General features: G+C 35.3%; 6 protein-coding genes across 9 annotated transcripts; 5 read left to right on the top strand and 1 right to left on the bottom strand.

Annotated features, from left to right (window-relative positions):
• The first annotated feature begins 1399 nt into the window (after window positions 1-1399).
• Window positions 1400-14047, top strand: u2surp (U2 snRNP-associated SURP domain containing). 2 transcript variants are annotated; one of them, XM_067363102.1, is made up of 26 exons: window positions 1400-1523; window positions 2441-2539; window positions 4498-4609; window positions 4709-4830; window positions 4927-4994; window positions 5080-5168; window positions 5358-5393; window positions 5516-5598; window positions 5712-5877; window positions 7320-7531; window positions 8090-8133; window positions 9785-9889; window positions 10416-10482; window positions 10567-10733; window positions 10844-11006; window positions 11108-11187; window positions 11281-11368; window positions 11463-11600; window positions 11714-11894; window positions 12074-12148; window positions 12236-12299; window positions 12535-12691; window positions 12789-12899; window positions 12985-13112; window positions 13218-13385; window positions 13510-14047. In XM_067363102.1, exons 1-26 carry the CDS (start codon window positions 1479-1481, stop codon window positions 13646-13648), a joined length of 2907 nt encoding a protein of 968 aa, XP_067219203.1. In that variant the 5' UTR covers window positions 1400-1478; the 3' UTR covers window positions 13649-14047. The 2 variants fall into 2 exon arrangements, with proteins under 2 accessions (XP_067219203.1, XP_067219204.1); XM_067363103.1 differs by lacking the exons at window positions 1400-1523; window positions 2441-2539; window positions 4498-4609; ... (5 more) ...; window positions 5712-5877; window positions 8090-8133 and having other exon boundaries at window positions 7403-7531; window positions 13510-14044.
• A 797-nt stretch (window positions 14048-14844) lies between these two features.
• On the top strand, window positions 14845-19978 carry tmem59 (transmembrane protein 59). Its single transcript, XM_067362578.1, has 8 exons — window positions 14845-15076; window positions 15278-15383; window positions 15492-15586; window positions 15705-15857; window positions 16254-16326; window positions 18925-19057; window positions 19140-19257; window positions 19345-19978. Exons 1-8 carry the CDS (start codon window positions 14921-14923, stop codon window positions 19498-19500), a joined length of 990 nt encoding a protein of 329 aa, XP_067218679.1. The 5' UTR covers window positions 14845-14920; the 3' UTR covers window positions 19501-19978.
• Window positions 19979-23890: 3912 nt separating this feature from the next.
• On the bottom strand, window positions 23891-28488 carry lrrc42 (leucine rich repeat containing 42). Its single transcript, XM_067363426.1, has 7 exons — window positions 27908-28488; window positions 25486-25617; window positions 25235-25353; window positions 24786-24871; window positions 24571-24684; window positions 24375-24453; window positions 23891-24224 (listed from the first exon to the last, which is right to left on the bottom strand). The coding sequence occupies exons 1-7, from the start codon at window positions 28339-28341 to the stop codon at window positions 23944-23946; spliced, it is 1245 nt and encodes a 414-aa protein (XP_067219527.1). The 5' UTR covers window positions 28342-28488; the 3' UTR covers window positions 23891-23943.
• A 492-nt stretch (window positions 28489-28980) lies between these two features.
• yipf1 (Yip1 domain family, member 1) lies at window positions 28981-34143 on the top strand. Its single transcript, XM_067362713.1, has 10 exons — window positions 28981-29059; window positions 29223-29277; window positions 29620-29669; window positions 29873-30024; window positions 30112-30192; window positions 30429-30516; window positions 30608-30724; window positions 31818-31984; window positions 32133-32315; window positions 33138-34143. The coding sequence occupies exons 3-10, from the start codon at window positions 29636-29638 to the stop codon at window positions 33222-33224; spliced, it is 909 nt and encodes a 302-aa protein (XP_067218814.1). The 5' UTR covers window positions 28981-29059; window positions 29223-29277; window positions 29620-29635; the 3' UTR covers window positions 33225-34143.
• Window positions 34144-34815: 672 nt separating this feature from the next.
• On the top strand, window positions 34816-35562 carry zgc:113691 (uncharacterized protein LOC503529 homolog). Its single transcript, XM_067364068.1, has one exon. It carries the CDS (start codon window positions 34816-34818, stop codon window positions 35560-35562), a length of 747 nt encoding a protein of 248 aa, XP_067220169.1.
• A 737-nt stretch (window positions 35563-36299) lies between these two features.
• ndc1 (NDC1 transmembrane nucleoporin) lies at window positions 36300-46353 on the top strand. Of its 3 annotated transcripts, XM_067362516.1 has the most exons (18): window positions 36300-36438; window positions 36729-36849; window positions 39093-39194; window positions 39312-39486; window positions 39814-39943; window positions 40647-40755; window positions 40847-40898; window positions 40997-41129; window positions 41233-41325; window positions 41672-41753; window positions 41834-41998; window positions 42127-42399; window positions 42845-42957; window positions 43190-43240; window positions 44922-44985; window positions 45069-45169; window positions 45256-45416; window positions 45579-46353. In XM_067362516.1, the coding sequence occupies exons 1-18, from the start codon at window positions 36400-36402 to the stop codon at window positions 45640-45642; spliced, it is 2028 nt and encodes a 675-aa protein (XP_067218617.1). In that variant the 5' UTR covers window positions 36300-36399; the 3' UTR covers window positions 45643-46353. The 3 variants fall into 3 exon arrangements, with proteins under 3 accessions (XP_067218617.1, XP_067218618.1, XP_067218619.1); XM_067362517.1 differs by lacking the exon at window positions 43190-43240; XM_067362518.1 differs by lacking the exons at window positions 36300-36438; window positions 36729-36849 and adding an exon at window positions 37993-38129.
• Window positions 46354-60948: the final 14595 nt, after the last annotated feature.

The following is a 60948-nucleotide window of genomic DNA, read 5'->3' as shown; positions in this document are numbered from 1 at the left end:
TTTTTGTTTTTTTTTTAAATGTTGATTTCCATCTACAGTTCAATTAAAGGTTTTTGTTTTTTTGTTTTGTTTTTTAAGATTTCTGACAGGCTTATGTTTTTCAATTTTATATTACAAATCATTTGAAAATGTGTCATAATGTAAATTCTACTGTTTTTTTTTTTGTTGTTTTTTTTACAGTTTATTGATAAAGAATACATAGTTTTCATCTATGGTTGAAATCCATGGTTATCCTGAAGTGGTGTCGTCACCTCAACTACAACACTTCTATTATAATGCTTATAACAAATAAAGTATTTGCATGAATATTAAAACTGAGTGCTGTTTGAAACTGTTTAACACAGGATACTTAGTTTCTCACTATCAGCTAGCTTTATTGGAGTCCTTGCAACATATTTCTCCATAGGCTACTTTCTGCTTTACTGATGTGTGAAATTTACTGCACAAGGAGTGATTTCATGTCAGCATACACCCATTGCAAGGGTTGATGGATTCATGAAAAGCTGTTTCTTTTTGCTGCATATTATCAATTTTCTTACAAACTATATATGACAAGTATAGATAGTTAGGAAACATTACAGTACATAACTCGTTGTCTATAAAAATTACATTTCATTTATTGTCTGGATTGAAACTATGCATATTTTTACATTACCAAAGTTATTTTTTATCTTAAAATACCATACGAGACAAAGTGACATGTATTACTGTTTAATATTGCACAGAGGCGAATAAATGTATGCAGGAATTACGTTATGATGAAATTAATGTTTGTAGGCTATATTAAAATATAGAAATGTGAAATGAGTGAAAATACAAAATTACAAACAAATGAATGTCATGATCACATGATCATGCATCAGAGTTGATTTAGAAAGTATTAAAGCAATGCAATACTTTTTAGAGAGAGTAATAAGTACAGTAATCTAATTACACTGTTGAAGTTGTAATTAGCTAGTAATTGATTACTTTTTAGAGTAACATACCCAACACGTGGGTCAGAGCTGCCATATTTTAATAGGCCTACTACTTTATGCAGCATTGCATAACAGAAACTACTGAGATTATACACTTCACTAGGCCTATTAATATACTTAAAATAACTTACAGTGGGAAAAATGGACCCTATCTTGTTGCAAGACAGTTTAGCAAAGCAGGAGACGAGTGAAACCAGCTGAACACCAGTTTGTGAGACCAGCTTGAAACCGCTGGAGACAATCTTAAACCAGCTAAGACCAGCAAATCAGCTAGCCTATGTATTGCATATTGTACAAAAACATTATTTTAAAAATGCATCCTGTGGTATTTCAATGTCTTGTGCATCAATAACAATTCACATAATGTATACATATACTAGTACACAGATTGTGCTCGGATGACAGACGCATACAGATCGGTCTTCAGATTTATACGTCAAATGGACTCGCTCACTGTGGGAGAGTGAACGCGCCTTACGCGCTTGCACAGTGTCGGGCAAAATGGCGGACAAAACGCCAGGTGGGGCGCAGAAAGCCAACTCTAAGGTATTTCATGACTTTTTCACGTCATATCAGTATGTTAAAGCTGACCTTTCTTGTTTATGGCAAGAAAAGCGGAATAATGTTGTGTTTGACTCAGTAGTGTGTCGCGCTTTGATACGAAAAAGGTCTATTGACCTGCTCGGTTGTGATGCTAACACGCTAGCAGTGTAGTTAACGTTAGCTAGAAACCGGCGGCTGCACAGATTTTTTTATAACACAAAACACTTGGCTAAAATCTCTTTTGCTTATACGCTACATTTGACCCCAGATGTTTTTTTATTCGCTTGACAGCACCACAGATCATGAAATAAGTTGATGTGTGTTTATTGTGTGCTGACAGAGCTAACACGAACGTATCTTTACATGAATTACTGTATTACATTGATCTATGGACGTTATACTCCTATATAGAGAAGATGGGCTTGATGTAGCGCTGTGAATATCTTATTTGCGTGTTCAAAGTTGTGCTAACTTGCTCCTTTTGCTTTGATGAGCTAGCATGATCATGTCCGTCTTTTCGATTTTACTAGCCACGTGAAAGAGTCAACAGAAAAGGGAGAAACAGCTAATATAGTATCGTAAACATATTTTCTGTACTTGTGTTATAGCCACAGCAGCTCATCTGTCCTGATGTTTTCAGTGATGGATTATTACTGCAAAGTGCACATCTTTATGCATGGCAAACCGTTACATCTTTACTTAACAGAAACTAAACAAACCATTACTCAAGATAGATACATTCATTTATTTCCTTTCTGTTTTTCCTTTCTCTTGTGCGTTTTTTTATGCGTTTTGAACTGTATAGGAGGAATGCATTATTTTTTCCCTAGGCATTAAAACTGTAGGTCTGTATTCAGAAGTAGATGTAATGTATGTCTTGTATAATTAATTAAATCTTTTTTATATATATTTTCATGCAGGCTTTATTGGAAAGTAAGTTAAAGGCCTTTAGTATTGGCAAGATGGCGGTTGCTAAAAGAACACTAAGTAAGAAAGAGCAGGATGAACTCAAGAAGAAGGTAAGCTGATGAGGTCCAATACCAGACTGATACCACACATGAAAGGGTTAGTTCACCCAAAAATGAAAATTGTCATTAATTACTCACCCTCATGTCGTTCTAAACCCATGAGACTTTCATTCATCTTCGGAACACAAATTAAGATCTTTTTGATGAAATCTGAGAGATTTGTTACTCCATTGACTGCCTTCGCAACTAGAATCAAGCGGTTTAGTCCAAATTTCATCTGGACTATGTATCTGTTTATGTTCGCTGATCAAGATTTATATGTGAGTAAAAGCCTAAATTAAATCTGTTCATCATAAAAAGCGATTGAGTCTCTTCATCAAAAAGATCTTCATTTGTGTTCCGAAGATGAACAAAAGTCTTACGGGTTTGTTAAGACACGAGTGAGCAATTAATGACAGAATTTTAATTTTTGGGTGAACTAACCCTTTAAAATGACTGAGGATCACACACTTCTAGACTTTAAGTCATTCTGAAAACTACAAACTCAGACATAAATGTGCAGCTCATTTTTAGGAGATGCATGTCAATTGAAAACATGTGTTATAAAATCGGCTCAAAATATCAACCATGGTTGAAATCCTCTGAATGGATTCATAGTCTAAAGCTTAAAAATCAGTCTGTGCCTATCATACACTGACTTTTTGTGAAATCTGCCAACTCTGACTGCCCAAAACCTGCAGACTGGCTGGCTTTGGCATCTACTGTACATTTTTTTGTTTGTTTTTTTTCTTTAAATAAAGTGTTACTATGATTTTATCCAGTCATAGTATGAAATATGTTTGAAAGAGGCACATGTTTCTTTGTGATTTTTTTTTTTTTTTTTTTTTTTCCCAGACTGATATGAAAGTGTGTGTGATTCTCAGTCATTTAGTGTATGATTTCTCTGCCTAGTATTACGTAATCTGTTCAGATTAAGATTTTTGTGTATTCCTGTCTTAAAGGGATAGTTCTCCCTAAAATGAAAGTTAAGTCATCATTTACTGTTGTTCCAATAATGCAGTATGCTTTTCTTTATTTTATGGACCAAAAAAGGAGAATTAAAAAAAATAAAATAAATAAAAACTCTCGCACTCGTCCATGTAATGGCAGTGAATAGCGACCAGCATCGAGATTTTTAAAAAGACGCAACAGAATGGTCCGATGCGAAGTGTTGTATATTCCAAGTGTTCCTGGGGGGTATACGATATGTTTTGGTAAAAAACAAACCGAAATGTGATGTATTATTTAATGAAAATCCTGACTTTGGCCGACTTCCAACTTGTATGCTTATTCTTGGTGAGACATTGTGCACTGCAGTGGTAAAGTCTCACAAATGCACACGTCATATAACCATGCACAAAAGACCAACAGTCCTATCGTATACCCCCAGAACACTTGGAATATATGACATGTCACATGGGATCATACTGATCACTATTCACTGTCATTATATGGATGTTAAGTGGGACATTTCTGAAAAATTCCCCTTTTGTTGTTCGAAAATGAAAGAAAGAGCATACCGTATTAAAAGAACACCAGAATGACTACATGATGACTACTTAATTTTCATTTTAGGGTGAATTATTCCTTTAAGATGCAAAATTCAGTATTGATTGACATTTTATTGATCCCCTACACATAATTAAACTGGATTGCAAAAATGTTAACCTGTCTAGTCATTCTTCAGTCACTCTGTGGCTCTTACTCTTAGTGTATCATCTTATAACTTTTCTCTAAATTGTTAGAATTTCACTGCATTATAGTCAGTTATTTTGTTCATAGTTACAATAGCACAATTGGGAGTATATATTAGAAGTTGACCAAAAAAAAGCAGTATTATCAATGCACAGAACATATAAACAAGGGTAACTGTTGCATCCCCATTAATCTCACAAGTTTTATGACATAAGTTTAACAGTATTCCACTTCATTCAAATTATTCCACTTCTGCAATCTGTGATTTTTGCCAGGAGGATGAAAGGGCAGCTGCTGAGATCTATGAAGAATTTCTTGCTGCCTTTGAGGGAGGTGAAGGAAAAGTGAAGACTTTTGTACGTGGTGGGATTGCTAATGCCACTAAAGGTAGGATTATTATGTGAATGTTGCTTTATGTTGGCAAATATTTGTATATACTTTCTTCTTAATTGTCCCTGCTTTAAATGTGTTACATATCCATTACAGAGGAAGCGGCAGTCGATGAAAAGAAAGGAAAGCTCTACAAACCGAAGTCAAGAATTTTGGAGGCTAAAAGTTTTTTACCTTTGGATACTCCACCACAGTTTTTAGCAATAGATAAACGCAATGTGAGTTTTTTTTTTTTTTTTTTAATTTTTATTTGAGCTTACTTTAAAAAATCTATTTTGTGTTATTACCCATTCTTTTTCTATTATATTACCTAGGCATCGAAGAAGGGAGATAAAGAAAAGAAAAAGAGCAACCTTGAACTCTTCAAAGAAGAACTGAAACAGTAGATGTTCTTATTATTCTTATTTAATAAATGACAGTACCTTTAATTTGATGATCTCAAAAGTAATCCTCTGTTGTTTTTGTAGGATTCAGGAGGAGCGCGATGAGCGGCACAGATTGAAGGGCCGAGTCAGTCGTTTTGAGCCTCTTCCTACAACGGAAGGAAGGCGATCCTGTAAGTTCTTTCTTCATGTTTCTTTTTCCCCCAACCAAAACAGTCAGTTTCACCTTATGTTCACTCATGGAGTCAGATCAAGTCAAGGTTGTGCCCCTCCCACACGTCTTGGCCACTGCCTCAATTCAGCAGTGTATACGCTTTCAAATTCAGGAAACAAAATTCACACTGCTTTTCTTCTGCTTTTAGCGGATGGTTCTTCACGAAGAAACCGTCCGTCCAGTGGTAATTTTGTTTTATATACTGTGTAATGCAATGGCCATTTTGCTGTTTATGTATCCCATCATGGAAGAAGCGGTGGTAAAATGTCAGTTGTTATTCAAAGCTTGTGGTTTGTTTTTTTCCAGTCTTGGATGATTCAGCTCCTGGCTCACATGACGTTGGTGATCCGACAACTACAAATCTTTATTTGGGGAACATAAATCCTCAGGTAACTTTATTTTTTATTTTTATTTTTATTTTTTTTATTACCACTGGTAATCGTGTTAGGTAATGTCTCAAACCCACAATTTCCAATTGTAAAACTGCTCTTTCACCCTCCAGATGAACGAGGAGATGCTCTGTCAGGAATTCGGTCGTTATGGTCCATTAGCCAGTGTGAAAATTATGTGGCCCAGGACTGATGAGGAGAGGGCCAGAGAAAGGAATTGTGGTTTTGTAGCCTTCATGACGAGAAGAGATGCTGAACGTGCACTTAAACATTTAAATGGTAAATATATTCTTGTTCAGATCTATTGGTGGTTGACGAATATAACATGATACTAAATTTTTTCACATTGCAAATATGTTTTTATTTGACCTGTAAGTGATAGAGATTTTTTACTTTATTTGTGATCTGAAGTATAAATCTGTTTATTTAACAGATATTTTAATATTTATTTTTTACAATATTTATTTATAAAATTATTTGTTTCTAATAGTTTTTAAAATAAATGTCAAATAACTATAAATTTAATTGAAGAAATTGTCTTATTTACTATCTTTAAATAGTGTCATATAAGCTTTATATCAGCCTTCTGCCACCTTGCTTTCTAAAGCCACTTTTCCACCGTCGGGCCAAACCATTCCATTCCGTGCCTATCCGGCCTAGCTGGTACGGATATGGTTTCATTTTTCACTGTGAGGGCTGATAATGGAGCTCTTTGGAATGTAATACAAATACATCAGTTGTTGCCTTGGTAACACAAGAGTTTACAGACGATATGAGATGTAAATTGCGACCGTGTTATGAAGGATGATTGGATATTTCTATTATTAACTTGTGTTTACTTTGCTCAAATAGAGCACTTGGCCAAATACCAAGAAACTGATAGCCAGCAACATACAAGTGACCAATGTGTCAACGTAACTACACGCATTCCACCAGCATGGTTAGCCAACTGAGAATTCTAGGCCAAGAAATCGTGTTGTTGTGTATGTGTTAGAGGTGTAACAATATATTGTGTCACAATATATTGCAATACAAAAATGCAACAATATGTATCGTGCATAGTGACAATATATATTGTAAATAGTTCACCCAAAATTAAAATTACTGTGTGAGTAAAAACATTCAAGTTTACAGAGTTTTAGTGTTAGTACTACATTAAACTACTATATAAAATGTTGAATATAATGCATAATAATGCAATGGGGGAATATTTGTGGGTCCTGATAATGCCAAATGTCTTGTTACCAGTAAATCTATCTAGTCAGTGACAGAGAGCAAGCATATTAGTCTAAAATAAGTATTTTCAGCTTCAGAATCATGAATATTTTTATTCTGGTGTCACCAATGTCTCATGGATTGGGTTACCAGCACCAAGCCTAATCATTTTAACCCCCAATGTAATACCACATGCAGCATTTTAATCAACAGTACATTTTTTGTTAACCTTTTATTGTATGTCTTGTAGTATCGCAATAATATCGTATTGTGAGGTCATCATCGTGATATATTTCGAATTGTGAGCTGAGGGTGACGTTACACCCCTAATAACCGTTCCTTACCGTTCTTAGAACCGTTCAGCCTGACAGTGGAAAAGTGGCTTAAGATAGCGGCCATCAAAAAAAATCAGTCGACCTCTAAAATCGACGCAGTCTTTAGAAACACTTTGTGTTTGTTTCCCTCTTGAAACCAATGAATAATTTGGTAAATGCTGTCCATTTCAGGCAAAATGATAATGAATTTTGAAATGAAACTGGGATGGGGCAAAGGTGTACCAATTCCTCCTCACCCAATATACATTCCACCTTCAATGATGGAGCACACCCTCCCACCACCACCCTCTGGACTGCCCTTCAATGCCCAGCCTAAAGAGAGGCTGAAGAACCCCAACGCTCCAATGCCTCCCCCTCCAAAGTGCAAAGAGGAGTTTGAGAAGGTAACTTGGCATACGTGGGACAAAAAGATTTTGGTTAGCAAGGTCATAAATGTAGTTAGGGTAAATTACTTTCTTAGTAACGTTTGGTTATATGCATTTTATTTGTGTGTGTGGAAGAGGTGCAGACTTTTTTCGTCTTGCTCTTTTTTGCCCATAAAATTGTGCAATTTTACTAAATTAGCCATTTTTGTAAATAATTCTATATATTACATATGTACCATGCTGGTTGTACCGGTAAGTGTTTTGGACTGTAGTTTACTCATTGCACAAGACATTTTATAGGTTTTGAATGCAAATTAAGATAAAACTGTACTCCTTTGATACTGTCTGTTTGAAAGAAATGTAAAGAGACTTTTAAAAATATATTATGGATGCAGATTGTGTATGATTTCACTGCCTCTTTCTCTAAGGAATGTGTTCAGTCAAGTTTTAAAACTGACACCGTAGAACACATTTGTTGTTGTAGGAGTATATGTTGCATTTAGTGTTATGCCTGTTTCTTTTTAACAATACTCACATATATTCTATGTTTATTATCTGATGTGACTTCATATCCAGACTCTGTCGCAAGCCATAGTCAAAGTGGTTATCCCAACAGAAAGGTACATGTTTTTCTTTTTTTCCAAATTCTAATGAAATGTAGAGAACTTATCCCATCTCTGTAGTTTGAAAGATTGGCCATATCCATGCTACCAGAGGCTGGTTTGAGTGAGCAATAGTTGAGGCCTTGCATGAAAATCAGGAGCAGCTACTAACAATACAAGTCACACACATGCATTACATTTCTCTACAAGTGTTTGCATCATAGCGCTCAGACGGTGAAGTTCATATTAGTAGAGAGTACTGTGGGACATAAATTTCTGGTCAGAAGTTTGAGGTCAGTAAATATTTTTTTGAAAGAATAAAATACTTTTATTCAGCATGGACTTAAATTGGTTAATCGTGATAAAGTTTTCTATTTCGAATAAATGCTGTTTTTTTTTTTTTGTTTGTTTTTTATACTTTCTGGTTGTCAGAGAATCCTAAAGAAAATGTGGTTTCCACTAAAATATTAAGGCTGTTTTTTACATTGATTATAAGTGATTCTTGAGCAGCAAATCCACATTTTAGAATGATTTCTGAAGGATCATGTGACACTGAAAACTGCAGTAATGGCTGCTGAAAATTCAGCTTTGCCATCACAGGAATAAATTACATTTTAAAATATATTAAGATTGTATTATTTCACACAATGTTACTTTTATACTATATTTTTGATCAAATAAAAGCAGCGTTGGTGAGCATAAGAGACTTCTTTCAACATTGAAAAATCTTACCAGCCCCAAACTTTTGAACTGTAGTGTACAGTATCAATTGATGCTGTTTGGTGTTTGTAGAGCCTCGTTTTAGACAAAAACTGTAGATGTCGGCGTCACAGCATGCTTCAGCAGGTTGCTCCACTAGTTTTTGAGAGTGGTTCAGGTTTAATCAGACACTACATCGGATGCGATTCATTACAGAACTACTAATTTAACAACTAAAACACTACACAATATACATTCACCTAGTGTCAGTTACACAAAAAACAGCCCTCTGGCTATTGCTCACTTCAACTGCCCCAGTAGCATGGCACAAAAGCGACACCCAATCCCCATAGTCTCAGTGACCTTTGACATTGGCCTTGGTGAGCAGCACAAGTTGAACTGTCTGCAGCAGCGAGGGACCAGAAAAGCGTCACAGGATGGATTGGGGAAAGTATACAGAATGATTGCCTGACATTGGTATGATCGGCTCCAATACTTGTGATTTGTGTTTCAGTACATTTGAAAAACATCATCTGTTGATTTTATCGGACACTTCACGAGCCAGTCAGGAAGCCAATTGTTGTCCCTATCCCTTAACTGACTCTAGAAGTGCTTACATGATTTTGTCCCTCTCCATCCACACATGTCTATTGTCAATAAGCAAGAAAAATCACTCGGCCTCACATTTAGTATTTCAGTAGCACGTCCAGTTAGAAGTTACAAGGGCAGAATGCTATGGCTGAGACTCAGATGTAGATGTAGAGAGGATTTAAATGTTTTGATTGTTACAAGCTGTCACACTGCCAGTCAGTTTTAAATCTTAAAAGCTCAAACATGTCAATTGACTCATGTATAGTAAGTGCAAGGATGTTGCATTTCATCAAATGTCATAATTTAGCAGTAGTAGTTGTTTAGGTGTGGCTGTTGATGGCGCTGAATCTGTTTCGCTTTAACTGTGTTTTTCTCGTAGGAATTTGCTCTCTCTCATCCATCGAATGATCGAATTTGTGGTGCGTGAGGGTCCTATGTTTGAAGCCATGATCATGAACAGAGAAATCAATAATCCGCTCTACAGGTGAGTGCATTTTAATGAATTGGACTTTCTTTTTTTGACTCCAAGCCTTTAAAGTTGACATGAAATTAAAATTGACTCTATCCATTTCCCAAATTAATGCTTAAAAAAAAAAAAACTCATCATTTTAATATAAATGTTATAACTGGATCTTCCAGTGACATGTAAGACTTTTCCAATCATTTAGTCTGCTTGAACTTCGCCCCTTTCTTACAATTGACTGCACTCTCGTATTCACATCTGCCTCCATCCAAACTACAACCAATGGATAAAAGTCCCCACCCTACTTCTTTTTTTTTTTTTTTTTTTTTCAATAATTCAATGTTTCGATCAGATGTATATCACAATATGGAAGAAAAGATCTGTCACTACTTCACTTTCATTGTGACTTGAAGGTTCTTATGACATTGTCTTAAGTGATTTAAGTCGAACATTAGTGATTTTTACAATTTTACTTGTCTTGATTGTGTATTCTGAGAATGGACTCAAATCAAAAACAATTTTTTTTCTTTTTGTATTAATTCAACAGATTTTTATTTGAAAATCAAAGTCCAGCTCATGTCTATTACCGGTGGAAGTTATACACCATATTACAGGTTAGTCTTATTTATTTTCATTCTTTTCTCAAAAACGTATTGAAATGTGTCCAGACGTAAACAATTTTAAATCTCCACTTGTAGGGCGATTCTCCAACAAAATGGAAAACGGAAGACTTCAGAATGTTTAAGAACGGTTCTTTCTGGCGGCCGCCACCTCTCAACCCATATTTACATGGCACTCCTGAAGACGAGGAACGCGATGATGACGAAGAAGAAGAAAGTGGCAAGAAGGGCACCTTGAAAGACGAGTATGTCTACGAAAAATCTGTCTTGATGGTTTCTATGGAGATATTGAATTCTTCTAGAAGACTTTTCAGTATTGTTGGTTATGTGTACTTAATATTATCATCTGCTGCAGTGAGAGGGATAAACTGGAGGAGTTACTCCGAGGTCTCACGCCGAGGAAGAGCGACATAGCTGATGCCATGTTTTTCTGCCTCACTCATGCTGATGCAGCTGAGGAGATAGTGGAATGCATTGCTGAGTCTCTGTCCATACTTAAAACACCTCTGCCAAAGAAGGTTACTTATACTGCACAATTAAGATTGACAATGATTATGATTGATTTTTGTATGTTTCATTTATTACTTTTGTTTACATCTGCATTTCTGTCCTCCCTCAGATTGCAAGGTTATATTTGGTGTCGGATGTACTGTATAACTCGTCAGCAAAAGTTGCTAATGCCTCCTATTACAGAAAATTGTAAGTTTTATAATTATTTTATATACAATTAATCAAGGTATTATTTCTTGTTTGTCCTTTTTTTTCATGTGTTTGTCTTTTATTCTTTTACAGCTTTGAAACAAAACTTTGTCAGATATTTTCTGACCTAAATGCCACTTATAAGACAATACAGGGCCATTTACAATCAGAGAATTTCAAGGTGCGCCATCCGGCTCTCTCATTTTTAACCCATCATGGTTTTATAACAAAGTTAACCCTCTAGATTTGATGTTTCTCAATTTTGGTCTTCACAGCAACGGGTAATGTCTTGTTTCCGTGCGTGGGAAGACTGGGCTGTGTATCCTGATCCGTTCCTGATTAAGCTTCAAAACATTTTCCTGGGACTCGTCAGCCTCGATCCTGAAAAGGAGACTGAAGAGCTGGTGCCAGAGGTTAGCTTGGTAGAGATTATCATTCATAGATTGTCAATGGTAAGATTTGACTTGATTCACAGCGTGAATAAAGATGGACTGAATGATTGGTTGTTTATTGCATTTTCACTTAGATCCCAGAAAGGACTGAGGACATTGATGGTGCTCCTATTGTGGAGGAGGAGCTGGATGGCGCTCCTTTGGATGATGTTGACGGCATGCCTATCGATGGAGCGCCAATTGATGGAGCACCACTCGATGACCTGGATGGAATGCCCATCAAGGGATCAGATGATGATCTGGATGGTATTCCTTGTAAGAATGCTGACATTGTTTTATACCCTACTTAGTACCCTACTTGGTACACTTAATACATCACTCTATTCAAAGTTCTAAAAGAAAATACTTTACATTTACATTAGAATTGCTAAATTTGATGGCAGTTATTATTTTGTTTTGGAATAATTTAAGTGCTGTTTTCTTCTTTTCTTCAGTTGATCAAAAACCAGGTTTTAAGGTCGCTCCTTCAAAATGGGAGGCAGTGGATGGTGCTGCTTTGGAAGCTCAAGGTTAGTCCAGATGACATTTATCACATTATCTAAACCTTAGTTTCCTCATCATGTACACATCATAAAATGATTCTTATCTGTTTTTAGCTGTAACCACGTCAAAATGGGAAATCTTTGATCTGCCAGAAGAATCTGACAAAAGTAAAACAAGGTATTTCTAGTTCTACTAGGCTTGAAAAACTTGATTATTAAATATTAAAGGATATGCAAGCATCTTAGAAAGTTCTATACTGATCTTTTTTTTTTAAGCTCCGCTCTAAAATATCGAATCTCTATAAAATATTTTTAAAATTTATTTTAGTAATCACAAAACTGAAAAAATGACTGAGGTGTGGGAACACTAAATCTCATGCCATTTTGATCTCATTTTCACTTTCTTTTAATAGTTCATCACGAGAAACTGATAGTAAAGACTCTCTCAGAAGTTCCAGTGCTGCAGAGCAGCAGTCCTACAGTAATCCTGTTAGAGAAGAATATGATTCAAAGTCTGCGAAATTTTTTGAGATGAGCGAAGAGAAACGTGCCAAACTACGAGAAATTGAGGTATGCCTAAATGCCAATAAGTGTACTAAACATAATGCTTCACATTCTTGAAGCTGTTTAGAGATCCCAGTCATGTTTTTCTTTGTCTGTGTTACAGCTTAAAGTCATGAAGTTTCAAGACGAGCTTGAATCTGGAAAAAGACCCAAAAAATCTGGACAGAGTATTCAAGAGCAAGTAGAGCTTTACCGGGACAAGTTACTACAGCGGGTTAGTATCAGCTTAATTGTTTTTGACATTCCTTTTAGTGCTTCTATTTTGTTTGAAACCATTTTTTTTTTTGGACATTGTTCAGGAGAAGGAGAAAGAGACGGAGAAAGACAAAGAAAAAGAGAAAGAAAAAGAACGAAAAGATAAAGAAAAATCGGATGTTTCCCACAAAGAGAAGGACAAAGATGAATCCACACCAGGCAGAAAAGAAAAGTAAGATACTTGCATAAGGTCCTGAAACTCCTTCAGAAAATGAGTGAATGTCGATCAGAAATGGAGAACTCAGAATGCATTTAAGATTGTGTGTTGTCTGTACAGAAAACGGAGGCACAGTCCCTCCCCCAGCCCCACCCGAAGTAGCAGCAGTAGGCGCGGCAGGTCGCCCTCACCACGATCAGAACGCTCTGATAGATCCTATACAAAAGACAGCTCTAGATCATCTTACAAAGACTCTCCAAGAGACAGTAACCGCAAGTCTTCTAAAAGGTAAACTAATGATTTCATCCCTTCATCGCAGCATGAAACTCAATCCTGTGGGTTGGGTTGTTTTGTCTTTGTTAGTACATGCATGTTTATGGAACTAATCTCTCATTTTTAAAAAATATTTTAGGTCTCCTTCACCCCCAAGAACACCTAAGAGGTCGCGTAGGTCCAGATCAAGAACGCCCAAAAAATCTTCAAAGAAATCCAGATCTCGGTCACGATCGCCTCACCGCTCTCACAAGAAATCCAAAAAAAGCAAACACTGAGACTTCTGGCTATTATGAAATATGCCTGTTTTGTCTTTTGTGCCTCAAATTTGTCCTGTAAATCAGTGTGAGGGACATTCCCTCTTTAACCCATCCTTGTTTTGAAGCTCATTCACATTGGCACAAGAACAGTGTTCAAGGGTCATCTAATGGGTGTTTTATAATGTCATTTAGGAGCTTCCTTTGATGTTCCAAATGTCCGAAAACAAAATAACTGCAGTGGTTGGGGCAATCTTCCTTCAAAATAAAAACTATTGTCTTATTTTTTTTTTTTTTTCTTATTCTTTTTTTTTTTTTGTCATTGTTTTTAGATCCCTTGAAACTGACTTAAATTAAAATAGTGTAAGTTTCAGTTGTATAGATGTTTGCTTTTCAATAAAGACAATTTATGTGACTTCTCTCTGAAATGCCTTAGTATTTGCTCTTGCATACTTCCCAAATAAACATCCCCCGGTTTCACAGAAAAGGCTTAAGCTTGTCCCAGACTTAAATGCATGTTTTAGCTGCTTTAACTGAAAACAACTTACACTGACATATCTTAAAATCTGTCAGTGCCATTGTTTTGTCTCAAGATGCACACCTGTAATGTTGTTTTCTAGGGCACGTTTATAAAAGACACTTAAATGCCCTAATTGAACTAAGGCTTAATCCTGGTTTAGTCTAAGCCCTGTCTGTGAAACTTAGCTTTAATTGGTTTGCTATTTTAATACACTATTTTATAAACATTTAATTCTAAATCAGGGATTTTCAATTATTTTAGTTGACCAAATAAGGTCGGTGTTGCTCAAGGGGGAATATATATATATATATATAAATTATTATTATTATACAAAGACCCAATTTATACTTACAAATATGGGTAAAATATTTAGTTTTTATTACATTTGTATGTTTTACTCACTATAGTTCTGTACTGTTAGATTTTAAAGCTACTTTATTCTAAAGTATAATTTGTTTTATTTCTGTTTATTGTAATTATGATTTTTTTTTTCTTTATTTGAATCAATGAATCCATATTTTAATCATTTTTTATTTCATTAGGTTAATTTAATCCTATTTATTTTTATTTTTTTATTATTATTTTTGTTTGTTTCAACTTTCCACCATGGTTTCCACGGATCCCCCTAGCACTCCTTTGTGGATCATGAAATGACTTCACGGCGCTTGCGCCTTGTAACTAACTAGGAAGTGAACACACGTTGTTCTCGCGACATTTCCGCAGGTGCGCAAACAAGGAAGAATCTTTTAGTCGATGTTTGGTAATTCACGAAAATGAGTGCAATTAAGTCCTGCGGGATTTTGATGAGCTTTTGCTGCATACTAACGAGCACCTGTGCATCTTCCGAAGTCTTCGACGGTGTTTTGGGAAGCACGGCGTCTTGTCATAAAACATGTCAGATGACTTACAGTTTACACACTTATCCACGGGTGAGTGCGAGTGCAACCAGGTTCGACTTGTTTACAAACAAAGAAACGCAATTAAGATTTTCAGCCATTCTTTAGTTTGTCTTATTAGGAGCTTTCGTGTTCTTGCATATCTTTGGAACGTTAAATCATTTGCAAAGCAACAAAAACAACCTAAGCGGAAATGGACTATGTTCTTTATTTGGCCTGTTTGTTTTGGTCTAGGAGGAGGCGCTGTACGCCTGTCAGAGGGGATGTCGCCTCTTCTCCATCTGTCAGTTTGTGGGTGACAGCAAGGATCTCAACGAAACCAAATCTGAATGCGAGTCAGGTAATATATTAAAGTATTGTCTAACTGAATCCTTACAGCATTCGCCTTGCCTCATGTTGATAAGTGTATTTGTTATATAACCAGTTGTGTGTGTTTGACTTTCTGCAGCATGTCGTGAAGCCTACACCCAGTCAGATGAGCAGTACGCGTGCATTCTCGGATGCCAGAGTCAACAGCCATTTGCAGAACAGAGAATGGAGCAGGTGTGAAGAACATATGTGAATAATTGCTTTGGATGCTCATAGACTTTCCATTATCAATTCTAATCGCATGTCACCAGGGTGTTCATCACTATATGTTTCTTTTGTTCGGGGTATGTAGTTGTTGACGATGATGCCCAGAATCCATCTCCTTTACCCGCTGACTTTGGTGAGGGGTTTCTGGGAAGACATGATGAACCAAGCCCACAGCTTCATCACCTCATCCTGGACATTTTATCTCCAGGCAGATGATGGCAAAGTAGTCATTTTCCAGGTAATGTGGTGATAATGTTATATGAAACTTTTTTTTATTATTAGACTGCATCTAATAATAAAGGAGGTACTGAGTGTATAAAGCAGAGATGCCCAAACCAGGTTGGCCTCCAATGCCATATCACGAGAAGGTAAATAATCATACTATATTTTTGTTTTATATTTTGTATTGAGATGGGGAAAATATATGTGAAGTTAATTTTAAAATGTACATTTTAATATAGTTGAATATAATGTTCTGCTTTAGCCACCAGCCTCCAGCCTCCAATCTCCAAATTTGATTTTTGGTCCTTCATAGTAAAATGTTTGGGCACCTCTGGTATTAAAAAAAAAAAAAAGTAGTAAACCTTATTTCTAAGTGCCAATGATCAGTATTTTCTCTTTCTCTCTTTTCTAGTCTGAGCCACAAGTTCAGTTCATCTCTCAGTTTGATTTCCAGAGAGACGAGTCCGAAGAGTCACAGAGCACTTGTGAGCAATTTGCATAATACACTTATGCTTCCCTTTATGATAATAATAAGCAAGAAGTGTCACACTTCATGTTCATAATATTATACTTTAAAGTCGCAATGTAACTGAACTGGCATATTTTTTTCTTCTGTATTGTGACCATAGTTGCCAGGGTCGTGGTTTTCCCGCACAATTGGGCTATTTTGAAAATGCAGTCCCGGGAAAAATTATAGAGCCGTGGGTTGCGTTTTGTTGGGCTACTTTTATAATGTACGCGGCCGCCAAAAAATGTATCTGTCGACAAAGGAAATTGATCCTTTTACTAATGTGTGGTATCCTTTAAATGATACCTGGCAACCTAAGGATGGAGGAGAGACACGTTTGTGGGGGCACGGCACATTTAATATCACAACAAACTATTATTTCAAGGCTAAGATTTCAAGGCTTTCACACAGCAGAAATGAACACAACAACAGCCAGTCAAAGCACGTCGCTTACAAGTCAGCATGTTTTGCGTGTCTCTGTGTGAATGAATGGCGTATTTGGTCTACTACACAAACTCAAACACATGTGACGCTTGCAGTGTTTTCAACATCCGTCTTCTCAATATATGAGGACATGAAATTTGAACAGAAATATATTACTATGATATAGTTAAATATACTGCTCAAAGTAATAATAATATTACCATTGTTTGTAAGGAATATCATGCAACCAAGATATTTTTCATCTATGTTTTAATATTAAACAGATTTGTCATGCAGCATCTTATTTGAAAAAAAATACAAATGCAATGTTTTGTTGTAAATTAATTAAATTTTGAATTAAAATTATTAATTGATAATTAATTGTTACATTTTATTAATTAATTTCATTAAACACTATTGTTGATGATAAATTTGTATTAAATCATAAAACACAGGGAAAATATAATAGATTTAATGGGGCCATAAATTAAAAGACGGCTTAATGCAGTTTAATTGTGAACAAACAAGTTTACATTCATTCTCAAGGTCCGACAAACATGTGGAGAGCATATCCTTCCCCATTAATGGTAAATTAATATCCTGATAAATATCTGTATCACATGATATGGAAAAAATAATATTGTCATAATACTTCTGGTCATATTTCCCAGCCCTAATTTTAAAATTTATCACGAAAAATGCTGAAAATTAAAATCAAAGAAAGAGTACAAGTTTTCATTCCTTTTGGGTGGGTTTTGAGTAAGCTTTGGGCTGAAAATTTGTCTGGGACCTGGCAACCCTGATTGTGACTTACATCTGAGTGAAATAGATTTTCTGAAAAAAAAAAAAAGTAGGGTGGGTACTTGGTTATTTGCATCAGTTGTTACTTGGATGGAGCCAGATCTGAGTGCGAGATCGCAGTCGATTGTAAGAAAGGGGCGGAGTTTAAGCAGACTAAATAATTGAAGATATGTAATATGTAACAGAGAGAATTTCATAATACCATAACCGGAAGATCCAGTTATGACATTTTAATGAATGATTATGAGGTCCAAAATAAAATTAAAAAATGAAACCAGGTTTTTGAAACCTCTTAGAAAAAAGTTGCAGTTCTGTTTGAAGCTGCTAGTAGTGTCTCAGAAATTACAGACTGCACTATTAAGATATGATGTAATGATGTGTGTAAATATGTACTGACACGATTGGCCAGCAAAGGGCCTGACTTAAACTTGTCACTTTCCACATCTGCTTCGATGCATCCTTTTCTTAACCCTATAAAGCAACATTTTGAAGGCCTCTGAATTATCAATGTGATCAAAACTTGTTGCACACAAATCTACTACATGCCTTCTGTTGTCTGATTGATAGACTGTTGTCTTTTTTTTGTATAAATCTAATAATATCCCCTTCAGGAACATGCATCTTTTTGCTGTGAAATTTTGTAATGATTTTCATAAAGTTAACCTAAGTATACTTTTATATTAGTAATATTTCAAGATTAACATTTACTGGACTGAAGCAACTTGGGGGTCATTTACACGACACCATTTTCAACTAAAAGCGGAAAACTTTTTGTGTGTTTTGGCCGTTCATTTACACGACAACAGCGTATTGAGCGGCATTTTGAGGGCCTGAAAATGCTAATACCTTTATTGTTTCTGTGTAAACTTTGCGACATCATGCGCACGTGTATTACGTGTTCAGTCTGTTGGGACGTAGTTTTTCTTTACAAAGTGACATCAGCAACTTCTGGCCATTTTTAGTAGTTTCCGCGGATCCGTGTGTATGGGGATCGTTGTTGTCTGTACGTGAAAAACAAAGGAAAATCTTTTGAGTTTTTAGTAGATCATTGTTGTGTAAACGTACTCTTAGCTTTTTTAGAAAAATAATGTTAAGGTGTATGCATCAAATATGATACAAGAGACATTTGAGGTGTTTATTTCTCAAGTATGAGCTTCATTTTCTTCAATATTTAAAAATAATATCAAATTTGATACTCTACAACAACACAAGCAAGTCTAAAGTTTCAGTAAACTGTTCCACTTCAAAACTTTAGATTTTTCTGTCTATTATTCAATTTGTCAGGCTTTACAGTGTTAATAAAAGTCTCAAGATCACAGTACTAATATAGGACCCCTTGTGTTTTTAATAGTTGTAGATCAAGGAATGAAAAGTCCCATTTATAAAGACTACCCAAGGAGCTTCATTCAGGAAAGAGACAGAGACATGTTCATTGATAGAAGCAACTCTGAGGACGATTACAACCTCTTCAACTGTCTCTCAAGGTTGGGCACATCTTGATCTTGATCTCTTATTATCTGTTGACCTTGCTGAATATAAACCATCATGATCTTGTTTTATTGGTAGGAACCCATGGTTGCCAAGCTGGATCCTAACCACCACTCTGGTTCTGTCTGTCTTTGTTCTGATCTGGATCTGTTGTGCCACAGTGTCCACTGCTGTTGAGCAGTATGTCCCTGCTGAGGTAAACTACATCACATTTAGCGAACTTCATGTTTCTTAGCCAATTACTTTTAACCAACTGTTCCACAAATTCTCCTCCTCTTAACAGAAGCTAAGCATAAATGGGGATATGGAGTACATGAAGGACAAGAAACTGACCCCTTATCTGCAGTCTTCTCTAGTGATCATCAGATCTCCCGGGGTGGAGGAGCAGGAAGCGGGACCCCTTCCATCAAAGGTCAATCTGGATCAGTCTAACATTTAATCAGTCTCACATCCAAAGGAATTGGGGTCTCATAAATATTTGGTTTTCTCTGTCAAAGTTGTGATTATTGCTTCAAACTCATTTACTATGGGTTTTTTTGTTTCTTCTTTTTTAAATTTGAAAGGTGTGGACTATGGGGAATATATTTTGTTGATGTTTTGGCACTTTAAAGGCATTACCTATTAGAATGAAAGCGCTGTAGGATCTCAGTTTTCCAGTTTACTTCCCATTTGTAGAGATGAAGTCTTTTCGTTTATTTTCTTTTTTTGAGTGTTCTCGGTGTGATCAATAACAGCTTGTGATTTGAGGTATGTGTGTTGAAAAATGAAACATTAACATTTTGCTTTATGCTTTAGTACAGGATATCTCAGTTGCAGAGGGTGCAGATTTCTTGAATTGTTAGAGTCATGAAAACATTGTAAATGAAAATATTTTGCAACCTCTGATTTGTCATCTTGATATTAATAAACAAACCTACAAAAAGTGTTCAGTCCCTTTGTTTTTTTAATCCAAATAATATCTAGTCTAATTGCAGTAGTTTTTAGTGAGCATTTTGTCATTTGTTTGGACAAGTCAAAACTGTTGGGATTTTTTCATGTCAGCGCTGGCAACAAAGATTTTGCACATGCTGATGATGTTACTACGTTCACACTGTCAGTTTTTGGGATTGAAAAATGCATTTACTTACAGGTGTGAGTTTTGAAATGTCCCGTTCACACAACTACTTTAACAGCAGCGTCTCGACTTGAATACTGACCTGTATGAATGTACAACGGGAGTCAAGCCTGTATTCTCTCACTAGCAACCATAGCGACAGCGACCAAAGTAATATCAAAGATGACGACGTCCATAAAACTGGAAAGTCTGGTCACTTTTCACAGAGTCCAACTTAATAACTGAGAAACATGCGTTAGCCGGACACCTTTAACCGTTGCACTCGCATCTCACATCCTTTGCAGCGTCTCGCGGAAAATAAAAAAAAAGGACTGACAACCGTATTCTTTTGATGTGTGAACGTGGCCTTACTATCTTGTAACACACTCCTGGGCCATTTAAATAGCCTTCTGAGGACCATGTTTTTGAATGTCAGATGCATGAATAGTATGCTGTAAATAAATGCTTCAAAAATAAAACCTAACCAGACACACCCTCAGGTGAGGAAATTAGGCTACACAATGCTTTAAAGGTGCTAAAGAGGATGTTTTGTTTTATACATTTTTGCAATATTACTTGAAACTGTCTTTACTAACTGATAAAAGACTATTTATTAGGTGCACTGAAAGGAATAATATTAATATACATCATCTGTGCACGAGGTAGGGCCTTAAAAACATCAGCCAATCATTTACACCAGGGATGGACAACTCCGGTCCTGGAGGGCCAGTGTCCAGCAGAGTTTATCTCCAACCCTAATCAAACACACCTGAACCAGCTAATCAAGGTCTTTAGGATTAGTAGAAAGTTATAGGCAAGTGAGTTTTTATCAGGGACGGAGATAAACTCTGCAGGACACTGGCCCTCCAGGACCGGAGTTGTCCATCCCTGATTTACGCGATCGGCCCTCTGGCTTGTCAATCACTGCCATGACGTTCCTTGTGCGAGACGAGGGCGGCTGCGCGCTCCAGTAACTTTCCACACTCCACAGGCGCCGCAAGCAATGTTTTTGAGACGGGAGAAACAACTGCAGATTATGAGTTACCTGCGGTGAGTCCGACATAATGAATCCACTAACACGACACAGCGAATGCCGGTGGTAAACACTCGTTTTCCAATACTCGTGCACGGGTTTTGGGAGGCGTTCCCTCGAAATGAGCTGTAAAGGGTTGTTCTTATGCATGTGCTCATTTTAAAAAAACAGTAAGTCTTTGGTTTCTCAGTCGACGAAAAGATTCTCTTTAGCACCTTTAATGACATGAATAAGGAATGTTATCTATTCTTCTGTATTGCTTGAGAATATTACACATTTTATTTTTAAACCAATAGAATTTAATCAATACTGATTGTTACCTTTCAAACAGAGACAGTCTTTTATCCCAACATTAGAGAGAACTGAAACAGAAAAGGAAGGCAAGACATACTTCTCTAGTTCCTTTTTCTTTGAACAGAAACATATGAGCGAATTTATCAAGCATAAATACTATTTTGGTGCTAGGTATTATGAACATTAAATACAACTACCATTCAAAAGTTTGGGGTCTATTGTTATTATTATTTTATTATTTTATTTTTTTGAAAAAATACTTTTATTCAGCCAAAATGCATTAAAATGATTTAAAGTGTCAGTAAAGACATTTATAATGTTACAAATTATGTTAAATGTAAATTAAATGCAATTAAATTAAATGTAACAACAATAATGATAATGTCTGGATTTCAAATAAATGCTGTTGTTTTGAACTTTCTACTAATCAAAGACTCCTAAAAAAATGTATCATGGTTTACACAAAAAAAAAATATATAAAGCAGCACAACTGTTTTCAACATTGATAAGAAATATAGAAAACATTTATTGTAAATTGTAATATTTCACAATATAATTGTTTTTACTGTATTTTTGATCAAATAAATGTATTTTTGGTGAGCATTAGAGACTTCTTTCAAAAATGCACTAAAACCTTTCAATGGTAGTGGATATATATTGTATTTAGAGAAGGAGAGAAAGTTATGTAATTTCATTAAACAAATACAGACATTTTTGCTCTTACAATGTTGTGTAAAATGTGTAAATTGATTTCTGTGAACATCACAATGCAAAGTGTTATCTAGCTATGAGGCTGATGTAACAGGATGAGTATTTTCATCAGATTGTTGTAGCGAGCGCTGCAGATGCTGCACTAAAAGAACTACATGTATGTGTATCGCTGGGTCTGATCTTTAGTATAGTGGCAGTGGTGCTAGCTTTTGGTTTTGGCATCCATGAAGCACTTCCAAGTATGACATTTCTTGTGTTTAATCCACATCTAACACTGTTCTTCAAGTGCCAAATACTGAATTTGCATTTTATTTTAACTTCAGACTATTACATATTTATTTTTGCCAATAAATCGTGATTGTAGGACGCTACAAAATGGGTTACGAATTTTGTGTGACGACAGAGTAACTTGCATTAACCTCTGCAATGAAGCTTCCAACTGCCCCAGTGGAGCAGATCTACCAAACAACCTTCCAAATAACCTTGTTTTTAGTATGTTTTCATGAATACATCTGCATCAGAGGCTAAAAATACCAAGATTTCTGAGAATGAAGCAATGTGCTAAAATAGATTATTGGACATTTTGTATTGCTTTCAAAGTTAGATGTACTGTCTGATATCTATGACTCTGGGCATGTGTTCACACTATTGTTTGTCCTATTTGGTAACATATTTGTTCTCTTAAGGCTGGAATACACTACAGAACTTTGGTCCAAATTTTTGCCCTAATTTGCAGTCTGGATGAATCTATGCTAGTTGCCAAAACTCAGAGCCAGTGTTCAGTTTTGAGTCAACAGATTTCTCTGAAAATTGCTTTTTTTACATTTTTTTTTTTTAGCTTCAGACAATGACTCATTACAGCCCGAGGATCAAACATGATTAGATCTTTTAATAAAAATAAGATTTTTTTATGGAATATGGCAATATTTATTAATACGGAAGAGGATTAGGGCCAAGCAATAATAATAATAAATAAATAATAAAACCATCTTGAGATTTAAGTTGTTAAATTTCGAGAAAAAAAGTCTAAATAAAATGTTGACAATAAACTCGTTAAATTACAAGAAAAAACTTGTTAAATTCCAAGAAAAAAGTCAAGATAAAATGTTGAGAATAAAGTCATTAAATTACGAGAAAAAAGTCGTTAAATTACGAGAACAAATTCGTTAATTTAATGACTTTATTGACTCTACTAAATTGAACGAGTTTTTTTCTCGTAATTTAACGAGTTTATTCACAACATTTTATCTCGACTTTTTTCTCAAAATTTAACAACTTTAATCTCAGATGTTTTTTTTAATTATTGCTTGGCCCTAATCCTCTTCCGTAATTATACATAATTTATATGTGCACATCATTGTTTTAAAATTCATGTGCCCTTGTAAACTTTAACTTCCCTTCCCTCTGGAACTTCTTCTCTTGCAAAAATACGTCATTACTGCACCACTCTATTCCCCATGGACAAAATCAAGTCCAACCCTACATTTTTCTTGATTGAGAAGCCATTGTACTCCGATATGTCACAATAGGGAAGAAAAGACTATCGCAATTTCCGTTTCATGTCGACTTTAAGTGAATTACTCGGTGATCTTGTATAAATATCAGCCAGTCAATTTGTCTGAGGAAATAAAAGATCACAGTACAAAAAAAGCGATATATTTTTAATTATAAATAATCCATAATAAAAGCATTCCAGTGTCATGTTCCTCACAGAGGAATGCACTGCATACATATCACACGTGTGTGTCTATTCAGTAGCTATTTAACAGATCCAAGTCCTCCGCAGACAGAGCTGGCAAAGACTGGCGCTTTGCGAGAGGAGCTGAACTTTGCTCTTCCTCTGATAGTCTCCTCTTCTTTCCCTTGTGTACTGCTGCCACTGTTGATGAATGTGTGCTGTGTTCTGCTGTTGAGCTCGTGCCACAGAGGTCAACCGTATAAAAGTGAATTGGCACAACTTTGTCTATGTTTGTGGTGTCACTTGTCCCAGACATGGAGTTCAATGTCTCTCGAACAAACTTTTCTCTTCCATCTACAGAACAAAATGAAAATAAAATTTAAGATTAATATAAACATTACAACAATATACAAATTATTATTCACAATATTAGAAGTATATTTTATAATACTCACATATATAATAATATGTGATAAAGTGAACATATAAAATGAATAAACTCACAGAAACGAAGAGCATTTGTTCTTGGTTTGGAGTATTTCTTTGGTACTTCTGAAGCTGTAATTTCCCATTGGTTTATTACCTGATTCAAAATTTGAATTTTATAAGTTAAGGCCACAGTATAAAACTTCTACAACCACAACTTTACATTCAACATTACCTATCCATCATGGACAATAAATAACCTTAAATATGTTACCTGTTCAGCCCAGCCTTCTGTGTTGCAATCAGAGTGTCCGAACTCCTTCAAAGGGGTCTCTGAGAGGACCATTCTCATCTTCTTTCTGAAGAAATCTTTCAAAGACACATTCACCTAAAAGAGATCGTTAATAATATAAAAGACCTCATTTAAAACTTCAGTAGTTCATACAAAGTTAATGAAACTCATTGATGTTATCTTTTTAATTGTGTTACCGTCACATTCGTCCTAGATAGGTCTAGTTTCTGTAGCGTTTTAAAGCACGTTAGATATCCGAGACCTTTCTCAGTGATGGGATTCTCTGTTCAGAAATAAACCAAAGAACAATTAGTATAAAATTACATTCAACATGCATAAAAACACCTGAAAACATTTATGTAACAATATTATTCAAAAGTTCAGGGACATTTCTTATTATTATCATCAGTGTTGAAAACAGATGTTCTGCTTAATATTTCTGTGGAAACCATGATACTTTTTTTCAGGATTATTTGATGAATATAAAGTTTAAAAGAACAGTCTTTTGTAGCCTTATAAATGTCTTTACTGTCACATTTGATCAACTGAATGCATCCTTGTTGAAAGAAAAAAGTATTACTTTCAAAAAAATCTTACTGACTCCAAACTTTAAAGGAAGTGTCTGACTATATATCCATTAACTAACCTGAGAGGTCCAAAATCTGTAGGCTTTCTAGGCCTTTCTTCATCACCCTCACCGGTGCTGTCAGTCTCTGCAGGCCTGCATCAGAAAGGCAGTTTGCACCTATGAAAAGTTTCACAAGACTACAGAAAAAAGGGAAATGTGAGGGGGGAAAATAAAGTGATTTAGCTATTTATCACAAACTAGAACAAATTGTACACCCAGCAATCATCTGAAATGTTTGTTTTATTTATGCAATTATGTGTTATCCATACCTAGCCAGGGCTTCAGAGGTTATGTATTTAAAAACCTCATGGTTGTCACCTAATCTACAGCCATAGAGGTCCAAGCACTCCAGACTCTGAAACTGTCTGATCTCTTCCAACCTTTCAGAAATCAAAAGGTACCTGAAAAGACAGAAACACGGCTGTAAATGCTCTAGCTTCTGATTATAACATGTGTATAGGCCTACCTAGGCAGCATTTTGGACATCTCTAAACCTTTCATTAGGTTGAGACACAGTCATAATGTTGTTTACTTCAAAGTGGGGTCCGGCAGGGACAGTGTTAAAAAAATAAAATAATTATAATAATAATTTAAAAGAAAAAAAAAAATTAGATCACAATAAATAAATTATATAATAATAAAAATAAAAAAATATATAAAAATTAGAAAATAGTTAGCAAATAAATAATGCATCTAACAGTACAGTGCTATAATGAGTAAAACAAATGTATTTATTAACTTAAAGGGTTAGTTCAGCCAAAAATGAAATTAATGTTTTTCGAGCTGATGTGATATAAATTATTTGTTGACATGATCGAAGAGACATGTACCATGTCTTTGGACGTATGTAAATTTGTTTTATTGATGTAATTTTGTTTTTTTGTTTGATTGCTCGAAATGAATAAATAAAGAAAGAAAGAAAGAAAGAATGTAATTTATTACTCACCCTCATGCCGTTCCTAGGGTTGCAAAATTTTCAAAGCTGGAAACTTTCCATGGGAATTAACGGGAATATATGGGAATTAACGGGAATTAATGGGAATAAACAGGAAATTTGCAAAATTGCAGGTTAGCCTATAACAGGGTACTTAAATGTAGTTGAAAAAAACATCTTGCAACATAATTTTGGTTAGAACAACCATATTTAATGCAATTTTAGTTTAATTTTTACCCTGTACATTCCTCACACAGAACACTACTTACTACAGGGCTATTGAGGCCACACCCCCTGCATGCACTGTGCTTCCCCCAGTCCATAACATGCACATTTGATAAAAAAAAAACAAAAAAAAAACATAAAAATATAATTTACTCCTGTGATCAAAGCTGAATTTTCAGCATCATTTCTCCAGTCTTCAGTGTCACATGATCCTTCAGATAACATTCTAACATGCTAACACAACTGTTTCCAACAATGATAATAACAAATAAGTATCAAATCAGCAAAATTAGACTGATTTCTGAAGGATCATGTGACACTGAAATAAATAACACATAACAATTGCTGTAATAAAAATATATTTAATTTACTAAATTAGAATTAATTGAATGCGAAAAATAAATAACTTATTTCATGGTATGACCAAACAAAATGTTTATATTTGTTTTATATGATACATTTTATATAAATATTATAAATCTGTATAAATTTCCCAAAATTTCCAATTAATTCCCATAAATTCCTGTTAAGTTTCCAAATTCCAAAAGATTCCAAAACTCCCTAGGTTAAGTTCCCATGGAAAGTTTACGGAAACTTTCCGCCCCTTTGCAACCCTAGCCGTTCCAGACCCGTAAGACCCTTGTTCATCTTTAGAACACAAATTAAGATATTTCTGATGAAATCCGATGGCTCAGTGAGGCCTGCATAGCCAGCAATGACATTTCCTCTCTCAAGATCCATTAATGTAATAAAAACATATTTAAATCACTTCATGTGAGTACAGTGGTTCAATATTAATATTATAAAGCGACGAGAATATTTTTGGTGCGCCAAAAAAACAAATAAATTACTTATTTAGTGATGGCTGATTTCAGAACACTGCTTCAGGAAGCTTTGGAGTGTTATGAATCAGTGTATTGAATCATGATTCGGATCACGTCAAACCACCAAACTGCTGAAATCACATGACTTTGGCACTCCGAACCGCTGATTCTACACGCTGATTCATTTATGCTCCAAAGCTTCCTGAAGCAGTGTTTTGAAATCGGCCATCACTAAATAAGTTTTTTTTTGGCGCTCCAAAAATATTCTCATCACTTTATAATATTAATATTGAACCACTGTACTCACATGAACTGATTTAAATATGTTTTTAGTACATTAATGGAGAAAGGAAAATGTCATTGCTGGCTATGCAGGCCTAACTGAGCCATCGGATTTCAACAAAAATATCTTAATTTGTGTTACGAAGATTAATAAAGGTCTTGCAGGTTTGAAACGTCATGAGGGAGAGTAATAAATGACAAAATTTTCATTTTTGGGTGAACTAACCCTTTAATAGAAACAAAATATGTTCCAAATAAAATGTAGACATATTTATAATATTATTTTTTCACAATATAAATTGGGACTTAATACAAGAAACTACAAAAATGGATGCCTTTAAAACTGTAGGATGGGGAATGATAATATTTTGGGGGTCTGTGACATCTAAAAGTTGATTGACTGGTTTACTAGACTCTTCTTCTCACCTGTTCCTCAAACACAGGGATTTCAGCACTAGTTCTCCATAGGCCTCACAGAAGACCTGCAGAGCTCTGGGTGCAGTATGAGGCTCGGTGAATTTGTGTCTCTCTTCGGCGGCGGAGAACAACTTATCAGCCATTTGCTCAGGAAAACCGACCAGCGAGTCCACATGCTCAATATGATCAGCGATGAACTGTAACGATATGTCAAATAAAGACTTCACCGTGTACCGCAGACTCCCCTCCTTGTTGTAGGTAAATATGAAGTGGTCTCTTCTCTTTGTGTGGCTTGCGGAGGGTAAAGTGTCGATGCAGAGTTGAAATGAGAAGTCTCTGGTGAAGAGTCTGTGCTGCGGAGCATCATTCTTGTCTGCACTGACATATCGCAGTTCTCCTTTCTCCCTGACATACACAGCGCCACAGTCCTCACTTAAATACATCCTGTCCACCTCTTTACACAAACCGAGCGTTTAATGTCCAAAATAGTCGGTGGTCTTTTTAAATTCAAGGGTATACTGACTGAAATATCGAGAAGTTAGTACAATGTAGAGAGATTTAAAAGCGACGGGCTCTTGAAGTAACATCCCTCCTCTGTGTCGAGTTTCACGAGCATTCCAAAATAAAAGTCTTTACTGAAATCTTTATCAAAGAATATAGATATATAATTGAAAGGGGCTTTGCTATAATGTATTTAAATTAATGTAATTTTATTTCGCAGATAACTGGAGTAGTTACAAATCTTTCTTGAAGTGTCTTACTGAGTCTTTTACCATTTTTTTCTGCTGTATCTTATAACTCTGATGTATTTTACACGTTTTTTTTTAGTTTTTCCGATATTTTTATGTTACTATATTATTTGTTACTTTAATTAAAATTATTATTTTGCTATTTTTATTAATAAAATAACTGTAATAATTGTATTATTATTTTTATTTGATTATTTTGCTATTATTATTATTATTATTATTTTCATTCAGATGTTTTCTCTGAACCACAAGGAAAAAACACCAGATTTTAAAATAATTTGAACATTATTATGGGCAACTTTTATTCTGCTACGCATCACTGGCATTATCTATTTCCGCGTTTCCATTTCTTCAACTTCAAAACAAAGTTTAAGCGGTTTAAGTTCCTGAAACATTCAAGAAGCTTTTACTGGTAAGTTTATTTAACACGACGACAACATTAGAAGTCCTATTTTGCTATAATTACATGTATGTAAGGCATCTGAGAGACTGCATCTTCTAAACACAATTTGTTACGTTATAAGTGCAGTTTTGTGTTTCTGCTGTGATATCCGCATACGTCTGATTGTCAACAGGTTTACAGTGTCTCACTCCTGCTATACATGTGATCAGGACACTTCAATTACAGCAGTGAGTTCATATATGGTTCATATGTTCCGTAAATCTTAATACTTAAAGGGAAAGTTCTATCATCACGTAACTTTACTCACCCATAAGAAAAATGTTAGGAATATTGACAGCCTCCCATTCGTTGTATAGAAAGAAGATACAGTTAAAGTGAATCGTGACTGAGACTGTCAGTCGCTCACATTCTGCCTAATATATCCTGTTGTGTTCCATATAATAAAGAAAGTCTTATTTGAAACAGATTAAGTCATTTTGGGTGAACTATCCCTTTAACAGCCTACAGTATCAACAACATTAACTAAAGCTTGTCTTCTTCTCATCTTCTACTGATGCCTTCATTCACAGAGCACATAGACCTGTGATGGCAAATACTGATTTTCACCTACAATTTCAAGGTGAATACCCTAATATTTCACAACATATCACATATATATAATGTGTGTATATATATATATATATATATATATATATATATATATATATATATATAATGTGTATGTATGTGAATTGTAACTGTTCATTTAGCATACTAATAAATAGGACATTGTGGTGTCTGCCTCTTGAAATTTTTCCAAAAATATTTTCTATATTGTGCTAGAATTTGAAGATGATCAAGGATTCATTGAAAGTAACCAAGGTGCCACAACAGTGACCATCGATGACCCCGTTAAATCACGAAAACAACGAAAAGCTACTGGAACTGCACTTGAAGAAGAGACTGATCCATTGGACAGCAATGACAAAACTGAGGTCAGTCGAATACAATCATGAAAATCTGACATCTTCATTTCCCCAAATGGGACAGTGAGTCAAAATATATGTTCCTTTATCAAACAGCTTCTGTCAGGTGAAAGAAAAAGTGCACCCTTCTGGACGTTTGAGTTTTACCAAACATTGTTCGATGTGGACAGCCATCAGGTCAGGATTCACCACTCACACTACAGTGATTGTCAATTTTAAACAGTTAAAAAGCATTCATTATGTATTTCAGAAACACATTTTCAGGTCTTTCTTATCCTTTTTAAATATAAAATTGTATTCATTGTTGAAATTAAATGAAAACATGAAATGATTGTTTTGTGAAGTGACTGAAAAGTTGGCACCGATATGCTGTCAAGACAACACGGAAATAACTTCTGTTTGTTTATTTATAGGTAAAGAACAGAATAATTGGTTCAATTCTGCCTTGGCCTGGGAAAAACTTTGTTGAGGTCTATTTACGGAGTAACCCGGACCTGTATGGTGGGCTAAATTAAAACTAAACTAAAACTGATTGATTAGAGCAAAGAGAAAGAAGTTACTAAAAGGTTGAATGAATATGTTTTTATTCTAGGACCTTTTTGGATCTGTGCAACTCTGGTTTTTGCCATCGCTATTAGTGGAAACATCTCAGATTTTCTTGTGAACTATGGTCAGCCGAAGGTGAAATATGTGCCAGACTTCAGGAAAGGTTAGATATGTTATTTGAAATAATATTGTGTTTTAAATAACAACATTTTTTACCATTTTAATATATTTTAACATGTCATATATTCCTGTTGAATTTTCAGCATCATTACTCCAGTCTTCAGTGTTACATGGTCCTTCAGAAATCATTCTAATATGCTGATTTGGTGCTCCATAAGGATTCGGTCACATTTTATATAAGGGTCCCATTATCAACATTTAACTAACTATTAACTATGACTTTTGCTTCAATAAACTCCTAAATACTGCTTATTAATTGTTAGTAAGGTAGTTGTTAAAGGATTAGTTCACTTCAAAATTAAAATTCCCTGATAATTTACTCACCCCTATGTCATCCAAGATGTTCATGTATTTCTTTCTTCAGTCGAAAAGAAATTTGAGAAAAAAATTCCAGGATTTTTCTCCATATAGTGGACTTCAACAGGGACTAACGGGTTAAAGGTCCAAATTGTTTCAGTGCAGCTATAAAGTGCTTTACATGATCCCAGCTGAGGAGTAAGGGGATAATAAAGGATGTAGGACTAATAAGTGATCTAGGGAAACGATCAGTCATTTTCTAAATAAATAAAAAATGTATATACTTTTTAACCACAAATGCTCGTCTTGCACTATAGCTCTGTGATGCGTGTCCCCGACCTCATGCATTATGTAGTCAGGTTGGAAAGGTCACGCGTGATGAAGGCGGAAGTACCGACTCAGTGTTTACTAAGCGAATATGCAAAGACTAAAGTCAGATGAAAAAAAGGTAAAACAACGATGTCGGACGATTTTGAATTTGGAGGAGAAAATGAGAAAAATTTGTTTTTCGCCCGACTCTGTGATGTATAATATGGTTGTGCATACAGAATAAGGCATTAATATGTGCTAAGTACTAACAAACAGCCAATATCCTAGCTAATAGGATAATATGCATGCTAATAAGCAACTAGTTAACAATGAGAATTGGACCCTAAACTAAAGTTACCAGGATTCAGGATGAACAGAAAGAAAGAAAATTACCAAAGTGACCCAAACAAAATAGCCCCCTTTGTGCTGACCCTAAAAAAATGACCCTGGTCCTCTTGATTGTTTTCCAGTAACCATGGCAGCCACAGCAATCTACAGCTATGCATGGTTAGTGCCTTTAGCTCTATGGGGTTTTCTCACCTGGCGAAATAGGAAGATCACAAGCCTGGTGTCCTACTCCTTCATGCAGATAGTCTGTGTCTATGGTTACTCGCTCTCCATCTACATCCCTGCTGTGGTGAGTAGTATAACCATAATATATGCATTCATATAATATGCATTAATCTGTGCATAATTAACACATCTGATAGTTTGTTTTCAAGCATTCTGTTATTATTTTAGAGATAGCGTTTATTTACTTGTTTGTGTGCCTTTGTGAAAAACAGATACTGTGGATAATACCAAATGAAGGGTTGAGGTGGTTCTCCATCGTGGTAGCGTTGTGTCTCTCAGGATCTGTGCTGGTAATAACATTCTGGCCAGCCATCAGGGACGACAAACCAAGGGTCATCATAGCGATAATAGCCACCATCGTGATTCTTCACGTCTTACTTGCGGTTGGTTGCAAGGTACGTTTTTTTAAGAATTCTTGTATATTATAAATGAATGTGTTTCTTACAAATTATATATCTATTATTTCAAAATATGTAAAATACATATTCAGGATGCACAATATTTAACTAAGCAGTGTCAGTCCATATTGGAAATTTAATTGTGCAAACTCATTTTCCCTATTATTACCTTTGCTGTCCCCTAATAGTTCATTTTTAAGATCCTAATATTTAATAATAATAATGTTAAATGTTTAATCTTTAACAGATCTTTAGCAAAAATAAATTATCCATCTTTCACACTGTACATTATGATGTTGTAACGTCTAAATGGAATGGAAGCATTATTATTTTTTTATGTTTAATTTATATATATTATAGTATTATATTATAGAATTGTAATATTGGCCATAACATGATAATAATTATTGGCTTATATGTATCTTAATATCACTGCATCCCTAATATGTATGCATATGATGCAACATATTAGATAAAACTTTATTAAAATTGCATTTTTGGAGTGTTGATTTAATAACAGTAAAGTTGTAGCTGAAGCAGCTCAACATCAGAATTCCGACACTGCTTTTTTGCAGCATTAAAGGATCAAACGGTTTGGTGTCAAATGTGTTTTCCCAGTGGAGGGGTGTGTTCTTGGAAACAATGGCAATAGTCACTGACTGGCTTGGAAATGTGCCAGTGTGTGAGCAGAACAATATCCTTATGGCTATCATGTGCCATCAATTACATTCATTTAATTAGGAAATGCAGTGTTAGCAGAGTTTAAGGAACAAAAGTGCTGTCAAAGTCTGAAAGATTTGTGTCCTCTCTCTTTTTCAGACATGTTTCTTCAGCACATATGAGATGATTCCATTATCAGAGGTTCACAATAAGACATTGAAGGCAACCAGCACTTTATCATCCTGAATTACAGCCTTGGGTAAATACAGGACTTCAGTGATGGGGCACTCTCATGACTGCTAAACTGTTTTAATAGTGATGAAATGGCATAGAAATGCCAGCATTTTTAAATGAGCCAAGTGTCATTTGATTGTAGCAGCTAATGGGAAAATAAGACAGTTTGGCAATTTGGCAAGATGTTAACATGAGACAAGACTTCCTGTACATAATCTGTGCTCCTCGAGAGACTGTTATTCTTCTGTAATTGCAGCTTCTCCTCTTGCCTTATTAGAGAGAATCAGGTATCTTGATAATGAGATTGTGGGCTGTCTGGATTTCTTCATCTTATACTCTGTGAGGGTCAAGTCTTAATTTTGATGGGGTTATGTTTGTAGGTGAGTAGCGAAACCTTGAGATAATCATCTACAACATGTTTAAAGTTTTCTGATTTGAGGTTCAGACACATGTTACTGTTACAAAGCAGAGGACGTGTATATACGGTGTAGCTGTGGTTTAAATATTTATGTGATAATTGAGCTTGAGATGGTTTTCAAAAGGGTCACTCTCCTGTTTCTGCCACTTTGGGACATGTACATGTACTTAAAATGTTTTAAAACACTACAGTGCCAGCAGAAAAGAGGCATGGAAAAAGAAAATAAAATGTGTTAAATTGCACATAGACACATACATTGATTACATATTCCATTATAATGAAGTAGGAAGTCAAAGCTAGAGTTTATTTAAATATTTTATATTTAAATATTCAGTTCTCTACGATGGCCATTGATTTTATTTTATTATTTTTTTCACTGTTTATTTGTAACAAGATATTTGTCTCTTTTCTTTAAACTAGATACTTGTCGATAAAATGCCAAGAACAATTAACTGTATTCCAAGATGTCACGTTGTAATAAATATTTAGCAGTTTTTTTGTTGTTGTTGTTGTCCTCATTTAAAATTATATGCAAATAGTATAAAGTTTTGTTTTTCCATTTATCATGTCTGAATGATTGGTGGTGATATTGACAGCCAATAGTTTTGGTGCAGACCAAAGCATTTCATTCTCAGCATCAAGATTCAGGAACAAAGGTTTATTGTCATAGATAAAATCTATCTTGTCTTTGATGTCAGGATTTGATACAGTGCAACGTTTCGTATATCTCGTTTCGAGCACCATCAACAGACTTTTAATCTTTATTCATCAAAGTCATTAGATTAATTAGATAATTTTTTTTTTTAAGTTGGCACTGGCGTTATGAAATGGCTGAGCTGCATTTTCCAAATTAACGAAGAAAATTTGTGTCACTTGAAACTGTGCCAATGTGTGGTGTGTCCTAATTAATGGTTATTCTAGCCTTAGCTTAGAGTTACACCGAAGCTGCCTCCCAAACTTATAACCTTTGTGGCGGAATGTCAGCTTCACAAGTCACTGTTTCCCTTTACACCGTGGATTAAAAATAAGGAGGCTTTATTTTTTTGGATCACTGAATTCTCAGGTATCTGCTGACATTAATTTAATGACTTGCAAATGGAAACTCTATTTAAAGAGACTTTGACCTGACGACCTCTATCAAGGAACATGCCTTTTCAATACTGCATTTAAGACTGCAAATGAATGATGGCTGGGAAAGTGGAAAAGGTATCCAAATACGAAACTTTAAAGCTTTTGGAAAAGTGCAGGAAGGAAAGAGACGACGCTTTGCACCGTGAGAATGTGATGAGGGAGAAAATGAGACAATATGAGTCTCGAATGAGATCAACCGAAGCGCTCAAACAGAAACTGAAGCAGTTGACTTTGGACAACAAGGAGCTGAGGAAACAAGTGAAGATCCTGAGGGCTGAAATTGGTTTGGAGTCCAGTCCTAAGTTTCACGGTAAAACCACAAAGGATATAATCAACGACCTGCATGAGAAGGAGCGCGAGTGCAATTCACTTGTTGAAAAAGCGGGCAAATTAAGTTTGACAATTGATGAATTAACATCTGAACTGGCCAACACCGTCACCTCAAAGACTCTACTGGAGGACCAAGTCCAGTCCCTGCAACAGAACCTGAAGGATATGACCAACAATCAGCGACGTCTTCTGAAGCTTTGGGAGGATAAGAAGGCTCAGCGGGAGCAGCTTTCACTGCCCGCCATACCGCAGAGACCCGGGCAGAAGCCGGTGGTGCATAAAGGCGTCCAGACGGAGATGTCCATCAGTTCAACCCAGATATTACCCACTAATGCGTTTGAGACTAAGACCCGCCGAGAGATCGATAAAAGCAGAACTAATCTGGAGAGACGCAGCATCACTTTAGCAAATGGCACTCATCGAGAGAAAAACGCGTTAATTCAGAATGAACCGAAGGGAATACACAACTGACAATAACATGTTTGTGTCTAAAATACAGCATTATAATGCTATAAAATAAATGTTATTTTAAAACGTTTAAATAATTAAGAAATAACCTGATAGAAACATATTTGAAGACTGTATGTTATTGTAATCACCATAGTTATTTCTTATGTATTGGCTCATTATTACATTTTTTAGACTGCTGTTTGATGTAATGCCCACAAAACGTGTATTACTGTGTAACATTAAATATAAAATGTATTTATTTTCATTTCCTCTCTCTTTAATTAGGGTAATGCAATTGATATGCCTACAATTCATTAATCTATATCATGTCATTCATTTATGATAAAAAATAAGACTATTAACGTTATATTAATTTATATTTCAAGTAAAAGAATGGCTATAAAAATGACTGTTTAAAGTGATAATCTACGTTACCCAAAAATGTAAATTATGTCATCGTTTACTCTCCCTCATGTTGTTCCCAAACCTGTAAGTTATAACTTATTTATTTCTCTGCAGAACACAAAAGAAGATATTTTGAACTTTGAAAACCGTTGACTTCCATTATGGGCGATGGACGCATTTCTCAGACATTTCTCAGAATATCTTCTTTTATGTTCCACAGAAGAAAGTAAGTCATATACAGTTCTGGAACTACACGAGGGTGAGTAAATAATGACACAATTTCAATTTTGGGGTGAACTATCGCTTTAAGTGTGATTGTACTCAGGCAGTAAGTCAGACGCACTCGCAGCGGTCCTTATGAGGTCCTTCGAATGTGTGGCGCGGGTACTATCTTCACTTTTGCCATGTTGATATGGATTTTACTCAAGTGATGCACAACTGAAGCGTGACAAAATGTTTTCGCTAAAACAGAATTGTTGGTTTATAAAAAAGGTAAGGACTGGTTAAATATAAACCGTGTTTAAAGAACTAGACGGTAACCAACCAACTAGAAAGTTAGTATTAAGTCGACAGTGACATCTGAACTTCATTGTTATAGCGACATGTTTTGTGCGCTTTCGTGTGTGTTTATGATAACTTAATACAGTATTAATTTATATTAGTTATATGTGTTAACTTTTAAATTTATAATTGAAGAAAGATTGTATTTGCGACAGGCTTACAAGCAAAGGTGTATGAAATGTCCCTGTACTAGACCAAATTCTCATCTTGTTTATTTTCAGGTTGTAATATGGAGGGCGGTGTCGAGTATCGCATGGTCAGTGCTTCTCTTGCCCGTGACAACGGCAGTCTTTGTGCTCTTGAGTAGATTCAACCTGTTTCACCCCATCCAATGGATTTCAGGTGAGGAAGAGAGCAAGACTGTCTCACAGAAGTTACTGATACCGAGAAGTGCTGGAGTGTGAATCCATTATTTATATAAGCAGTAGTTCTGACCTTAAAGGATTAGTTCACTTTCAAATTAAAATTTCCTGATAATTTACTCACTCTCATGTCATCCAAGATGTTCATGTCTTTCTTTCTTCAGTAGAAAAGGAATTAAGGTTTTTGATGAAAACATTCCAGGATTTTTCTCATTTAAAACACACATATATACATATAGAATGCTGTATTAAACAATTTTTTAAGGGGACAAAATAAATAAAAAATCATCTCCATTGCGAATTCCAAGTGATCAAGGGCTTTGGACGTTCCAGTTCAGCCCATTGCAAGGGTTCCGCCAGTAGTGGGCACTCGTGCAACGTAAGCAATGACTTACATCCGAGTCAACGAGACAGAGTGAAGTTAGCGAGGGAAGGGCATTTAAAAAACGAACTGGAACGCAGCCTTGAACTAGCTCTCTTCTTCTTCTCTATTAGAATTCTGGCAGACACTGCTAAGTGTATTACTGCCCTACACAGGTCAAAGTTTGAACTAACTGTTATATACTTGCACTAGCATATTGTATATGACAATTTAGTTCAAACTTTGACTTGTGGAGGGCATTAATACACTTAGCAGTGTCTATACTGCTGGAATTCAAATAAGAAGAGAGCTAGTTCAAGATGAGCATTTATGGTTAAAATGCATTAAATTTGTAATTTTTTTTAGAAAATGAGTGATGGTTTCTATAGATAAGACCCTTATTTCTCATCTGGGATCGCTGTAAACTGTAATTTTGATCTTCAACTGTTTGGGCTCCATTGAAGTCTACTATAAGGAGAATAATCCTGGAATGTTTTCATCGAAAACCTTAATTTCTTTTCGACTGAAGAAAGAAAGATATGAACATCTTGAATGACATGGGGGTGAGTAAATTATTAGGAAATTTTAATTTGAAAGTGAACTAATCCTTTAAGGGACATCATACATCATGTGCTAAACCTTGTAAAGCCGTGCATATGAAATAATAGTCTGGAAAATAGTTTTTTTAATGCATATTTGTTTTATGTTTTGTATTATATTTGTTCAAACAGGCTTTTATATCCCATATTGTTGGTACACTGGAGGAGGAAATAAACTGTCCAAACTGAAAAAATAATCACATTCAATTCACATTTATTTGTATAGTGCTATTTACAATACGTCGCTTCAGAACAGCTTTACAGATTGCTTGTTTTTCAACATTCGAATTATGTAATCAGGTAATTTATTTATATATATATATATATTTTTTTTTTTTATGAATATCAGTTGTCACTCTATATCTCCCAATAATGTTTTAGTAAGATGATATTTAAATGCTTAGTTTTATGATCAAAGCTCTGTAGTGTTTTTTTGTTTTTTTTTTTTTTTTTTTTTTTGGGTGGCAGATACAATGATGATTGTGAGATGTACAAATAAACCTTCCTTAAAAGCTATATCATATCCATACATACATTTTAACATGATTTTTCTAAACAATGATGTATGGATAATCAAGTAAACCTAAGTTGCTTCAGTCCAGTAAGTTTTCATCTTGAACTATTACAAACATTATCATTAACCTTCCGGCGTAATAATCAAGGAACTTTGCTGCCGTACCATAGGTGCAGCAGGTGCAATCATAATACGCAGCACCTCTCACAAATGTCTCCATGGTTGCAAGGCACGCTCCCTGTGCAAGCAGGGGGTCACAGGCGGTGTGTGACATCATTGCGCCTGCTGCAGTTCCTTTATTATTACACCAGAATGAGAGTATAGTTCCTAGCCATATCGGCCTAGAAAATCACAACTTTTTATTTTCCGTCGGTCTTAGTACATGATGTAACTACAGAAGAGTCAAGTTTTAAATGGGAAAAATATTGAAACTCTCTGGTCATTTTTGAGGATGATGCTAATGGTCTAATTAGATTCAATGAACTATGCTAAGCTATGCTAAAAGTGGTACCGCCAGACCCGGAGATCAGCTGAATGGATTTGAAAATGGTAAAACTCAACTGTTTAACTCTAGGGGAGTTGGAAAATGAGCCTATTCTCAAAAAAAGTGGAGTGTTCCTTTTAAGGTGTACAATTTATGAACTTTCTGTCAGATGACAGAAGGCATGTATTGTAGAGGCCTTATTTTTTTGGCTTTATGGTTAATATCTGAATTGCCCTTTAGTCAGCATCTCAAACATTGCTTTCAGAATGCACAAGTCTTCTTACGGCCCCAAGCACCATCTTTTCCCTTGTCGTGCTGTGTGGAGTGGTTCTGATGACTGGCTTTTTCAACCTGGAGTTCTACACTTGTGAGTAAACTAACTAGATTTGTCTTTCATTGTTCTGCAAAATCATTTAACTTGCAATTTTTGCACTGAATTACACATTATGCTGATTATTTATTTCACTTTTTGTGTTTTTCTAAGTGGTTCCTTCCATTCCGTGTTCACGTGTGGCCCTTCTGGGGACAGTGCTCCACCCGCGACAGTGTGTCCATTCTTTGGTCTACTGCACCATGGGCATGCTGGTAATGTGGTGTGCGTCCGTTACCATCGGTGGACGTTACAGCACTCTAGGAACTCCCTGCAGGCAAAGTGAGAGGTGGGTTATGACCTGATTCTGTTCGTCCCACATACAATGATCCGTCGACATTCTCGGAGGATCATGTTTCAGTAATTGCATTCTAGGTGCTGCAGTTCTTTCGTCCCCAGACGAAGTGATTGACTTGCATACAGTTATCCTAAGTTGTTTTAATTAACACTGTGAGTAATCCTATCTCAAAATTACCAGGAGGGCATTCTTACTCTAATATAGGCCAAGTGCACCTCTACAATGCAAATGAAATGCATTCTCTGTCTGTGATTGGTTTTTAAGGACAAATCTTTTTGTAACCAATAACTGTCTTTTATTTTATGTTGGCTTTTCTAGCGGTGAATTCATGACCTGTCTGAATGAGTATCATCTCTTTCTTCTCCTGGCTGGGGCCTTCATGGGATACAGTCATAGTTTTTTGGGAGTGGTTCAGAATATGTACTATGTGTCCTTTCAACCTATACAAGTAAGTATTTGGCTATTCAGATCAGTTGCTAAATGTCATGCGTAGTGGTCTTCTGATGTGGATTTTTTTGATGGCCCATGCCAATATCTTAGAGAGCAGGGTGGCCGATATAAAATATATCAGACTTTTTAATTTAAAGATTGTAAATAACATGCATAACAATTGCTGCCATTAAATTTATATTTATTTTACATAATATTTAGTAAAATATTTAGAAATATATAAATATTTTGATAACGTGATTAAAATATATATATTATAATTTATTTTTTTTGTTAGTGTAGTTTAATTATTATTTATCAGATATTCAAATACTTGTTTAAATTATATAAATGTGTTTTTGCTATAGTCAATGGAAAAATTATTTGTCTTTGAGACAGAACTCTTAATCAACAACTCTAAATTAATGATGGAGAAGAAGGGTGCTAGGTTCAAAACACTGTCAAAATAAAAGTCCTGCTTCTCACCGGCCAAACAGAAAAACTTTATGGCCAATGCTGGTAATTTAAAAAAATCAAATATTAGCCAATATTTTGTCCTTAGGTATATCAGTCCACCACTATTTCTACTATCTCATATTCAATATTTGATTGTTGCAAAAGTCTTGTAGAAGGATTGAATGAGAATTAACTGAATCATTAATGCTTTGATTAATAAGTTATCAATGCAAAACTGCTTTGTCCCTCCCACATTGGTGGTGAAGCAATACAAATATCCACGGTTCAAGGGCTGTCTACCAGCGGTGGTGAAGTGCAGTGTTATTCAATCCTTATATTCGGCCAGGAATTTTGCTGCTCTCTATTTCTTTTTTGGTAAGTTACAATGATGATCAGAGATGCATCCTCTAAAGTTCGTCTATTTTCCTGTTAGAATCTCTTTTAAATGTTGTTTTCACTTCCTCAGGGTATGTTCCTAAGACCTGGATCTCCAGCACACTTAATTTACAGATAGACAGGTCAGATTTGGAATATTTAATAGTTAATTAATATGGTCTAAAGTAAAATATATTCATGAATATTCATGATTCTTTATATCCCTTTTGCTACTTTACAGTTCTCTCCAACCACTGGATTCATTGACTGGACTTATAGACTTCTCCCTCCTGTACCACCTGGCGATCAGTGGCACTTTCCTATACCTAACCTGGTACCTCACTGTGCTTCTCTTCAGGATTTATGTCACAGAGGTACTTGAATGTGAAGGTTCAATTCTAGGATATATGAAAGCAATTTGTTTTACTCTAGTACCCGTTTTGAAAATGATTCTGATGGCTTGTCGTGCATCTTCAGGCCTACAGTTTTCCAGTGCAGTCCACATTTACTGAGGATGCAGAGCAATGTCTGCCCAAAGTTTTGGCTGAGAAGAACACTTTAGTCATGAAGGTCAGTTTAGTTTTCTTCCTTCATTTTAAGAAACACTTAGTTTCCATGGTCAGAGAATTCTCAAATCATGATTTATAGGCTTATGGAAATTAATAACATTGTTATGGGAATTTCCATAGTGAATGTAATTTTTTTTTTTTTTTTTTGCTAACTATAATTATCTGTTGAATATTTCTTTTTGTGAGTACAACCTCTGTAAAATTATTATTTAAAAAATTTGCTATCGAATTGGTTATTGGTTTTGAATTTGGTCAAAATTCATGGTCAAAACGAATCCTAAATGCCATTATTGATGCTTGTTTGCAGATGTTATAGATCCTTAACTAATTAATTGACTGTTTCACAGTTTTTGGCTCTGCAAGACCTGGCTTTGTTATCGCAACATTCTCTCTCACGTAGACTGGAAGTCTTCAGTCTGAGTCAGCCAGGTACAAACTGAAAACTTTAAAAAAAACATGAAACTCAGTCCTTTTCTTCCCTGGTAAACTAATGTAACCTGTACATGTAGGTGGTCACCCTCATAACTGGAATGCCATCAGTAAAGAATGTCTGTCTTTGCTGAGTGAGCTGACACACAGACTGGTGGCTCATCAGGATGCGGTTGCCTCTAATGGCCGAGTTAAATCTCAATCTGCCAGCAGTGACACCAGATCAGTCTCTTCAAGCAGCTCAGGTAAGGCCGCTTGGATGGCATCCAGCAAGGGCAAAACTGAACAGTTAAGTCCAGCACTGCCCTTGGTAATATACTAGAGCAATCAAGCTGCCAGAGAGGGTGATTTTATTTTTTTCTTATATCTGTAGTGATGTCAGGAACAGAGGACATTCCTGAGACTCCCCGACTTAGTGTCCCACTAAGGACCCCGGGTTCAGTCTTCAAGTCATCGGTGGGTGGTGTGCATAGCTCTCTGACAGCTCCTTTCACAGCTCCTTTCACCTCAGATGCGGATAGCCCTTTCTCTTCCCCTGCTATTCGACGTCTGGTTGGCCAACAGGAACCCCAGTCTCCCTGGTTTGGTACTGTACAAAGCCCCCACGTCATGAGGAGGGGTCCCAAACTTTGGAGTGCCTCCACAGGTGAAGCAGATTGATTAAAACTATAACAATGAATTTTAAAAACATGTAATTCCATATGAATAAAATCATATGTATACCTTTATTTAATTATTTAGTATTTAAAAATAAAAATAACTTTCTATTGTTTTCATTGTTAAATAATAGATCATTAAAAATAGTTTTTTTTTTTTTTTTTGTTAAAAAATAATTTAATTCATATGAAATTATTTGCTCAATTATTTGAGTAATTTTTATTTAAAAAATGTTTTAACTGAAAATGTATTTTAAAATTATCCATTTATTTTTTTACATAATGAAAAAATATATTAGAAAGGATTTTATAATAATTTTATTATAAAGATGTATGGACTCTTTGTGAGAAGCCAAAAAAAATGTACACACTTGGGACAACAACTCTCTATCATACTGTAATATAACTTAGCCTATTTCTTTATTTTCACTTCAGAGTCACAAACCAATGGTAGTCCTCCGGCCTCCCCCGCCACTGTTTCTAGTCCTCCGGCAGCCAATCAGAAACCCAGCTTCCTGGCCCAGTGGCTGCAGAACAGGAGAGAGCAGGTAGCATCTCCATCTAATCCCACCTGACCTGTAAATTAAGCCTTTATTATTTCTTAGTGTTTTGTTGGTTTCCAAGCATGTGTATCCATAGGAACTGAAACAGACAAGCTTTTGAGTGTCCAGTTTGGTTGCTGGAAAAAAAGACAGTTCACGTTACAATGTGATACCGTTACATGGCCTAGAGACACCTGTTAACTCATGTTCCTGTCATACTCTCAATTGTTCTGCTCAGGTTAAAAGCTTTTTGGCAAAGCGGGTGCTGATAGTGTATTTATTTAACAAGGTAAGGTTAAGCATGCATTACTTGAATGTGGAGATCTGTGTGCAGCAGCATGTTGCATGCCCCCTCAACAGATTTTTAGTTACAGGAAATCATTAATGCATGTCTAGATCCTGCCCATGTTTAAATTAGCACTAACACCATTAGTCTCCCCTGTCCTTCTTGTTCTGTTTCTGTCTAAGACTGTAGTGTTAGATTATAGTGACCCAGTTTACACACAGTTTTAAATAAATAAAACCATGGCATATTACACATTATGCTTTAAAAGTTTTACTTTATACAAAATCAGCTTAATCTTTATATATCCATTATAATACCATTATTAGAGCAACTGTAGATAAACTGGGTCCATATGTTGGGGTGTAGTCAAGACAATGAACTGTCAGGTGAAGGGCTTCCAAACCATTTTGATCAGTGTATATACAGTACATATACTTTCTTGCATGCATCAGATCACTTGTGAAATTTATTTCAGACTAAAAAATAAAGGAATTGACATTTATAATGCACAAGCCTTTTCGCATTTTAAATCTTATTTATTTTTTAAAATTTATTCTTGGTAGCTTTTGTGTATAGTTATCTGAATCAAATGGAAGCTTGTTTCCGCCACTAAATAAAAAAAATTAAAAAAGGTAAGTGCGACTTTCTCAGAATTCTGACTTTTTTAAACTCGCAATTGCATGACATCAAGTCAGAATTGCGTATTATAAAGTCAGAATATATACTCGCAATTGTGACTTTATAACTCTCAATTCTGACTACAATATATATATATATATATACAGACAGACAGACTACATAATAAAACAAAACATGCAGAAATATCAAATACAACAAGAAGATAAGGGGGAGTTATATCTCAGAATTACATTGACTTTAGGGGGTGTTTGATATTTTCCTTTACTCTTCTTTCCCTTCGTCTCTCCTCATATGCTTCTGTCAACACTGTAATATCATGAGTAGTTAATAATAGAAATATTATGGGGTTTGGCATTGATTGGGCTATTTATGGTCGTTCCTGGGGGCGGGGAAGAAGGAATCCTATCTCTTCTGACTTTATAACTCATGACTCTGACTACAACTCACAATTGTGACTATATCACGCAATTCTGACTTTATAACTCATAATTCTGACTTTATAACTCACAATTCTGACTATATCACGCAATTCTGACTTTACAACTCACAATTCTGACTTTATATCACTCAATTCTGACTTTATAACTCACGACTCTGACTACAACTCAAAATTCTGACTTTATATCACACAATTGTGACTTTAAATCATGCAATTCTGACTTTACACCTCACAATTCTGACTCACTCAATTCTGACTTTATAACTCACAATTGTGACTTTATATCACGGAATTCTGACTTTATAACTCACAATTGTGACTTTATATCACGGAATTCTGACTTTATAACTCACAATTGTGACTTTATATCACGGAATTCTGACTTTACATCTCACAATTCTGACTATATCACGCAATTGTGACTTTATATCACAATTCTGTCTTTATAACTCAAAATTGTGTTTGTGTTTGAAAAAGTCTGACTTGTGAGAGAAAAAAATCGCAATTACCTTTTTTTTTTTTTTTTTTTTTTTTTTTATATCATGGCGAACAAACTTCCATTTAATCATGCTTGTTCTATAGTAAAAAGTTTCTTCTATTGAACAGCTTCCAGAAGCCTCTAGCCAAGCTCTTTTTGCTGACAGCCAGGCTCATATCTGGGCTCTCCAAGGTCAGAAATTTTTAAGAGATGCTATCTTACATGCTTATTAGTCTGAATGATTTATTTAGTCTTTTGTTATTTCTTTCTTTAAGGACTATCCCATCTGGTGGCAGCCTCTTTCTCCGAGGATCAGTTTGGAGTGGTGCAGACTACATTACCTAGTATTCTTAGCTGCTTGGTAGTCTTGTTAGAGGTAAATCAAGTCATTTTTGGATGAGCCTATGAATTAAAATGGGGACAGTCTTGATTTATTTGGTTAATCTTACTTATCAATTGTAGGCTGTTGATAGACACTTCAAACTGCCACATGCCTCCAGCAAACCTGCGAGGACTATCTGCAGTATGGGCGATTCCACCTACAAAACTCTAAGGTTTGCACTTAGGGCTGCTCTGAAGACAGCCATCTACAAGATAACTACCACTTTTGGAGAGCACTTGAAGTAAGTCACTTCGTTCTTTGCAGTAATATCGCTGAGAAACATAAACAGGATAAATGTGAACACGCTGTATTTAATAAAATACACAATCTTCCTTTTTTTTTTTTTACAGTGCAGTGGTTCATGTTTACGCTCAATCATGTTGTTAATTTTCTTTGTTTACAGTGCTGTGAATATTTCATCAGAACATAGAAAAAGGATTCAGCAGTTCTTGGAATTCAAGGAATAGTGCACCACACAATGTCTTCCTCTCAGATGTCTTTGGATCAGTGTGTGTGTGTGTCAGGAGAGAAAAGAGACGATGTGCTTGCTTGAAAGGTCTGATATATTGGTGATTAGCACTGTACATCACTCAAGGCCTTATAAAGTATATTGCTTTACAGCCATGTGCTGCACTGTATTTTCCCCTTGAAATCCCAGTCACTTTATAATTAATTTACATCTTTCATGCACAATTTGTTTGTGTATATGTACCTGTGTACTAGAATGTGATGAGAGTTTGACTTCAAAATCATGGTGGGGATTTAAGGTTGAAGATGTCTTCACCTTTCCTTTTCAGTATATTTAAATTTTATTATGCTCCCTTTAGAAAAAATTAGGGAATCAACATTTTTTTTCGTTTTGAATCATTTATTGTTCACGTTCTATGTTTGTGATATTTTTAATAGCACACTGGTTGGATGGTAAATTATCAAAGCCGCATCTGTGTTATGTGGATCGTTATTTACAGGATCATCCCGTTATTAATCTGGTTTCCATAAACATGTTTTGGACATTTGTGATGACAGAGCATCCATTGGGTAATTTGGTTAACGTCAAATATTACCTTTTTGAAACATTTCTATAATTAAATAAACTTTTCTAAAATGTCATTTAAATGCTTGTTGTGAATAAATTTTGCACAGTTCCTTCCATACACAGCAGATGGCGCTGTTTGTATTCTGCGCTACACATCAGTTATAATAAATATTAAATTTAATTGTTTCATGTAATGTAGTTTATTTATTATAATAGGGTTTTACCACTGACCATTATGTAAACTCCCATGCAGGAAAAAAGATTATTTTCTCCACAAGTTCAGTAACACCGAACACTAATGACAATGTTTCCATGGTGATTTCTTAAACGTCAGCCGGAATAAGTGTGGATAAAAGATTAAGGACGTTCTTGTTTCGTAGTTTTGTGCGTAAATATGAGTCGACAGAATAAGTCTCTTCCAATAAAAGTCATTGGCACACTTTTTTTATGGAGCACAGCGACGATAGCCTTAGGATGAGCGTCTGTCTCTAGTTGTCAGTTTTAGCCTATATATTACATTACCGGTTTACACGCCTTAACAACGAGAAGGCGGTTATGTTTAACTTTCAGCCGCTTTTTTAGAGGAAGAGATGAAACAATTTCAAGGTTATGGGTTTGGTCTTCACACCGAGGGAAGGATGGATGAGTCTTTCACACTAGTGTCCGTTTCTGCAGCAGTGGACTAACAGTGTTTCGACTTTGGGTAAGTTTACTGCAGTTTTACCACAGTACATGAAAACAACACTAACCTAAAGTTACATCTGAACTTGTTCACTGTCAAACCATCATATTTTGGGATCAACTTTTTCGGCTAACAATGTTTTCAGTTAATCATGTTTAGTACTAATTTTAAATTATTTTAATGAATGTTTTGCTGTTAGACATACTGAAGTTGAGCATGCTTTTTTTTTTTGTACTTTCCATGTCGAAACTTGGTGTCTACTTCCAAAACACGTTTTCTTTTCTTATTTTCCTCTTTAGATAAACACATTATACTCGATCCAGTAATGTAAAGCACGTCCAGCCTTGTGATTATGAAATATGTGGCTTGGTTGTAGGTCCTGGAAACCACTCAAGGTATTTTTTTTTTTCTTTTTCTTACGAAACACAAACTTGATTTTACAGATATTATGTCACTTTACAGATAATTTACAAAGTAAAGTTTGTGTTAAGATTTCTAGAAATGTATGTTATTAAAGGGATAATTCACCCTAAAACGTTTCTAACAACATGTGGGTGAGTAAATGCCACAGTTGTCATTTGAGTAACTATCTCTTTAAATCCAGTTCCTTTGACCTTAAGATTTTCTTAAAATCATAAAGAAAGAGAGAGAGAGAGATTTGTCTATGGGGAAATAAGAAAAAGACGAGGATATGATGAACATATTTTGATATCCAGTTAAAGCCTGTGACTGTTTTGAATTTATCAGGCAATTAAGAGAAACGTGTGCACATAATGAAAAAATTGCTGCACTCTTCATCCGCTGCCCATGGCTATTTTGTTTTGGTTGAGATGTTAAATACATGATGAAATGGTTTAGGGTTTAGCCTTCACTGTCTCTTGCAAGAGCCTTTTCCCACTGACCAAAACGTTATTCTAGCCCATTTCCTTCTTGTATAATACATTTTGTTTTTCTTGTCCATCTTTGTGGTTTAGTTTTGATGAATATTTAAAATTAAAGTCATCATTAAGGGTTTATGATGGTGTATAACAGTATTTGATTGCCTAACAAAAACCTCAACTGGTTTACATTATCTATCATCATAAGTGCATTGATTCATGCATTTCTCTGTATGTTATTCACATTTTAGGAACAAAAAGAATGAAAGAAAATTTGGTTTTCCTGCACTATTGACTTGTGCAGTGTGGCTGGACCAGCAACAGTTAAGTTTGTGTTTAACAATAGAAAAGTTGGCCAGAAATTGAGAACAAATTGATCAGTTTACTGTGAAAGCCAATTCATGGTCTCACATTGTAACTGAGTTATGTCAAGCAGAGGATAATTTATTTAGAATGGTTTGGTTTGCTTCGCTTCGGGGTGCAATAAAGATTTTAGACATAAATGGAAAGCTAAAGGTTCTGCATTTACCAGGAAGTCGTTCATATAAATATCACTTCATTAATAATGCTAGTTATTGAAATCGTGCTGTAAGAGGTCTTTTTCCTTTTAAGAAAGATCTAAATTTAATGTTTTTGACATTTTTGCTGTTTATTTATAATATAAATGTATATATTTATTTATATAGGGTTGAATATTAAATATTATTTAGAGTGGATTTTTGCTCAACTGCTCAGGCACAAACCCTGAGGCTTCAGTCAGACAAGTCAAGTCACTCCAAATTTGGATTCCAAATGAGAGACTTACGAACATTGAAGTGAATCAACACAAAGTGGGGAAAAAATGCTTAAACCTGTGGCACTTGCAACACCAAGGTCATGGGTTCGATTCCTAGGAAACTGATCAACTAATAAAGTATCTTGAATGCAATTTAAGTGACTTTGGATAAAATAAATGCCAAATTTGTATGTAAATTACGTACTACTACTACTAATTTTAAAGAAATATATTAAATTTATTGTCCTGTTACAGAGTCAGCACCTTCAGCACAGAGAAAACTTAAGTAAATATATTTGAGACTCGTGAAAAAGGATTAAGACTTGACATAGTTTTGGCCTTGAAATAAATAAGACGTGAGTTGACTTGGACAAAAGACTTTAGTCTTGACTTGAATACAGCGTTTGAGACTTGTAAACATGTCTGGTGATTGTTACAGTTTATCTGACAAATAATATATTGTGTTGTAACAAGATGAGATCCAACAACAGGCACCTCTTGTGATTTATATGGAGTCTACTGGCTTTTCACAACCCTTGTTGCATGCCCTGTTAAATTTTTGTAAAATGCTGAACTTCACAGGTGTCTCTTGATTCTCTGTGATGATTTTGTGTTACCAGTATTGTTGCAGAGCTGTAAATCACTGCTGTAACGTTATTTTTATTGGCTATTTAATACTCCGAAAAGTTCCTTTAAACAAACGCTTCAGTGACTGTCAAATCCATTTTCATGTCCATGTAAATGTCTTGAAAGCATTATAGCACTCAGGCTATTTGTATTGCTGTGGTTTTAGTGCGCTCTTAAAATTAATTGAATGTGATGATGATCGTGTTGACAGGGACAGTAAAATAGGACTTTAAGTTTCCCGTTGACTGTGGTTTTAACCGTTTAAAAAGAACCAACCTTACATATTGGGCCATCATGCCTAAAAGCCAAGATTCCATAAACTTTTATGGAATGCTGGGAAATATGATCTGAGACCAACAAGAACACTGTGGGGGATCATCAGATATTTTCACTGCAACAAGCCCAAAAACGTTGCACTTCTGAACACAGATTTTGTTTTTGTGGTGTGTTTTATATAGGTGAAACTCAGAGTTGTCTTTTTATGCACCACTTTTCCTCTACACCCCTGAGAGAGAGTGCACATTTACATTTCAAAGATTTATTTACATTAAGAAAAGTTAAAGGAGCTGAGGTTTGGAAACCTTATTGGAAATACAAGAGGGGAATTTGTTTTTTATATATATGGCTGAGGGGGTTTTAACTGAGGTGTACAAGGCTAGTTAATCCTGGAGCTACAGATGAGACATTATATTTGCAAGTACATCCAAAATCAGCCTTATTCCCATTGTAAAAAAATGGCAAAAAATAAATAAATGTACATGATTGAACATCACATTTTTTCTGTAAAATAATGTAAAATTGATGATTTTTGGCAAGTAAAAACTATGAATTACTAAATGGTGAAAAACGATAAATAAAAAAGATTCCCAGATATCCCTGCGTGACACATCACTTGATTTTATTTTTTATTTTTTTGTCATTTTTGTAATCAGTAATGAGTGCATAAGGTGTTTTGTTTAACATTTTCTGTTATTTAGTTATTATTTTAGTGGCATGTTTTTCCCCGATGTTTTTTTTTTGTCTTGCACCATCTTTTTTATCGACAGGCTACTTGCATTGAACTGATTCATAGTGTTTTTTTTGTTTGTTTTTTCTTCCCCTTCCCTGTTGTGCCACTTGTATTATTAGTGGTTAAAAGCACATTTTAAGGTAAAAAGCAGAATTTAATTTACTTCAAAATAAATATAATTATACCAAAAATGCAAATTGATTGAGCTTAACTTATGTTTCACCCGGAGTATTGCTTTACATTGAATCAATTTTCATTTGTTTGTTGGTCTTCAGGTTTCAAGTTGCTCTTTATTTAAACATTTTAATTTAGTAAATCCATAATCATAGACATTTACTCGACCAGGACCAGAATAGTTTTATTGAAATATGGAATACAAGTCACAACCAATTAGCCGCATGTAATTTAAAGATGTCTCGTCTCCTTAAACGGCAGGCCGTTGGCAGATGTGTGGAGTGTGTAAGGACTGGCTCCACGTACTGTCCGCCCACCGTACTCAGTAGAGAAGCTCTGTCCATGTCTGGTGGTTTGGATTCAACCACTGTCATTTCAGTGGAATTTCCTGGCTTCAGAGTTCAGCTGAGTTTTCTCACAGATTTGCACTTGCTTGTAAATGTTTGGACTGACGAGATGGCAGTGCGGTCGGCTTTAGTCCTTCAGTGATGCGTCCTTCCGTCAGTGCTTTAATAACAGTCGGTAATGTGAGATGCCATGATCCTTTTATATTGTTCATTATTTTGTAAATTTATGTTCCCAGTAACAGAAGTACGCATCCAGACGTATTCCATCAATGTACAAAGAAAAATTGTGCATCCTGGCGCCACATTATGGTCACCTTTTCTACATTTTTAGCATTTCAAATTGCCTTTCAAAGGGTTTGGGGTCAGTAAGATTTTTAAATGTTTTGTTCACAAAGGCTGCATTTATTTGATCAAAAAAAAAAGTAATATATACAATAATGTTAGTATAAAATAACTAGCTTTTCTATTTTAATTTAATTGGTGCCCTAGAACTTTTTTTAAAAAGACGTAATATAAGTCTAAGGTGTCCCCTGAATGTGTCTGTAAGGTTTCAGCTCAAAATACCACATAGATTTTTTTTTTTAATTCATTTTTTTAACTGCCTATTTTGGGGCATAATTAGAAATGAGCCAATTCAGGGTGTGTGGCCCTTTAAATCTGGTGCTCCACGCCCCAAGAGCTCGTTAGCCTTGGGGCGTGCCTTGTCTAATGTCTTTCATGATGTTTGGAACATGGGCTGGCATATGCAAATATTGGGATCGTACACCCCGACCGTTACGTAACAGTCAGTGTTATGTTGAGATTCGCCTGTTCTTCGGAGGTCTTTTAAACAAATGAGATTTATATAAGAAGGAGGAAACAATGGAGTTTGAGACTCACTGTATGTCATTTCCATGTACTGAACACCTTTAAATTGTAATGCATTCCTGTGATGGCAAAGCTGAATTTTCACTCTTCAACGTCACATGATCCTTCAGAAATCATTCTAATATGCTGATTTGCTGCTCAAGAAACATTTCTTATTAACAATGATGAAAACAGTGGTGCTGCTTAATATAATTATGGAAACCATCATATATTTTTTTCAGGATTCTTTGAATAGAAAGTTCAAAATAATAGCATTTATTTCAAATATTTGTTTTGAAACATAAATGTCTTTACTATCACTTTTCAGCCAATTTGTTGAGTCCTTGCTGAATAATAATATTAATTTCTTTCAAAAAACATTTTTTTACTGACCGCCAAACTTTGTATGTGTGATGTATCAGGCCACACCCTCCTATTGCGTAATTGAAATGGACCAATGGCAGTTCAAAGGTGTTTAACAACCAGCGCAATTTTTTTCTGGAAAGCTTGTGCTGGCAAGCTGATTCAAACCACTGAATTGAGCTCCAAGTTTTTTTGGGGCCACATTTTGATCAAAATGACATGACATATTCATTTGTTCTTCGATTTTGCTTGATGTATATCAGGCCCTTTTCATCAGACCAAAATCAGGCAAGTTCTTTTAAGGGGCAATTATATAAGAAACAATAATGAGTTGGGATGCACCGATGACGTATCGGCCGTTAAAAGCAATTATGTTCACTATCGGCCATCAGGCCATTGTTTAAAAACAGCTGATGATCAGGGCTGATTATATGCTGTCAATCAAATGGGGGTGGAAAAGTGTTTAAATAAATCCCCCCGCATCCGGGTCCTAACAATATCTATCTGTGTGGAGTATCGTTACATCAGTATTACAAAGATAAAGCAATGCAAATATTACAAGACATGACATTAAAAAATGTATTAATTATTTGTTTTTCTAAAGTTGTCCAACTGTCCAACAGCGACCCACGGGTAAAGTTACAGTGGGAGGCCGCGGTTTAGTGAGCACTCAGACTGGTGAAATTGAAGGTACATCTTCAAGGTACCTCTGTGACTAGTGTTTACTTAGTTTGATGACTGAAGATCCAAATATAATTTGAGAACAGTTGAATATCAGTTCACAAATAAAATATATTGTTGTCTTTAGTTATTTTGGAATAAATGCTAAAGATACAATACAACTTGCCGAGATGAATCATGTCTCATGTATTCGCTCAATCAGTGTTTCAACCATGGAAAGACATCAATCTAACAGTTTGTTAGTATATAAAATTAATTTATAAAAATAAATAAAAATAAAAAAAATTGGAGAGGAGCTTATTTATTGTTGTTTGTATATGTATGTTTGAATAAATTTGACATGAAGACAAATGTTTATGAAAACATATTATATAATTCTGAATAATCTGCATCTTATAATGAATAAATAAATGTATACATACAACTGACAAAAAACCAGCTTCACAAAGAATACTTAATGATGGCAATTTCCAATCTCTCTTGGCTCTGCAAGCATCAATTTTGAACATCCAGTGTTATGGCAATACTGTTTGATGTGAGTAATGATTTGTAAGAGCATTATGACCGATTTCAGGGGTTTGGATGAGAAAGTGATATTTTAGATTGAATAAAATAACTGTCTGGATTTTGTCACAGCAGTTAAAACATCATTGCAAATTTCACATAATGAATACTTGCATGTCCGTGTATAATGAATGGTTTTTCTTTTCAGTATCACTTCCATAGAATAGAGAACACCACTAAGTAAATACTGAATTAGAGGAAAACAGAAATGCAGTTCTTGTTGGCCCTAATATAATTAGATTGATAGTTCTTTACTGTTACTGTATTATGCATTGATTTCAATTTTCAGGTTTAATTAGCCTATGGTTTGGTCCTCCATAATGGTGACTGCTTCTTTGGTTGCTTGGATGTGTATGAAGTAACAGTACATTTAAAAAGCAGTTTCTCCTTTGACTCTACAGTATCTTACATTGTGTTTATGTGGTACAGGAGTACTTGCTATTGAGGGGTTTGAACTGCATTCCTTTGCTTCTCAGCTAAGAATAGTTTATTATTTGCTGTTGTAGTCAAAAAAAAATAATAATGCTATCATTAATCACTATTTTTGTTTTACAATTCTGTACTACTTCTGCTTATTCTTGACACTTGCCATTGATGCATTGCAAGTATTGGTGGATCTTGTGTGATAAATTAATACTTTTAATAAAAGCATCTGCTGTATACGTAAATGTAAATTTGGGAAGTGATATTATTCCTCCTTTCAAGGCCACGTGTCTCGTCAATCATTATTTTATGCCCAGTAAGGAGAGCTGGATAGTGCTGCTTGTTTAGCTTGAATCACGTCTTTGAATTCACTTCAAAGATGCCTGGCTTGTTGAATGTGGCAGAGTTGAAAATGACACAATACTTTCTAAATCTTAACATCACAGTTAATTATGTCTTTTCCCTCTGTTCAGTTAACAGCTGCCTGGCACCTGCTGCAAACTAATAAATTAGAGCAATTACAAAGCAGATTTGTTTGTCACCTTTTCATACCCATTCTGTAGACAATTAACATGCCAGCCACAAGTTTGTCCCACCGTTTATACAACAGTATAAAGCATAATAAAAAAGAAAGCAAGCATGTAAAAACTTATTTTCAGTTGTTTAATGAATTATAACATGACCATAATGTTTGTTCTAGCAAAGAAGTGCTCTGAAAATGAAGACAGAAGTATTTATTGCTAAATAAGTACTAATTTCCCAGTCAGATTACACAGCTGTGTTTAGCAAAGTATGGTTATATTAAAAAGAAAGAATTCATAAAAATAAAATAAAATGGTTTTCAGTCTTATGAATTTTTTCCAATATCACAATTTCCTTTTAAAACATAGTTTTAGTTCTAAGCCAATTATTGGCAGGTTATTTCATTCAGCATCATTCTTAAAATGTATGACGACAAAATAATATAAAGTGATATAAAGATAACATTCAAAGGAACAAAGTTCCTTTAAATAGCATTTTGTCTTGTATAAAATGGAATTTAGCTGAGGTGTTTAATATCATCCTTCTTACTTAGTTGGAAGGAATTTTAAAGGCTTCTAGTAAAGTCTGAACAGAACTGAATGACTTCAAGAGTGACATATGGTGTTTCTCCGTTAAGCTCTGTAGGGATGAAAGCAACAACAACATTAGTGAAGCACTACTTAAAAAAAAACAGTCTAATAAAAAGGTTCATTGAGTGCAAAAGGTGAAGATGTTGTGTGTTCAGGGAATCTTATTTGGCTAATTACACTGAAGCAATCCGTTAGTCATGCCATGACGTAACTTATGTGTCCTCATGAGTATGTGGAGATTTCTTACTAGGACCCAAGCCGTAAGGGGCGAATGGCCCTATTGTTTATCTTTTTTTTGTTTTGTTTTTTACTTTTGGGGCCCTTATCATGCTTGGATATCTTAATCAGTGTTGCCATGGCAAGGAATTAAAGTAATGACAGTTCCAGTAACTGGAAGAGTCTTGTATCTTGTAATAATAAATTATACACCATTTATTTCTATATAAAATAATACAAATAAAAAGTAAAAAACAACACATTTTATTTATTTTTTTTTAACAATGCATTATGTGCAAGTTAAAAATATGCAGATTTTGTGCTTTTTGGTTGAAAGAAATAAAATCAAATGTAATGCATAATATAACCACTAGCGGGTAGCATAGGCCTATTTTTAAACAGGATTGAGAAAAGCCTTGTTGCTGAGAACAGTTTTCAGACATAATTAATTTTATTAGCTATTGCATTTAGATATATATTTAGACATTATCAAAGACTATTTATTTATTTATTTTTTATTTTTTTTTTAATGTTGAATTTTCTGGCTCAACTGACTGGTAAATTGTCTTCAACTGATCCTTTGATCTCACTCTGCCTCTCTCTCTTTCCTTTTTTTCTATTTTTAGTCTTTTAGATTATGTTTTATATAAAACGGACTAAAATTTTATATTATGTTTTATATGACAGTTTGAATTTCACATAGTCCTTTATTTACCTGCTTTAAATGCATTTTGCCCAACTTGCAGTTTCCCTAAAGCCACTGGGGTGGCGTCGGGGCTTGGGCCCATCGTCACTGTTTGCAGCTATATTTATTTTATTATGCTTGTTTGTTTTCTTCATTTTCTGTGGGTAACCAACCACATATGTGCAATGAACCATGAAAATTTACAAGAATATTTAGAGGCATTTGCTAAATAAATGTCATCAATTTTATTTAGTCATCATAATCCGCTAATTCGATTCCTCGCCACTTATTCTGCAAGAGAAAACCACTGTAACCCATTACTAGATATGTTTCCAATTAAATGACACATTTACTGTAAGTAGGCATGGTCGTAAACTTAAAATGACTTACTGCTGCTTTAAAAAATAATGAAAAATCTTTTTGCAAGAGCAAGTGATAAACTTGTGACATTGTACTTAAATGTTTATCCTCATTTACAATAGTATTAATACAATGTGGGGAAAGGATTTTACATACTAAGCCCTTTTGATGTATTTAGTCAAAGCAGTAGTGTGGCACAGCGCCCATGAGGACTTATTTTAACCTAAAATCCCCTTGCCAGCCCAATCATGGCAGCACATCACTGGATCTCTTGAGCGAATGTGTGCGGAGTGTTAAAGCGTGCATGAACTCAGCACAGTAGTTTGACTGTTGGACAGGAGAGACCTTTTGAAGACCATTCCCCACTGTTCCAGGCCTGCTTCTCATTAGCTAAGGGATGTGGTACATTAGAATTTCTGCATTTGGTACCAGATCTCTGTATCTTCTTCTGCCAGAGGTTCCAACCAACCTGTCAGGACACAAATGTGTCTCTGTTCATCTTTACTGGGCCAATGTGTCTGAACAACTTGCACACCCAACGAGAAGCAAAACGCACACCATGACCAAGTCCAACTCATGAGAGGACTGACAGTTTTTTATTTTTATTGAACCATATTGGCTACTAATGCAGTCTGCCATGTGCAGTGATTCTGACCTCAGTGGTCTACAAGCTTTCAGTGGCCGTGTATGTCACTCCTGCTCTGAGGAGCGTGGTGAGGTGGTATCATCCGTTAAGAAGAGGAGCAGCCGTAACAAAGGCATTCTTTTACAGTTAAGACTAGGTTTAAAAGGAAGTTCACACTGAAGGCTCTGTGATCTGCACTTATTCAATTGCTGTCAGTGTGAACACAGCATAATCCAGCTTTTGATGGACAAGTAGTACAATATTAGAATGACTCAAATCTGTTAATTATGTTCTGTAATACTGAGTTGGGCTTATCAGGATTAGGTATATCTTTTTGCGTGTTCCAACTGACATTTAGTCATTTATTAGCAGATTAGAATTCTTACTGCTTATTCTGTAAGAGAAAATAACTGACCCTTTGCTACATCTTTTTCCATTTACAGAAAACATTTACTGTATGGAGATACAACAGTAAATTGATGTATTGTCACTTCCTGTTCCAGAAACATTTCTTATTATTAAAGGTGCCATTGAATGAAAAATTTAATTTTCCTCGGCATAGTTAAATAACAAGAGTTCAGTACATGGAAAAGACATACAGTGAGTCTCAAACTCCATTGTTTCCTCCTCCTTATATAAATCTCATTTGTTTAAAAGACCTCCGAAGAACAGGCGAATCTCAACATAACACTGACTGTTATGTAACAGTTGGGATCATTAATATGTACGTCCCCAATATTTGCATATGCCAGCCCATGTTCCCAACATTATGAAAGCCATTAGACAAGGGCAGATGGTCTGGATCTGTGCACAGCTGAATCAACAGAATAGGTAAGCAAGCAAGGACAAAAGCAAAAAATGGCAGATGGAGCAATAATAACTGACATGATTCATGATATCATGATATTTTTAGTGATATTTGTAAATTGTCTTTCTAAATGTTTTGTTAGCATGTTGCTAATGTACTGTTAAATGTGGTTAAAGTTACCATCGTTTCTTAATGTATTTACGGAGACAAGACTGTCGTTATTTTCATTTTTTTAAACACTTGCAGTCTGTATAATTCATAAACACAACTTCATTCTTTATAAATCTCTCCAATAGTGTGTAGCATTAGCCGTTAGCCACGGATCACAGCCTCAAATTCATTCAGAATCAATGTAAACATCAAAATAAACACTGTACTTGCGCGATTAGACATGCTGCATGACGAACACTTTCCATTTTCCATTTTAAGGGTTACACATATCCATTTTAAGGGTTATATTAGCTGTTTGAACTTTTTTATGTTGTTTAAAGCAAGTGCAAGCTCTTTGGGCGTGGAGCAAGAGATTTAAAGGGCCACACACCCTGAATCGGCTCATTTCTAATTATGCCCCAAAATAGGTAGTTAAAAAAATGAATAAAAAAAATCTATGTGGTATTTTGAGCTGAAGCTTCAGACACATTCAGGGGACACCTTAGACTTATATTACATCTTTTAAAAAAAGTTCTAGGGCACCTTTAAAATTGAAAACTATTGAACTGCCTAATATGTTTGTGGATACTATAAACATTTTTTTGAGGTTTCTTTGATGAAATAGAAATGTTGTTAAACTTTAAATGTCATTTACAGTCACTTTTGATAAATTTATTAAGTGACTGTAACATTTAAAATTTTACAGTATTTCTATTTTTTACATTTCCATTAAATTTAATGCATCTTTGCATAAAGGTAGTCTCAAAACGCTCACTTACCCCAAACTTTTGAACAGTATAGTATGAGGATGTTATTTTCTTGTTCATTCAATTCTCTTTAACCTTTATTTAACTGAGAAAGTACAAAGAAAAGATTTTCAATGTTTTCACTGTCCAACTTAACTGTATTATGTAAGTATAAACAAATTTAGATTTTGATGGCTGCAACACACTCCAAAAAAAAAAAGTTGGGACAGTTTTTAATCATTTTGAAAGAAAAAATAATTGTTGCAGTTTTGCAAGGGGAATTTTTGCCCAGTCTTGCCTGATATAAGACAGCTGCTCAACAGTCTTTGGTCATTGTTGTCTGACTCTCCTTTTCTCCTTTTGATGGGCCATACATTTTCAATCAGAGACAGATCTGGACTGTAGGCAGGCCAGTCAAGCACATCCACTCTATGGTGTAACATGCCAAGGAAACCACTATGTTTTAGCATTTGCAGAATGAGGCCTGGCATTGTCTTGCTTCCCAGGAAAGATGTCATCTTGATTCCGCTATGTGTCAATCCCGATATACGCCTCCATGTCAATAGTACTTTCACACATGTGCAAGTCACTCATACCATTTTTTTCCAAAAACATGCTGAAACGTGGACTCATTTGACCACAGCACATATTGTCTTTTGGACCATCTGAGAGAGCTCAGGGCCAGAGAACTCGATGCCATTTCTGCATAGAATTGATGTATAGCTTTCTCCCTGCGTAACAGAGATTTGAGTTGCATTTCTTGATGCAGCAGCAGACTAAGTGACAATGGTTTTCCAAAGTACTCCCAAGACCATGTGGCTATTTATCACTGTAGCATGATAGTTTCCCATGCAATGCCATCTGAGGACTCAAAGGTCATGCACATTCAACAGAGGTTTCCTGCCTTGCCCTACATGGACTAAGATTTCTCTGCATTCTCTGAATCTTTTCACAATATTAAATATGGTACTTTGCAAACTTGCATTGAGAAATGTGATTTTTGAATTGTTTGGCAATTCTCTCATGAAGTTTGGCACAAAGTGGTGAGCCTTGACCCATCTTTGCTTGCAAAGACTGAGCCTTTGGTGGCTCGTTTTATACCCAAACACGATACCCTCGCCTGTTACTAATTCACCTGCTAATTTTGGACTGTTTCAAAACAGTTTAACTTAGATGTTCTGTAATCTTTTCACTATTATTTTGCCTCTGTCACAAAATTATTGGAGTGTGTTGCAGCCATCAAATTAAAAATGTCTATATTTACAAAATACAATTAATTTGGCCAGTGAAAACATTGATTTTTTTTTTCTTTTGTCAGTTAAATAAAGTTTCAAGAGAATTAACTAATAATATCCCAACTTTTCTGAAATTGGGTTTGTATATTTATAATTATTAACTCTATAATTGTTTTCCCTTTGTAGTAAATGGTGACTGGTGAAAGGGCTGAACAGCACTTTGCATTCTGGGACAAGATAGAACCACCAAGCTCAGCTTCAACATGCACCAGTTCCTCTTGAGGTCTTCTACGAACACACTTGATCTGATATCTCTTATTTGAATTCACTGTCCAAGAAAAAACTTTTTTTCTGATGTTTTTTTCTAGATGCTTTGGGAATCATAACCGGTGCATTGCTACATAAAAAAAAATAAATAAATAAAAAATTTTAAGGGACCCCTGAATCGTTTATACAGTGGCCATTTAATGATCCACATTCAGAGGGAACGTAACTCAAAGAACAACATGAGGCCTGCTGGTCTCAGCCCAGCTGTTGCACAACTGGAACAGTGTGGCTTTGTTAACAGTGATGAAAAGTACCTGTCCTCTTTAAATCAAGCAATTCACATGGAAGCTCTGAAGATACGTAGCTTGTCTGAGTCGCCTGTGTCAATAATAACAGATGATCTCGATTTGGTCTGTTCCACAGAAAGAGCCATTGTGTCGTATTTCAGCGGGGTAAAGAGCGATTCATCCTGCACTCTCTCAGTTGGAGATAACCTATCGCACGTTACCGACACGTTGTCCCCTTCCTTATTTTGCTCTTCCATGTCATCCTTCAGTTCCTTCTCTCCATCCTTCTCTTCCCCTTCCTCCAGCCACTCGTCTGGCTCAATGTCAGAGCTGTGTTTGAGTTCTCCATCTATTTCAACTCTCTGCGGACCACCTGAGGCCCAGGACCTTCTCTACAGTTGCACGTCGCAGGAAAAACGTCCAGAAGGATGTTTGTATCCCAAGTCTCCTAAGCAAGAACCTGTTGTTGAATTTCATATTTGTAACAAGAAACTTCTACACAAGGAAGACCTGCTTCAGTATCTCTGCAGTGACTCGGACACAGCCAAGGAACAAATCCAGCACCTTAATGTTCACAGCAGTCCATCAGAAGTACCTGAAGAGCTTCCTACATTGCAGCAGTTCAAGAATGGTTTGGCACTGAGTGGGATGCCTAGAGTTGAGGGAATGAATGGACACCATAGTGAAGAACAGCCATGTAAATGGATGGATTGTAGGGCTACCTATGGACAGAAAGAAGAACTGGTGAGACACATAGAGAAAGTTCACATAGATCAGCGAAAAGGGGAGGAATTTACTTGCTTCTGGGCAGGATGTGTCCGTCGGCACAAGCCTTTCAATGCTCGATACAAACTGCTCATTCACATGAGAGTCCATT

The sequence above is a fragment of the Chanodichthys erythropterus genome, chromosome 16 (genome assembly GCF_024489055.1).
Source record: "Chanodichthys erythropterus isolate Z2021 chromosome 16, ASM2448905v1, whole genome shotgun sequence".
Lineage (NCBI taxonomy): Eukaryota > Metazoa > Chordata > Actinopteri > Cypriniformes > Xenocyprididae > Chanodichthys > Chanodichthys erythropterus.
This window is presented reverse-complemented; position numbering and strand designations above follow the sequence as displayed.

What these genes read in the sequence shown, in the direction of transcription:
- u2surp (XM_067363102.1), top strand. Translation starts at nt 1,479, where the DNA reads ATGGCGGACAAAACGCCAGGTGGGGCGCAGAAAGCCAACTCTAAG. An exon ending in GCAAAGAGGAGTTTGAGAAG is followed by an intron (nt 7,532 to 8,089) that starts GTAACTTGGCAT and finishes CTTCATATCCAG; the next exon opens with ACTCTGTCGCAAGCCATAGT. An exon ending in AAACACCTCTGCCAAAGAAG is followed by an intron (nt 11,007 to 11,107) that starts GTTACTTATACT and finishes GTCCTCCCTCAG; the next exon opens with ATTGCAAGGTTATATTTGGT.
- tmem59 (XM_067362578.1), top strand. Translation starts at nt 14,921, where the DNA reads ATGAGTGCAATTAAGTCCTGCGGGATTTTGATGAGCTTTTGCTGCATA. An exon ending in GTTTACACACTTATCCACGG is followed by an intron (nt 15,077 to 15,277) that starts GTGAGTGCGAGT and finishes GTTTTGGTCTAG; the next exon opens with GAGGAGGCGCTGTACGCCTG. An exon ending in CAGAACAGAGAATGGAGCAG is followed by an intron (nt 15,587 to 15,704) that starts GTGTGAAGAACA and finishes CGGGGTATGTAG; the next exon opens with TTGTTGACGATGATGCCCAG.
- lrrc42 (XM_067363426.1), bottom strand. Translation starts at nt 28,341, where the DNA reads ATGTATTTAAGTGAGGACTGTGGCGCTGTGTATGTCAGGGAGAAAGGA. An exon ending in ACCTCTGAAGCCCTGGCTAG is followed by an intron (nt 25,354 to 25,485) that starts GTATGGATAACA and finishes TTTTTTCTGTAG; the next exon opens with TCTTGTGAAACTTTTCATAG. An exon ending in AACAAATGCTCTTCGTTTCT is followed by an intron (nt 24,225 to 24,374) that starts GTGAGTTTATTC and finishes TTTGTTCTGTAG; the next exon opens with ATGGAAGAGAAAAGTTTGTT.
- yipf1 (XM_067362713.1), top strand. Translation starts at nt 29,636, where the DNA reads ATGGCAAATACTGATTTTCACCTACAATTTCAAG. An exon ending in GAGTAACCCGGACCTGTATG is followed by an intron (nt 30,517 to 30,607) that starts GTGGGCTAAATT and finishes TTTTTATTCTAG; the next exon opens with GACCTTTTTGGATCTGTGCA. An exon ending in TACTTGCGGTTGGTTGCAAG is followed by an intron (nt 32,316 to 33,137) that starts GTACGTTTTTTT and finishes TCTCTTTTTCAG; the next exon opens with ACATGTTTCTTCAGCACATA.
- zgc:113691 (XM_067364068.1), top strand. Translation starts at nt 34,816, where the DNA reads ATGGCTGGGAAAGTGGAAAAGGTATCCAAATACGAAACTTTAAAGCTT.
- ndc1 (XM_067362516.1), top strand. Translation starts at nt 36,400, where the DNA reads ATGTTTTCGCTAAAACAGAATTGTTGGTTTATAAAAAAG. An exon ending in CTTAATTTACAGATAGACAG is followed by an intron (nt 40,899 to 40,996) that starts GTCAGATTTGGA and finishes GCTACTTTACAG; the next exon opens with TTCTCTCCAACCACTGGATT. An exon ending in TGCAGAACAGGAGAGAGCAG is followed by an intron (nt 42,958 to 43,189) that starts GTAGCATCTCCA and finishes TGTTCTGCTCAG; the next exon opens with GTTAAAAGCTTTTTGGCAAA.